At 35.9% G+C, this 72,089-nt stretch overlaps 2 protein-coding genes and 1 long non-coding RNA gene across 8 annotated transcripts; all 3 read right to left on the bottom strand.

Annotated features, from left to right (window-relative positions):
* Positions 1-54,711: 54,711 nt before the first annotated feature.
* LOC122197209 (protein FAR1-RELATED SEQUENCE 5-like) lies at positions 54,712-58,647 on the bottom strand. Its single transcript, XM_042900743.2, has 6 exons — positions 57,698-58,647; positions 57,518-57,622; positions 56,550-57,336; positions 56,196-56,454; positions 55,423-56,061; positions 54,712-55,317 (listed from the first exon to the last, which is right to left on the bottom strand). The coding sequence occupies exons 1-6, from the start codon at positions 57,879-57,881 to the stop codon at positions 54,712-54,714; spliced, it is 2,580 nt and encodes an 859-aa protein (XP_042756677.2). The 5' UTR covers positions 57,882-58,647.
* Positions 58,648-59,251: 604 nt separating this feature from the next.
* Positions 59,252-62,699, bottom strand: LOC111919149 (pentatricopeptide repeat-containing protein At1g63330). Of its 4 annotated transcripts, XR_002859409.3 has the most exons (4): positions 62,462-62,694; positions 60,639-60,693; positions 59,977-60,120; positions 59,252-59,660 (listed from the first exon to the last, which is right to left on the bottom strand). XR_002859409.3 is itself a non-coding variant. In XM_023914766.3 (2 exons), exon 1 carries the CDS (start codon positions 62,526-62,528, stop codon positions 60,642-60,644), a length of 1,887 nt encoding a protein of 628 aa, XP_023770534.1. In that variant the 5' UTR covers positions 62,529-62,699; the 3' UTR covers positions 59,975-60,120; positions 60,639-60,641. The 4 variants fall into 4 exon arrangements, 1 of the variants encoding a protein (XP_023770534.1); XR_002859408.3 differs by having other exon boundaries at positions 60,639-62,699; XR_002859410.3 differs by lacking the exon at positions 60,639-60,693 and having other exon boundaries at positions 62,462-62,678.
* A 2,457-nt stretch (positions 62,700-65,156) lies between these two features.
* On the bottom strand, positions 65,157-67,380 carry LOC122197229 (uncharacterized). Of its 3 annotated transcripts, none has more exons than XR_006189941.1 (3): positions 67,164-67,380; positions 66,580-66,978; positions 65,157-65,319 (listed from the first exon to the last, which is right to left on the bottom strand). It is a non-coding gene; the product is annotated as an uncharacterized LOC122197229 (long non-coding RNA). The 3 variants fall into 3 exon arrangements; XR_006189940.1 differs by having other exon boundaries at positions 66,580-66,738; XR_006189939.1 differs by having other exon boundaries at positions 66,580-67,380.
* Positions 67,381-72,089: the final 4,709 nt, after the last annotated feature.

Raw genomic sequence — 72,089 nt, 5'->3', positions numbered from 1 at the left:
GGTGGTAAGTGGCTTGGCAATCTTCAAAAAGTTCTGTATGAACCTTCGGTAATACCCGGCAAGTCCCAAAAATTGTCGGATTTCTGTAGGGGTTCTTGGAGTAGTCAAACTCTCTATTGCCTTGATCTTGGAAGGGTCCACGTGTATTCCTTCTTTGCTTACAACGTGTCCTAGGAAATCTACTTCCCGAATCCAAAACTCGCATTTTGAAAATTTCACGTATAGCTTCTCTGCCCTTAATGTTTCCAAGACTTGGCGGAGATGTTGGCTGTGTTCTTCTTGGCTTCTTGGATAGATGAGTATATCATCTATGAACACGATTACGAATTTATCCAGGAAGGGGCGACATACTCGGTCCATCAAGTCCATGAACACCGCTGGTGCATTTGTCAACCCAAAGGGCATCACTACAAACTCGTAGTGACCATAGCGTGTTCGGAAAGCCGTTTTGGGGATGTCTCCTTCCAGTACTCGCAATTGGTGATATCCAGATCTTAGGTCGATCTTTGAGAAGTAGCTTGCTCCTTGTAGTTGATCGAACAAATCGTCTATGCGCGGTAGGGATATCGATTCTTGATCATGAGTTTGTTCAGTTCTCGGTAGTCGATGCACATGCAAAAAGATCCGTCCTTCTTTTTCACAAATAGAACCGGTGCTCCCCAAGGTGAGAAGCTTGGTCTGATGAAGCCTTTGCTCAGCAGCTCGTTTAGTTGGCTGGACAGTTCCCGCATCTCAGTCGGGGCTAGACGGTATGGTGATTTTGCTACTGGAGTGGCTCCGGGAACTAAGTCGATTCTGAACTCGACTTGGCGTTCTGGTGGAATTCCTGGAAGATCTTCTGGGAAAATATATGGGAAGTTGCTGACTTCCGGAATGTCTTTAATGTTCTTTGGTTCTTGTTTCTGGTCTACTACGTGGGCTAAAAAGGTATGGTATTCCTTGCGAAGATATTTTTGTGATTTAACACAGGAGATGATTTGCAGGTTTGAACTAGGTTTGTCTCCATATATGACAAGTGTTTCGCCGTTGGGTAGGTTGAGGCGAACGGCCTTTTCGTGACAAAGAATATCGGCATGGTGAAGACTTAACCAGTCCATACCGATGATTATATCGAAACTTCTTATCGAAATGGGCATAAGGTCGATTTGAAATAAGTGCTCCTTTAAATTTAATGTGCATCCTATGTACATATCGCTTGCGCTTTCCGTTTTACCGTTTTCCATTTCTACAGTGAATATTTTATTGAGTGGTTGGGGTTTTTGACTAAGTAGGTGTTTGAATTTATGACTCACAAGACTTCTCTCCGCACCGTAGTCAAAGACTATGCATGCATAAATGTTGTCGAGGAGAAACGTACCCGTAACCACTAGGGGGTCGGCAATTGCTTCATTTTGTCCTATTGCCAACACTCTTCCAACACCGCCAGCATTCCTTTCCTTGTGGCAATCCCTCCTAAAGTGCCCAGTTTCTCCACACCCATAACATGCCTGACTTACTCCAGTACCAGGAACTCGAGTGATTGGCCGCGCTGGTGCTTTACAGAAACGGGCAGTGTGCCCTTTCCTGTCGCAATTTTTACAGTGCATTTCGCGGCAGATACTGTGATGATGGTAATTGCATTTGTTGCACTTTGGCAGGTTCCCAACATATTGCTTGACTGGCGCAGGGGTAGCAGGAGTTGTGGTGGAAGCACTAGCAGCATGAACTGCCACCATTTGTTTCTTTGAAGGTTCTTGCAAAGTTTTCCCTTTTCTCTTGTTCCAGAACTTCTTCTTGTTGTTGTTGTTGGCACTGTTGTCGTGGTTGTTGCTTCCTTTGGTTGGTTCGACGACGGTCGTGACACTTTTACAGACACCGTGATCGACAAGAGATTGCGCCAGTTCCTTGGCGCTGTCGAACGTCATGGGTTTGGAGGCTAACACACTTCCTCGAAGTTGGGGTGATAGTCCCCAGATATACCTTTCCACCTTCTGGCTTTCCAGGACCATCATTCCTGGGCAAAGTATTGTCAAATCACTGAACCTATTGGTATAGCCTGTAATGTCCGAGCCTACCATCTTAAGGTCCCACAGTTCTTGTTCGAGCTTTTGGATCTCGCCCCTGGGGCAGTACTCTCGTAGGAGCATTCGCTTCAGGTTTTCCCAACCCATGGAGTTCGCCACTGGTAGGGTTAGTGCCTTGACGTGGCCGTTCCACCATGTTAGGGCTCTTTCGGAGAACGTATAAGCGGCGAATTTCACTTTGCTTTCTTCAGGGCATGCGCAAATCTCGAACACGGCTTCCGTTTTCTCTATCCATTGGGATAGAGCCATCACTCCCTCAGTTCCACTAAAGGGAATAGGTTTGCTGTTGGTGAAGTCCTTGTAAGTACATTCCCTGGAACGACCCTAGTTTAGGCCATTTGTGGAGCTGTTTATCCCTCCGCCTGACCCGTTGTTACTGATTTGTGCCATCGCTGCGGTTACAGCGGCTGTTACGGCAGTTTGGAACATTGTGGTATCCATAGTTGGAGGAGGTGGTGGAGGTGGTGTTGCAGCTGGGTTTTTGCGCGGCGTCTTGCGAGGAGGCATGTTCTGGAAAAGAAATAATAATAAGGACTATAAGTTTCGAATGAATTAACAATTATGCACTAGGGGGTTAGCCATATCTTGTAATTTGTTTTAACATTAGTTAATGGTTCCTAAGTGAATACACCAAATTAAATAATCTGACGAACTTCGATGGTTATATAAAGACATACTTTATATATACGTTGCACATACGGTGCGTTACATTTATGCTTCATAGGAAAATTTTGACCTATTCGGAGGTCTCCGATTTCAAGTACAAAGGAAATAAAAGAAAAAATTTATCCGCGTTCCTATTCTATATCAAAATTGTTGGAGTTCAGCAAGTTCTACTTGCGGCGTGTTGTACGCTTGGAGCTAGATTCGGCATCCGATTGCTTGACTCCCATCAGGCGCCTTTCAAGATCTGCTTGTTGTTCCTTCATCTCTCTTATTTCTGCTAGTGTGGTTACCATTTGATTCTGAAGTGTTCCTGTGTAGATTTGGGTATTTTCGTGTAGTCCTTCCAGACGACGGATGTCTGCGGCGTTACCCTGAGTAGCAGCATTGATCTCGCGAACTCTGGATGCTTGCTTGTCCGCATGGTAGTTCTGGGTAGCTATAGTGCCCACAATAACAGGAAGTGCTCGATCAGCTGAGCCTCCCCCACTGACATTGTAAAAATCTTGACACATGCCGAAAGGAGGGCGTACACCTAGTTGGCGGCTCCAGTAGTAGATATGGCTTCCCCAGATGGGGATGGGTCCTGGTTGATATGGTCTGACTTCGGGAGGATGAGGAGCGGGAGGGTCGATTACTTTCGGCTCGCAGTCTGTTCCACTAGAAATTTCCTCGACCTCCTCGTCGACTTCGAACTCCTCTCCGACTTCGAAATCGAATTCTTCTTCGACTTCCTCTTCGATTTCCTCCGGGTCTTCCTCTATCCAGCCGCCGTTGCCTTGGTTTGGGTAGTAGCGATCTCCCGGTAAATGGAATCCGGCCATTTTTCTGTACTAGGATAGAGGTATGAGAATTTTATAAGAAATTCAATTTCTATTTAACGACATCCTACGTTTAACTATATCTTACGGAGCGCAAGTTTTTCATTGTACTATTATTTATAACAATACTCCTATAGTATTTCAAATTGGCAAATCTAAAATAATTTGTATTTGGTAAGTCTTTTTTTTTTTGGCTCATTGTCCACTACGACCATTCCTCAGCGTACATTGGTCAAATCCAAGATAAATATAGTTGATCAGGCTATATTTATTCTTGATTTGATTACATACCCCGAGGCCCAATCGTAATGTCGCTACTTGCCTTAATACTTTTTAGAAAACTTGTAGTGATACGAGACTGATACATGCGAGTAAAAATGTATATATATATATATATATATATATATATATATATATATATATATATATATATATATATATATAAAAGAAAATATTTTTATGAAAACGTTTTGTCAGAGGGTTTTTGGTTCCCATTTCATTTATAGTTTGTATATCTTATGTGGTTCGATATACTTAGTTCACTATAAACAATGCTCTGATACCAATCTGTCACACCCCCAAACCAGAATGGCGGAAACATTCGAGGGTGGATGACTTCACGTAGTATCATAACAATTGAATATTGTAAAGAAAGTAACACAACCATCGTATTTATAATAAAAACGTATATTGTTGCATTATACATATTTCCAAAAGAATATTACAATATGATGATGTATATGTTTAATAATAAATGTCCTTAGCGTTCCTTCTTCAAAAGCTGGTGGTCACCTGTATTACTGATTCTCTGAGAAATACAAGTGGTTTCGAAAAAGTGTCAACAATTAACTTGGTGAGTTCATAAGTGTTTTGTATGAAAAAGTATAACCTTTTGGTAGCAAATTGATGAACGAAGTTTTTCAGAAAATCCAATATTTTCTATCAATAGTTTGAAAAGATACCAAAGTTGGAGTGCGTTAGTATTTTTCGTACTTGAATGATAAAGATAAAATTTGTGCTCAAATTAATGTAGAAAACTGAATGCATATATGAATCTCGTAAATCAAACTTGTTTTTATACTTTTATGTGAGTTTTATAACCATACTAATGACACTGACTGCCTGTAACAACATTCTTCAAGTGTTGTAGTGTTATGACATTTGTCACCCCAGACCTGCCGGTCTAACTATAGCTAATAGTTTAGGTATGGGGTTGTCAATCCCGTATAGATCTATACACAAGTATCACGCTCTCCCTCCAAGAGATTATGGTATATAATACAAGACTTGAAATGCATACATAAGAGTACGTTGAAGTTCGAATATCTCACATTTCTTAGTATAAATGGATTTACGATAAGAAAGACTTTACTTCATTTTGTTTGAAAGTATTTCGTCCTTCAAGGTGTATACGTAAGAATGTATGAATAACTTGCTAACTATACCCATTATAGTTTTTTAGAAAGTATGTTCCATTTAATGAAAATAACTTAATGATATACTAGCCCTTTATATGTAAAGTAATATGTTGGTATCGATAATCAATAAGATAGATGTTACAATTTATGTTTATAAAATGATACTTTTACTTGTATTGTACTTGTATTTCCCCCCCCCCCCCCTAAAACACGAAAAGACTTGAAAGGTAGGGGTATGAACTCACTTGTTTGGTTTGAAGAGAGTGGGGCTAGAGTCAAGCAGAACTTCAACCGCGGAAAGATGCGTCTTCGAGCTCTTCGGGGATCTCGGTAGCGTAGAACCTCCGTCGGGGCTAGGGTGCGGAAACCGAGGGCGTCGGGACAGCTTCTGGTGTTTGAAAGTATGTGAGAATGATTGGGAGTTTTTAGAGAGTGTGCCAAAATCCGTAGCTCAAATCTCTTATTTATAGGGCTGGAAGGGTCGCGTACGCGGGGCGTACCACCAGAGTACGCTGGGCATACTCGTTACACGGGGCGTACTTCGGTTACGCGGGGCGTAAGTTCGCGTCATGGCTTATGACCCCGGTCTAGCTAGGCGTAGAGATGTAGCCGATGGGACTCGACCCTGCACCTGAGTACGCGGGGCATAATCCTGGCTTCCGTCTTCTAAATTCCGTAACTTTCGCGTACGGGCTCCGTTTTTCGCGTTCTTTATATCCACGCGTAGGTGAGATTATGCTCTACAACTTTCCTTGAGACTCCGTCGGCTAGTTTTGACTTTATTTTTAATGATATGTTTTTAATAGGCCGGGACTGGTAAAGTTCGTTAAAAATTCATAGTTTCTTTATTCGACGTCGGTTTTCTTTTGTCTTTTTATCATCTTACTCCTATTGTGGAGATCTCCAACTCTCATTTAGGTTGCGTTAGCTAAATATCATTCGATCTTTAATTCAAGTTTTTAGCTTTCTACTACCGTTACGAAACTTTGAAAATTCGTAACTTCTTCATACGAAGTCCATTTTGGGCGATCTTTTTATGCATGCTCACCATTTAACGAAATCTACGACTTTTGTTTAGATACTTAAGGCTAAAATGCATTTTATTGAAATTTCACTTTTTACGTTAAATAGTGTTTTAACGGTGTGTCGTAAATATACGAGTGGTTATAATTTCTTCAATATAACCCAGTTTTGAACGTTCTTTATGTTTTTGGAAACCTTTGCACGATATCTAACATTTGATGCATCCCAACTTAGATTTTTTAACACTTTATTTTTGAGGTTAATTTCGGTGTATTTGTCTTTTGAGTGTTATACTGCTTTTGGAAAATATAGGGTTGTCACAGTTAATAATATTTAAATATATGTATAAGAGTAAAGTCAGTCTTGCGGTTAGTAGGCCTCATTCACGGAGCCGGTCTATAAGGGGGTATAAGGTTACTGCCTATAAAATGGCAGTTTAATGGGTGTCCACTCTCACCCACCGCTTCCTTGACCAATGGAGGGTCGTTAGCCGAACGGGTAGGACAAGGACTATAATTCTCCCTTCATTAAAAGTATTAATTATAAATACTAAGTAACTAAACCTCTTATGAATACCCAATCTTACTTACTTAGGAAAATGTGAATAAGGTGTTAATCCATGAAATTACACTTTGCACTTTGTTTAAGTCGTTAGTGGAGCGTGTGTGGTTAACCGGCACACTAACATGGACTTAACAAGGTAGGCAAAGGGTAACTTAATATTTATCATACTATTGGTGGAGCGTGTGTGGTTAATCGGCACATCGATTAAGGGGTAAATATTAAGGGTACCAAGTATATTTGCATGGTTACTTCACACCTTGTTTTGTGATCCTCGGCATCCCAGTCACAAAACCTAAAGGGCACACTCAAGATTGAAACATGCCATTGAACAGTTCAATGAATCTCAAAAGAATCTAGGAGTTTCAAAATCCAATTGAAACCTAATAATACATTTCGTTTATCTTGGTGGAAATTGGTGAATTGTCATTCACCAACCTTTAAATATTTTATAGCTTGGATTATGGCATCCCTCTTCCGAGTTATAAAATAGTTTGTAGGGTCCAAGCCTTAATATTTCATATTGGGTGTTATATTAAGGACTTTTAATCAACTATCTTGAATATCTCCCAAAAGATGTCTAGTTCAGACATCTATGATCTTCCCAAATCTCTTGGAACTTCACTTTCTCCACCTCCTCCAATTATTCTCCCTAACCCACAAGTTCAAGGTCACTCAAGCCCTATTAGCAAGGCAAGTTCTAGGTGTGATCACATCTTGGAGATGAAGTCACATATTGACAAGCCGGGAGAGTTAGGTGTCAAAGTCTTGAGAAAGTTAGTGGTTCAATCACTTTCTAAGTCACATAGTGAGTTCCTTTGGGACACCTATGCAACAGACTATGAAAAGACCCTTAATGATCTTATCTATTTGCTAAGATCAACTTCCTAAAACTTTATGGACATTGACAATGAAGACACTGGAAATCCAGAAAAACTATTCTCTTTCCAATGGAAAGGGATCGTCCATAGTCAACTCGGTTGACAAAATGGTATAGAGAAAAGCTAAGTATGTGATAGTACCGGTACCATTACCAAAGGGTCCATATGTTTATATTGCCAAAGGAAAGGACATTAGTTGTGAAGTTGCCAATTTTACCTAAGGATGTTAAAGTCAATAAGTTTGACCCTAATTCAGGTAAATCCACTATCTAACTCTGCTAAGTTTCTATACTGAGATTCTTGATACACGATGTGACTGGGTCACATGTTGATGTTTGTAAGAATCAAAGAAAAGTGAAGAAACTTAAATAAAGAATATGTTGAATCTAATCGCGTAGATGGATTTCTATCGCATAGTTTGAAGATCAGATTCTTGAGCTAGAGCGAGGCAAAGTTTACAGCAGGGCTGTAGTGGGTTTGTGGCTTATGTGGTGGACACAAGGGTAGGTTCAGAGAGACCGAGGTCGGTTGATGAGGTCCCGATAGTGTGTGAGTTCCCGGATGTTTTCCCCGAGGAGTTGTCGGGTGTGCCTCCCGAGAGGCAGGTGGAGTTCCATATCGATTTGGTTTCAGGGGCAGCGCCTATAGCCAAGGCGCCCTATCGCCTTGCACCTCCGGAGATGCAGGAGTTATCCTCGCAGCTTCAGGAGCTGCTGGGGAAGGGTTTATTCGACCGAGTAGCTCGCCGTGGGGATCGTCGATCCTTTTTGTCAAGAAAAAAGATGGTTCATACCGGATGTGCATTGATTACCGGGAGTTGAACAAGCTGAAGGTCAAGAACCGTTACCCCTTACCGAGGATCAATGATTTGTTCGATCAGTTGCAGGGAGCGTCTTGGTTTTCCAAGATTGATTTGAGGTCTGGGTATCATCAGATGAGGGTGCATGAGGAGGATATCCAGAAGACAGCGTTCAGGACTCGTTACAGGCATTACGAGTTCGTGGTGATGCCTTTCGGGCTCACCAGTGCACCGGCGTCGTTCATGGATCTCATGAATAAGGTGTGCAGGCCGATGTTGGATCGTTCGGTGATCGTGTTCATTGATGATATATTGCTGTATTCGAGGTCCAGAGAACAGCATGAGGAGCATTTGAAGGAGATCCTCGGAGTTCTAAGATCGGAGAGGCATTATGCCAAATTCTCCAAGTGTGATTTCTGGTTACGGGAGGTCCAATTTCTTGGGCACCTCGTCAACCAGAATGGGAGATTGGTCGATCCGGACAAGTTTGAGGCGGTGATGAGTTTGGGAGGTGCCGAGATCCCCTTCGGAGATTAGGAGTTTCCTGGGGTTGGCCGGATATTATCGGAGATTCATTCAGGATTTCTCCAGGATTGCGATTCCTCTCACCAAGCTGACCCGGAAGGGCGTGGCTTTCAGTTGGGGCCCAGAGCAGCAAGCCTCATTCGAGACACTTCGCCAGAGGTTGCGCGAAGCCCCAGTGTTGGCCCTTCCGGAGGGAATGGAGGACTTTATGGTATATTGTGATGCGTCAATATCGGGACTGGGTGCGGTGCTGATGCAGAGAGGGCATGTGATAACATAAGCATCGAGGCAGCTGAAACCTATGAGACGAGGTGTCGTACGCACGATCTAGAGTTGGGGGCTATGGTGTTCGCCCTCAAGATCTGGCGTCACTATTTGTATGGGGTTCGGTGTACCATATACACGGACAACAAGAGCTTGAAGTATCTGATGGATCAGCCCAACCTGAACATGCATTAGAGGAGATGGTTGGACGTGGTAAAGGATTATGACTGTGAGATCCTGTACCACCCGGGCAAAGCTAACGTGGTAGCCGATGCCATGAGTCGCAGGGTAGAGAGTGCTCCTTTGCGAGATGTTTGTATGAGGTTGACAGTGATGACTCCGGTGTTGGACACCATTCGAGAGGCTCAAGTGGAGGCCATGAGATTGGAGAACCACAAGCGAGAGCGGGTGATTGGGCAGATATCAGAGTTCATTGCCGATAGTCGGGGGCTTATGACCTTCCAGGGACGGATTTGGGTGCCATTTGAGGGTGGGGCACGAGCTATTTTGATGGAGGAGGCGCACAGGTCGAGGTTTTCGATCCATCCCGGGGCCACTAAGATGTATTTGGACCTGAAAAGAGATTATTGGTGGCCCTGTATGAAGAGGGATGTGGCTTGGTTTGTAGAGAGGTGCTTGACCTGTTGCAGGGTTAAGGCTGAGTACCAGCGTCCGCATGGCAAGTTGCAGCCGCTTGAGGTTACCCAGTGGAAGTGGGAACAAATTTCCATGGATTTTATCACCAAATTTTCGAGGACTGCGAGAGGCGTCGATGCAATTTGGATGATCGTTGACCGGCTGACGAAGAGCGCTCATTTTCTTGCTATCAGTGAGAGCTCTTCCACAGAGAAGTTGGCATAGATATATGTGAGAGAGGTGGTGTATCGGCATGGGGTGCCGGTATCGATTGTGTCCAATCGAGATGTACGTTTCACTTCCAGGTTTTGGAAGAAGTTTCATGAGGAGTTGGGTACAAGATTGCATTTCAGCACTGCTTACCACCCTCAGACCGACGGTCAGAGTGAGCCGACAATTCAGACGCTCGAGGACATGCTTCGTGCATGTGTATTGGACTTCGGAGGGAGTTGGGACACGTATCTTCCTTTGGCTGAGTTTTCCTATAACAACAGCCATCATTCGAGTATTGGTATGCCTCCCTTTGAGCTGTTATATGGAAGGAGGCATCAGACACCCATTTGTTGGGGAAAGGTAGGGTAGCGGGTGATGGGTAGGACGAAGATAGTGCTCCAGACTACTGAACAGATTCAGCAGGTCAGACAGAGGTTGCTGATGGCACAGAGTCGTCAGAAGAGCTACGCGGATAAGCGTCGCTCAGAGCTTGAGTTCCAAGTTGGTGATTTCGTTCTCCCAAAGGTATCACCTTGGAAAGGTGTGATTCGGTTCAGGAATAGAGGCAAGTTGGGGCCTCGGTATATTGGTCCATTCAAAGTGATCGCGAGGGTAGGCAGGGTAGCGTATCGTTTAGAGTTGCCTGCGGAGTTGGTTCAGATTCATGATACCTTCCACGTGTCTTAGTTGAGGAAGTGTATTGCCGACGAATTGGCAGTAGTACCATTGGCGGATATTCAGGTGGATGTGAGCCTGAATTATGTTGAAAGGCCAATTGCAATACGGGATCGAAGGATCAAGGTTTTGAGAAACAAGGAGGTGTCCTTGGTGCAGGTTCAGTGGCAGCATCGGAAAGGGTCCGAGCTGACATGGGAACCGGAGATCGAGATGCGTGAGTAGTACCCAGAGTTATTTGCAGAGCGGGACTTCTAGGGCGAAGTCTGATTCTAGCGGGGGAGAATTTTAATAGCCGGAGTTTGGGTATGTAATTTTATTTTTGGAATTATTTTTTAGGGAACTCGACGAGTTGGTGCCTCAACTCGTCGAGTAGAGTCTTATCTATTGGCGGGGTTTTTCGACTGGACTCGATGAGTCGGGTACCTGAATCGCCGAGTCGGTGCTGATTAGGAAAACCCTAATCCCCGAGTTTGGGAGCCTATTTAAAGACCTTTATGGCCTTCATTTGCGGCCACCTTGTTCCAGAGAAACCCTAGAGAGCAGAGATAGTGAGTTTGAGGGCAAGAGGGGCTATTTCTTCATCTTTTTGTGTGGTTTTGCTTGAAGGAAGGAAGGAGAACAAATCTAGAGTGTGAAGGGGACTGGATCTGAGCTAATCAGTGATATCATCTTTGGAGGTATAATCCTTTCCATTTCGTGTTATATTGTTGGATTTCTTGATTTTAGGGTTTTTACCCTCATTTTTATGGAAGATCTGGTGAGTATGAGGTCCCCTTTGGAATTATGACATCAGATCTGGACCATGAGAGGTCCCTAGAGTTATTATCTTCCAGCTTTTTTTGCAAGAAAATACGGAATTGGAGACTAGGTTATCATTTCTAGTGTTATTTCTCCATTTGAGGCTTGATATGGGTTGCATGCACGTAAAGGTTGCACCTTTATGTGACTTTTGAGTGTTTAAGGGTTAGATCTATGATTTGCTTAAGCAGATTTGACCTCAGGAGGTTGTTTGAGCAAGTCCATGGAGGAAACTCGCCGAGTGCATATGTAGACTCGACGAGTTGGACCGAGTTGCCCCAGGGTCTGACTCCAGTGGTGACTCGACGAGTTGAGGGGTGACTCAGTGAGTCGAGTCAGGCTTAGAAAGGGAAGAGTCTGTGGGAACGACGGGTCTCACCGAGTCGTCGTATGCACTCGGCGAGTCTGGTCGAAATGGACAGTTGACTTTTGGTTGACTTTTAGGGTTTGTCAACAAATGGGCTTTGGGTCTGAAGAGGGGTAGAATGGTCTTTTACCCTTCTAGGGATTTGCATCAGAGAATATCCAATTTGTGAAGAGACATTTATTTAGTGTAATTTATTATTGTGACTAGGGGGAGGCTAGGGCAGTATTCTAATATCGAGATTTTACTGAGTTACCCGAGGTAAGTCTCCTCAGTATACTTTACCTAGAGTGGTAATTAGAGTTATGTGATAGAGTATTTTGTATGCTTTTGTGTGATGTGATTTCTATGTGATTTATACCATGTATGTATCAGAGCTTTCAGATTTAGGACCGGAAGGTCCACAGAGTTAGGGCTAGAGGGCCCACAGAGTTATGGGACTGGAGGGTCCCGCTGAGACACATTGACCAGAGGGTTAAACAGAGTTATAGCCTCGAGTGGCTAGTATGTATTGTGTGTGGTATTTTGGGGAACTCACTAAGCATTTATGCATATAGTTTTGTGTTATGTGTTTCAGGTACCAGTGAGGATCATGGGAAGGCGCCAGCTTGATCAGCACACACACGAGGAGTCTTTTTATATTATGATCTTGGGATGTGATGTTATGATTTGACTATGTGATACAGTGATGTTTTATAACAATGATGAATAAAAAGGTGTTTTTAAAATGTGAAAATTTATTTGAAAATTTGGGTGTTACACGACTCGACGAGTTGTTCTTGGAACTCGGCGAGTCCGGGGCTTGAGTCCCCAATCTGTTGTGGTTCAAAGGAGCCCAGTTGAGTGTTAGCAAAGGTCTAGGAAGGTCCCAAGGAGTGTTTCGACGTTTTAAGAGTTAGCCATAATCTGGAAACCAAGGGACTCGACGAGTGTAAGAACACAATCGGCAAGTCCAAGGCAATCTTCTTACCCACAAGAACAGACTCGACGAGTTGTTCATACAACTCGGTGAGTCATAGACTTGACGTGTTTATATGATGAAGGAGGACTCGACGAGTTGTTCATACAACTCGGCGAGTCAGATGAAGGTTGACTCGATGTTATTATAGAAGGAGAACTCGTCGAGTCTTTGCTAAACTCGACGAGTATAGTTGGGTTGGGGAATAGAAGAAGGATAGGGACTCGACGAGTTGGCGGCCGAAATCGGCGAGTCAGGTCAACCGAAAGTTGACTTTGACCAGGATGATGACTTTGGCCAGGAGTAAAATAGTCACTTTACCCTAAGATTAGTATCAGTGTGTGACTAAGTGTCTTTATGGAAATTGTAGTCGAGGAGTTGCCGGAGCATCAGTCAGACAGTTCCCTATCATCATTTCAGTAGTCAGGCTTACGACGTGAGTTTGCTTCCGGTAGGAATGCGTCTACGGCCACAATACCGGCCTATTTAGATAGTAAAAGTTCCGGACTGCGGTCCGATGTCGGGGTGGTCCCGAGAAGTAGTACAGTATGCTTTGATGTCTTTGTGATTCAGGCATGTCTATGTGTTATGTGTTCCGGCTTGCGGCCCGATGCAGCATGTCGTATATGTGTTAACGTTATATGCTATGATTATGTTATGCTATGTTCAGTCAGTTCCGGACTTCGGTCCGATACATGGGGCAAGGCCCCAGTTAGTTCTGGACTTCGGTCCGATGCACGGGGCAAGGCCCCAGTCAGATCCGGACTTTGGTCCGATGCAAGGGTCAATGCCCCAGTCAGTTCCATACTTCGGTCCGATGTTGGGGGCAAGGCCCTAGTTAGTTCCGGACTTCGGTCCGATGCAGAGGGGAAGGCCCTAGTTAGTTTCAGACTTCGTTCCAATGTAGTGGGCAAGGCCCAGTATGTGCTTTATATGTTATTGTATGGTATGTGGTAGTTTGGGGGAGCTCACTAAGCTTTGTGCTTACAGTTTTAGTTTTGGTTTCAGGTACTTCAGCTAGCAATGGGAAGGGCTCGGGATGATGGCATGACACCCACCACAGTTTTAGCCTGGGAGTTAGACTCTTATATTTTTTACATGATTTGACATCACTTGTGATATGAGACATATTTTATGACATTTTGAGACACACGACTTATGGTTTTATTATATGATATTTTGATATTATGGTTTTCGCAATGTTTTCAAACGAAATTTTTGGCTTGTATTTTTGGGATGTTTCATCCTCTAAGTGCAGTCTGATAGCTAAGAAGAGGAGCTATGAATTGTTGAAGTGGTCAAATCAAGAAGATGATTCATACTTCATTCCAAAAACAATTCTTAGAGTTATACTCTAAGATTGTAACTTGAGTGACATGTCTTAAAGAAGGTTTAAAACACTTGTCAAATGTACGAGTAAAAGTTTTCTACTTCTCTACACTTGAAATTGGTAAGTTGTGATGTTTTGGATAAAACAAAGACCAACTAAGGCCAATTGTGTGAAGTATTTGTCTTGATTAGAATCTGCACTATCTCTTGGATGTTTGACAAGGGAGTCTTATATGTCAAGAGGACAGTGGGAGTCTTAAAGGTCTCAAGAACTAATCAAGAATAAAACCTGAAGTTCTTCACTAGCACACGACTTGAGGTTTATAACCTATGGTGTTGACATATTCTGTGCCCATTCCAGTTAAAGTTGGCTTTGCATATGAGTTCTTAGAGTTCTCAATTGGTTGCATAACAATTGGGAAGCAATGGCAGGCCCTTGAGCTGCCAATGGCAAGAAATTAAGATTGAGTTCAGTCCATATGAGTTTGGATTTGTCATTATCCTTGTCTTGTGACTATGGTTTTGACAATTCACATGGATAAGAACACATACACCATTAAATCTAAGTGTCATAAGGTTTCTCTCCGATTCATGAAAATGATGGTGAGGAAACACTTTCACTAAGTAGATTTTAGCTAGATAGCAATTGTGATATTTGCATTCTCAAAGTCGTTAGTGGAGCTTGTGTGGTTAACCGACACACTAACATGGACTTGTGAGAAGTGGCAAAGGTCTAAACAATTGAGACTATGATTACGACATCCCCTTTCATAGTTCTTAAATTGTTTAGACACACTTATGAGCTATCTAAGATAAGGTGTATGATATTGAAAAAGTTTTATCAAAGCAATTTAGTATTAGAAATCTGAACTTTGGTAAGAAAGTCAATAAAGTATTGTTTTTCTAGAAGTCCAGTTGATTTCTGAGTACATGTCAAAGCTAGTGGGAGCATAAGTGTTATCCAAATAATCATCATGTTAGTGGGAGCATGATAATTTTGATAAAGGTTGCAAGTTAGCAATGTTAATTATAGAAAACAAAAGGTTTCAATTGGGAAAAAGTTGTTTTGTTATAATTAAGGGAGAGGAAATTATACTTCATCTCAAATCTATAAGCTTAGATCGTGAGATTTAATCAAATTTAGTCAAGTATATATATATATATATATATATATATATATATATATATATATATGAATGTTATGTTGGAATGGCTCAACATAAGAAAATTCTATATATGGGTCCATTATTTGCGTTCTAAAATTCGATTATGATTACGGCATCCCTTTTCATAATCTGAATTATGAGAACTTGGTAAATTGAAATGGAAATATTATAGCAAAAGACTGGTTTAGTCTTTATATGAGACATCATGAATCGTGTCTCATATGCTTCGGATATAGGATCGATTACATGTGTTATATTCATCATTTCTAAAATTTTCCAAAGGCTTGGGGCATTAAGAAGGGAAAAGGTCTAGAACTTGATATGACTAAAAGCATTAAGCAATTGTCGAGGACAATCTAAGGTTTACCAAATATTGGTTGCTTAGGGACAGTTAGAAGTATAGTGTTAATTGTTGGAAGGACCATATTGACATATTCTGAAAAGAGGCAACTCTTGTTCAAAAGTGAGAGTCAAAAGGGGAATGTGGAAATGATCCCATTGGTGGAAGTTGTTCAATAAATCTATGTAAGATTAGGAAACTTAATGCAAGAAGGATGTTTCCAAGGAGTTGATCTCCCTTGGAATGCTCTGTAATGTTTGTTGTCAAGTCTTTGTGACTTTGTGCATAATCATTACAAGAGAATCATTGCATATAAGTTTAGAATCTAACATATTTCGGTAAAATGGCATGAATTTGGAATTCCTACATTTGCCATAAGAATTCGGGAGTGTGAAATTAGAATCATTGAAAGTTTGGTCAATTGGTTTATTTCACAAAGTAAGGATCATAGACAAACATAGAGTGCATACTTGGTGTATGGCAAAACTATTGTTTAGAAAAACATAGTGTACATGCTCGGAGCATGGGACAACTATTGTTTTAATTCAAGAATAAAGTTGATAGCTGAAACAGTATGCAATGAATAATGTGTAATCATATGGTGATAAATAAAAGGTGTTTTATTTATGTTCATAGGTTTTGATACCATATTAGATTCAGTTATTCTTGTGTTTCATTTTGCATGTTTTGACTTCCAGAATAAACTAGGTTATTCTTCTGGAATGACTAAGTTATTCAAACCATCCACAGTCGGTCGTATGTTGGAAGTAGATATGAATCAAGACTGTCATGGGTTGGCTTGTAGAGGTCCAAGTTGGTGGACAAAGTTGTGCTACAACACTCGTGAGTACTCATAAGTTTTAAGTATTGGATTCAACCCACGCTCATTGGAATCACTTCATGGATTTTATCACGGGTGATCATGAGATGATAATATCTTATATTCTTCAAACCTAGAGATATGAGTTGTTACAATGAGTTGGTTGTACATTGATTGCACGAAAACGCATTCAGTAACTTGATGTTATAAAACGTGCCTTTGTGTATGATTCAACAAGTAGTAGAACAAGCCATATGAGTCGAACTTTATCCATTCCTTTTACCTTCAGGATAAAAGCAATATCTGTGGGCCCCTCGATGATTTAATGATGATACATGTGAGTGCTTGGCCAAGCCAGGACTGATTTGATTTGTTCAATTAGTCAGTCATCATGAATCGGAAATCGGGAAACAATAGATGGACAGAGAGAATGATTTATAATCCATGTCCCATTCCATATGATATCTAGAATGGAGGAATATATATATGATCCCTTATCTAATGGACAAGTCATTGACAAAGGTCAGAGTTCATCGACAAGTTCAGAGTTCGACAGAAGCTTTTGAGAGCTACAATTGCCAGTCGGTTCTTGAAGTCATACGCAATAATAGTTTTATACTTATCCAAGTGGGAGACTATTGGATTAATGTCTAAGTCCATAACTATAATTGGTAAGACTTGACCTGACCCGGCATGTCCATTTGGGTTGCATGGCATCATGCATTTGGATAGACTATACTGAGAGAAATAACACTTAAGGTTGGTTAATATATTATAAGTTATAATATATTAATAAGGTTATTTAATTAGTATTGATCAAGAATTAATTAAGTGATCAAAAGGAGACTAATTAAATATATGGGTTGATTGTGTAAATCATTCATTCTTATATATGTGGGCTTGTGATCCAAGATTCCTTATGTTGGACTAAGTCCATGGGGTGACCCATGGATAATCCATGGAGCATAAGGAATGGGTAAAGTTATGAGTTACATGGTGTAACCCTAATAGCCACCATATAAAAGAATCCCATGGCTCATGAAATCGTGCACTAGTATGTGAATATGAGGGCTAGACAATTTCAAGGAGTGTTCCATTTCTCTCAAGTCATTCCATGTGCATTTGGTGTTGTGTGAACCATTTGAGGTGTCACACTTAGGGCACTAGGCACTCAAGCTTCATGAAGACAAGCTACATCAAACAAAGGTATGTATTCTATCCATTTGATTACCCAAGTATCAATGATTGTATGTTAGATAGGGTAATACCTTGGATATTCAAATTTGTATGTATAATAGAGAAAACATAGATCCAAGGTATTTAGGGTTGCATGTACACATAGGAGTGTTAGAATGCTCAAAAACCTATCAATTATACAAGGAGAACTCGTCAAGTCTTTTCTCAACTCGACGAGTAGAGTCGGGTTGGGGAATAGAAGAAGGATAGGGACTCAGCAAGTTGGCGGCCCAACTCGGCTAGTCAGGTCAACTAGCTGTTGACTTTGAACAGGATGATGACTTTGGCCATGGGTAAAATAGTCACTTTACCCTAAGATTAGTATCAGTGTGTGAATAAGTGTCTTTATGGAAATTATAGTCAGGGAGTTGCCGAAGCAGCAGTCAGACAGTTCCCGATCAACATTTCAGTTGTCAGCCTTTTGAAGTAAGTTTCTTTCCTGTGGGAACGGGTCTACAGCCACAATGCCGACCCGTTTAGATAGTAGATGTTCCGGACTGCGGTCCGATGTCAGGGTGGTCCCGAGAAGTAGTACAGTATGCTTGATGTCTTTATGATTTAGGCATGTCTATGTGTTATGTGTTCTGGGATGCGTACCGATGTAGTATGCAGTATATGTGTTATTGTTATATGCTATGATTATGTTATGCTATGTTCAGTCAGTTCTGGACTTTGTTCTGATGCAGGTGCAAGGTCCCAGTCAGTTCCAGACTTCAGTCTAATGTAGGGGGCAAGACCCCAGTCAATTTCGGACTTCGGTCCGATGCAGAGGGCGAGGCCCTAGTTAGTTCCGGACATCGGTCCGATGCAGTGGGCAAGGCCCAGTATGTGCCTTATATGTTATTGTATGGTATTTGGTAGTTTGGGGGAGCTTACTAAGCTTCGTGCTTACAGTTTTAGTTTTGGTTTCAGGTACTTCAGCTAGCAAGGGGAAGGGCTCGGGATGATGGCATAGCACCCACCATAGTTTTAGCATGGGATTTAGACTCTAATATTTTTGACGTGATTTGAGATCAGTTGTGATATGAGACATATTTTATGACATTTTGAGACACACGACTTATGGTTTCATTATATGATATTTTGATATTATGGTTTTAGCAATGTTTTCAAATGAAATTTTTGGCTTGTATTTTTAGGATGTTTCAAGTTGGTATTAGAGCCTTGGTTTGAGGGATTCGGGCGCACTTCTGAGTGTGTTTGAACTCAAACTAAGGAAGTGGTAAAGGTTTCCAAAAGATAAGAGTTTTAGAAAAGTAAAAAGAAACTTAAAAAGAAAAGAGTTTTTTTTTTTTGAAAAAGAGAAAAGGGTGTGGTGCATGCGATCAGCCGAGCTCAAGTAAGTACTCCCAAATTACCCATACAAGTTATGCTATGTTATGATTATCAGCTTATTTAGAACACCATGCTAGATTAGGACTATGGGTAGGAAGGATGCCTTATGTGCCTGTTATATGTGTTCAGCTCTATGAGAACTGTATACTAGTATAGATTAGTCAGGATGATAGTCTGAGTAGTATATGTTTTGTTATGTGTACTCAACACACGAATGCTGCTTGCTTCATGATTTTAGGAGTTCTAACTGTCTTTCACTAACTAGTAAATGAATATGTTAAGTTACATATTCCAAGGACTAAATAATTTCAGAAGGTTAGGTCTAGATCTATTTCGCAACTCTTGTTTGAGTCCAATTATTGTAGAGTAGGATCTCTTATTCGAAAAATTATCTAGTCTGGGTAATATGTAATAGTACTCACGAGCTAGTTAGAGGGAGAAAGCAGGGACTTCTTATGCAGCTGATGGTGGAGAGAGAGTTGGCGATTACCCTAGGGCAATCCTATGATGAGAGTAGCAGAGGACAGTAGCAGTAGAAGGGACTTAGAGGAGTCGAGGCAATTCCTGAGGAAAGTACGGATAGATGTTAAAGGTAGTATGGGCCCGTACTACTGAAAGCAGAGGATCTGTACTTGAATCGAGGAAGGCTGAGACAAGGCCAGGGAACTTGTACTAGATGTGATTTCTCTAGATATATCAGTATTTCTGATAGTTGTCACTATGTGTTTTCAGAATGGTGGTGCTACGCCTTAGACTAGCAGTTGGCAGTTCAGGTGAGGGATCAGGCTCAGGCTCAGGGGCCGAGCAGCTAGATGAGCAGATTAGGGAGTTTCTCTCCTCAAAGACCACGCGCACTATTCTTGATCAAGGAGGGTATTCTGGAGCTCATGCATGAGAGATTGGGCATGTTTCGTGCTAAGGTGGCAGCCATGATGGGGTCGCGCACGCTCACCTTCAGGGATTTCAGAGCCTCTGGAGCTCCCGACTACCAGAGGGCTCTTGACCCCATTGCAAGTACCAGATGGTTGGATGATGTGACCAACACTTTCCTCTATATGAGATGTCCTGAGGGGGACAAGGTCTGACTTGCATCCTATATTTTGAAGGTCAGGACACGTGATTGGTGGGAGGAGGTCAGACGTGTCATCGGGGATGACGCAGCTCTTGATGCTATGACCTAAACGGGTTTCATGACCAGTTTCAGAGCTGAATTCGTGTTGGATAAGGTGTCTAAGTCGATAACTATTTATGGTATGTACTTGACCTGACCCGGCATGGTCCATTTGGGTTGCATGGCACCATGCAATTGGATAGACTAAATGAGAGAAATAACACTTGTGGTTTATTAATATATTATAAGTTCTAATATATTAATAATATTATTTAATTAGTTTTGGTCAAGAATTAATTTAGAATTAATTAAGTGATCAAAAGAATAACTAATTAAATATATGGGTAGATTATGTAAATCTTCCATATCTTATATAGTGGGCTAAAAGGCTCCATGGATTATCAAGTTGGGTTCCACCCATTGGATGCTCCATGGATGCTCCATGGAGTTAACCCATGGATTGAGAAATGAAGATTCATGTTACATTAGGGTTTTACCTAATGCAACACACTATATAAGGACCATGTCTCTCCCCAAAATCGGCTACACTAGAGAAACAAGACGGCTTGGCCGATTTTGAGTGTGTTAGAATATTCTCTCAAGTTTATACTTTGCATTTGGTGTTGTGTGAAGCATTTGAGGCATCACACTTGGGGTGCTAGGCTCACAAGCTTTCAAGCATCAAAATCAACAACAAGGTATGTAGTTCTATCTATCATTCAAGTTAAAATTGTTCCCCATGTATGCTAGATAGGATCATAGCCTTGGAAATCAACTTTGCATGATAATTAGACAAACATAGATCCAAGGTTATTAGGGTTGCATGTACACTTAGGAAGTGTTAGAATGCTCAAAACCCATCAGTGGTATCAGAGCCTAGGCTTGTTTGTTGATTATTTTTGCAAACTGCTTGAAAAATCGATTTTCTGTTTTCTGCTCGTATGAACTCGACGAGTCCATGGGGGGACTCGACGATTCCATGCACAAATGCAAGCTACTCGTCGAGTCTGTTCTTGCACTCGACGAGTAGAGGTTGCTGTGTTCAGAATTTCGATGTTAGTTGTTGGAAATGGACTAGAAACATTACCCTAAATTGTTTTGGTACTTGAAAACCTGTTTTAGATGGTGTAATGTCTTTGCTAATCCATTTACAACAACAAGTTATCAAAATTACAAAGTTTTAAATGTAATTTTTGATTCATGAAAGTGTTCATATTCATGTTCTTGTTCTTATGATGTTTAGATGATCATAGGAATTATTTGTAACCTATGTGGTAGATTAATTCATGATCATCATGTGTTTTAATGGAGTCCATAACTTGTCCTCAAGTTATGGAAAACCAAAAGTCACTTTGTTAAAAACCATTAAAAGAACACATGGGTTATAAAAATGAAGAGTCTTCATTTTTAATACCCTAATAAACTCATAAGTTACAAGAAATGAAAAGTTTTGAAAGTTTACAAAACTTGCCCTCAAGTTTTGGAACAAGTAAAGTCTTGATTAAAAACTTTAGTTCCAACCCTTAGAATTTTAAAAGTTAAATTTCAACCCTTATACTTATAATATTATAAGTTAATAATAATATATATATATGTATAAGAACAAAGTCGTCTTACCGCTAGTACGCCTCATTCACGAAGCCGGTCTATAAGGCGGGTATAAGGTTGTTGCCTATAAAATGGCAACTTAATGGGTGTCCACTCTCACCCACCGCTTGCTTGACTGGTGGAGGGTCGTTAGCCGAACGCGTAAGACAAGGACTTATAAATTCTCATTAAAAGTATGATGATTATTATAAAGTAACTAAATGTTTTATAAATTCCCAATTTTAGTTACTTTAGGAAAAATGAGAATAAGGTGCTAATCCATGAAATTACACTTTACACTTTGTCTAAGTCGTTAGTGGAGCGTGTGTGGTTTACCGGCACACTAACTTGGACTTAACAAGGCAAAGGGTGACTTAAGGTTTTTCATGAGGTCGGAAGGAGCGCGTGTGGTTTACCGGCACAACGATTAAGTGAAAAACATTAAGGGTACCAAGTAATTTGCATGGTTACTTCACACCTTGTTTTGTGATCCTCGGTATCCCAGTCACAAAACATGAGGGGCACACTCGAGATTGAAACATGCCATTGAAAAGTTCAATGAATCTCAAAGAATCTAGGAATTTCTTCAAGCCAAATAAAACCTAATCATTTATATTTCATTTTCATGGTGGAAATTGGTGAATCGTCATTCACCTACCTTTCAAATATGTTATAACATGGATTACGGCATCCCTCTTCTAGGTTATAATATATTGTGATTGGATCCTAGCCTTAATATCACATTTGGGTGTTTTATTATGGACTATCCCTATATCTAAACTAAACTTACTTTCTTCTTTTTAGATGTCTTCCAACAATGTTACTCCTGGCTCAAACCCTACTGGCTCCTTCTCTCTCATGAACCATTGTGGGAGAATCATCTTAGATGGATCCAACTTTACTGACTGGATCAGAAACATCAGTATGGTCACTCATTACGAGAACAAGGAACATGTTCTTGACAAGGAGCTCAAGGTGCATGAGCTAACTGCTACTCCTGAGGAGTTTGCTGAATATGTGGCACATGAAAGAGATGCAACCAAAGTAGCATGCATCATGATGGCCACCATGACAGCCTAGCTCCAAAATTCCTATGAGGACTACTATCCTTTTGAGATGCACCAGGATTTGATGGACCGCTACCATCAGAGTGCTCGTCAAGAGCGATATGAAATCATCGCCTCTATGATCATAACCCGAATGAAAGATGGCGAACCCATCACCAGCCAATGCAAAGGTATGTAGATAGATTGATGAAGTTGAATGTGAACTTCCCTGAGGAGTTAGCAATAGATATTATTTTGCACTCCTTACCTTCAGGTTATGATCAATTCCGCATGACGTACCACATGAATAAGGAGGAAGTTACACTTAGCAAACTTCAGGGACTCCTAAAGACCGCAGAATCAGGTCTTAAAGGTAAGTCGGTTGTGACCACTCCTGCTACTACTCCAAACCCAGCACCTGTCCTGGCAATCAAGAAAGGTAGAGGGAAGAAGAGAAAGAACCCTTCGAAGGGTACCAAGGGTAAGACCCTTGATGGCTCCTCTTCTAGCGGAACCAAGAAAGGGTTCGTTACACCTTCTTCTGATCCCAAAGAGGCTGAATGGTTCTACTGCCACGAAAAGGCGCACTGGAAGCATAACTGCCCAAAGTACCAGCAAGACTTGAAGGATGGGAAGGTTAAACCCAACCATGCAGGTATTTACATTATCTCATCTAATAATTCACTCTATTCTAACACTTGGGTCCTTGATACCGGTTTTGGTATTCATATTTGTTCTGAATTGCAGGGACTAAGAAGAAGTGAGAATGTGGAGCATGGAAAGATAAACTTGATCATGGCGAATAGGAAAGTTTCACCTGTCACCAAGATTGGAGTTTATACTTTGTTACTTAGTAGTGGATTTACTTTAGATTTGAATAAATGTTGTTATTCGCCAGAAATGGCAAGAAATGTTATTTCCTTTCATGCTTTGTATAAACAAGGTTTTACCTTTTCTTTTGATAATGAAACTGGTGGAATAAACGCTTTCTTTAGTAATGTGTTTTATTTTAAAGCATTACCTTGTGATGGTGTGTATGAAGTTGTGTATGTTATAGATAACTTAGGAAATAATGTATTGTGTATTGATTCTACTAATGATAATAACTTGGATAAAGCATCATTATGGCATTGTCGTCTTGGACATATAAGCAAGAAACGCATAGGCCAACTCCAAAAGGATGGAGTCTTGGAGTCATTTGACCTAAAGTCAGATGACAGTTGGGAATCATGCTTACTTGGAAAAATGACAAAGTCACCCTTCACTGGTTCTTGTGAGAGGGGTGAAGGTTTGTTGGATCTTATACACACGGATGTGTGTGGACCCTTCAAACATCCCACAAGGGATGCTAATCGTTATTATGTGACTTTTACAGATGATTATAGTAGATATGGATATGTGTACTTAATCAAGCATAAGTCAGAGACTTTTGAAAGGTTTAAAGAGTTTAAACATGAAGTCGAGAATCAATTGGGTAGGAACATTAAGATGCTTCGATCTGATCGTGGTGGTGAGTATCTTAGTACTGAGTTCCTCGACTATCTAAGGGAATGTGGGATTGTCTCACAATTGACACCTCCCAGGGCACCGAAGTTGAATGGTGTGGCTGAGAGGCGTAATCGAACCTTGTTGGATATGGTTCATTCTATGATGAGTCGAGCTACGCTACCAATCTCATTTTGGGGATATGCCTTAGAGACTGCCACCCATATCCTTAATCTGGTCCCAAAGAAGGTTGCCAAAACAACTCACGAGATGTGGATTGGAAAAGTTCCTAGTCTAGCCCACATCAAGGTTTGGGGTTGCGACGCTTTCGTGAGACACGAGACTCATGACAAGCTCGAACCTCAAAGCGAGAAGTGTATTTTCATCGGATACCCACAAAAATCCTTTGGTTACCTCTTCTACAGACCTAGTGAGAATGTGGTCTTTGTAGCAAGGAGGGCTGTCTTTCGAGAGAGATAGTTCATAAGCCAAGGAGACAGTGGGAGGCTAATTGACCTTGAAGAACTTCAAGAGTCAAGTGGTAAAGGAACCTCAAACCCTAGCAGTTAACTTGAGGAGGAACCTCCTGTTGATCCAATTATACCTCCAGTTGTACCTCTGAGGCGTTCCACAAGGGTTAGGAATGTGCTTGAGCATTACTATGGTTTCCATATTACTACGGAAGGTGAGACATTTATTAGTGATGAGACACTAGTAGGTCTGGATGAACCTAACAGCTATGCGGAAGCCATGGCAGGCCCTAAGTCTGCTAAATGGAAAGAGGCAATGGATAGCGAGATACAATCCATGTATGACAATCAAGTTTGGAACTTGGTTAACAATGTGCCAGGTCGTAAGACTGTAGGGTGCAAATGGATCTTCAAGAAGAAGACCGACATGGATGGTAATGTACACACTTATAAGGCTTGACTGGTAGCAAAGGGCTTCTCTCAAACTCCTGGACTGGATTATGATGAGACTTTTTCTCCAGTAGCAAAGATTAAGTCCATTAGGGTATTGTTAGCCATAGCTGCATTTCATGATCATTAAATATGGCAAATGGATGTCAAAACCGCTTTCCTTAATGGAAAGTTGGCTGAGGATGTTTACATGAATCAACCAGAGGGTTTTGTCAGCACAGAGTACCCTAATAGAGTGTGTAAGCTTGAGAAATCCATCTATGGATTAAAGCAAGCACTTCGCAGATGGAATCTTTGCTTTGATGAGAAGGTCAAAGAGTTTGGCTTCTCTAGGAGTGAAGATGAATCTTGTGTATATGTCAAGGCTAGTGGGAGTATAGTTAGCTTTTTGGTACTGTATATGGATGACATACTACTCATTGGAAATGACATCCCAACTCTGCAGGAAGTTAAGTCCTGGCTTGGGAAGTGTTTTGCTATGAAGGACCTAGGAGAAGCTGCCTATATTCTAGGGATAAGGATCTTGAGAAACTGGAGTAAAAGACTAATTGGACTTATTCAAAGTACCTACTTGGACAAGGTGTTGAAGAGATTCAGCATGCAAGATTCCAAGAAAGGAGAGTTACCCATCTAGAGTAACACTAGACTGAGTAAGACTCAGAGCCCGAGTACTGAGGATGAGATAGCAGAAATGAGTCGAATACCTTATGCTTCGGCAGTAGGCTCGATCATGTATGCTATGACCTGTACTCGTCCTGATGTAGGCTTTGCTTTAAGCATGGCTAGTAGGTATCAGGGGAATCCTGGTAAGGCTCACTGGACAGCGGTAAAGAACATTCTCAAGTACCTGCGGAGGACTAAGGACTGGGTCCTTACCCTTGGTGGGAGTGATGACTTGAGAGTTGTAGGGTATAGTGATGCTAGCTTCCAGACTGACAAGGATAATTTCCGCTCTCATTCGGGCTGGGTCTTTACCTTAAATGGAGGAGCAATCTCTTGGAAAAGTTCCAAGCAGGAGACAGTGGCTGATTCAACTTGCGAATCAGAGTATATAGCGGCAAGCGAAGCGGCAAAAGAGGCTATGTGGCTAAAGAACTTCATTGGAGACCTTGGAGTTGTACCAGCTATATCAAGGCCTATAGAGATTTTCTGTGATAGTGAAAGTGCAATTGCCTTAGCAAAGGAACCAAGGGATCATGGGAGATCCAGACACATCGACAGAAAATATCATTTCATCAGACATCGTATAGAAGAAGGACTTCTCGTGGCAAAGAGGGTATCATCGGATGAGAACCCGACAGATCCCCTCATGAAGGGACTGGGTAGGGTTAAGCATCTCCAGCATGCTAGGAGCATAGGGCTGAAGGATGATATTAGTTTTAGTACTTAGATAATTTTGAAATTTATAAAATGTAATTGACATTTGATGATGAATAAAAGTTGTGTTTATTTATGAGTAAAGTGTTGCTATCTCTTGTCAATCGTTTACTATTATTTCTTTTGCATGTTTTGACTTCCAGAATATTTATGTTGTTTTACAAATTATTCAAATTATCCACAGTCAGTCATATGTTCGAAGTAGATATGAAGTAAGACTGTCATGAGTTGGTTGTAGAGGTCTAAGATGTTGGACATGGCCTCAACACTCATGAGTGCTCATAAGTTCTGAGTATTGGATTCAACCCACGCTCGTTGGTATCACTTCATGGAATTTATCTCGAGTGATCGCGAGACGGTAATATCATATAAGTATTCAAACCTAGAGATATGACTTGTTAACTATGAGTTAGTTATGCATTGAACGTGCGAAACCGCATTGGTAACTCGATGTTATAAGATGTGCGTTTGTGTGTAATTTAACAAGTAGTAGAACAAGCATATGAGTCAAAGTTTATCTATTCCTTCTTGGATTAGAAGCTGATATCTGGGCCCCTCAATGATTTTGTTTTGACCTATGTACCGGGCCCAGTCAAAACTTAGTTGATGTGTTCAATTAAGTTCTTTGTCAAATAGATCGGAAATCGGGAAACAAACTGCTGGACAATAAGCAAGACTAATGTTCCATGTGTTTGTCCGGCTGATATCTAGAACAGAGGATTATATGATCCCTTATCTGAAATGGTGTACCATCATCTTCTCAGTTCCGAGAAACCTTGAAAAGAGCTACGATTGTTGATCGGTTCCTGAAGTCATACTTGCAGTTATAGTTATTAGACTTATCCAAGTGGGAGACTGTTGGATAAGGTGTCTAAGTCCATAACTATTTCTGGTATGTACTTGACCTGACCTGGCATGGTCCATTTAGGTTGCATGGCACCATGCAATTGGATAGACTAAATGAGAGAAATAACACTTGTGATTTATTAATATATTATAAGTTCTAATATATTAATAATATTATTTAATTAGTTTTGGTCAAGAATTAATTTAGAATTAATTAAGTGATCAAAAGAATAACTAATTAAATATATGGGTAGATTATGTAAATCTTCCATATCTTATATAGTGGGCTAAAAGGCTCCATGAATTATCAAGTTGGGTTCCACCCATAGGATGCTCCATGGAGTTAACCCATGGATTGAGAAATGAAGAGTCATGTTACATTAGGGTTTTACCTAATGCAACACACTATATAAGGACCATGTCTCTCCCCAAAATCGGCTACACTAGAGAAACAAGACAGCTTGGCCGATTTTGAGTGTGTTAGAATATTCTCTAAAGTTTATACTTTGCATTTGGAGTTGTGTGAAGCATTTGAGGCATCACACTTGGGGTGCTAGGCTCACAAGGTTTCAAGGATCAAAATCAACAACAAGGTATGTAGTTCTATCTATTATTCAAGTTAAAATTGTTCCCCATGTATGCTAGATAGGATCATAGCCTTGGAAATCAACTTTGCATGATAATTAGACAAACATAGATCCAAGGTTATTAGGGTTGCATGTACACTTAGGAAGTGTTAGAATACTCAAAACCCATCAGTTCACACCTGTTATTAAGGTGCAGCAGCTTGCCAGGGAGTTCCAGGATCTCTAGCAGATGACAGAGACGGTGGCGGAGATTACCGCCAAGTTCAGGGAGAGGGCTCTTCTTGTTCCTCAGTACGCGGTAGACAAGGAGATGAAGAAGGTCTGATACCATGAGATGTTAAGGAGTGATATCAGACAGTTTGTGAGCTGTTCCATCTTTAAAACGCTGGATGACATGATTGCGAGGGATCGTGAGAAGGAGATTGATTTAGAGATGGAGAGGAAGAGGAAGAGGAAGCCAGAGGTGGTATCTGGCACATGAAGTTCGGGAAAAAATCCTAAGGTATCCGATCACAGACCTAGGGGACAGTAGAGCCACATTCGGTATGGCAAGTGTGGGAGGTTGCACGATGGAGTGTGCTAGGCAGGGAGTTCCGACTGCTTCAAGTGCGGTCGGACTGGGCACATGAGCAAGGATTGTACCGCTACTACCACTATGACTCCCACCCCAGTATCTGATCTGATTTTCTTCCATTGCAATCAGAGGAGACACAAGAAGTCCTAGTTTCCGAGTTTAGCGTCAGCAGGACCGGTGGTAGCACCCGCTCCTGCTACCATGAGGATTACAGATGGCTGAAAGGGTCGGGCCGAGACGCCAATGGTGAAGAGTAGAGCGTTCCAGTTGACAGTCGAGGAGGCTGGGACAGGTCCTGATGTGGTTACGGGTATGTATCTTCTCCATCATCTCTTTATTATTATTGTTTATTGTTTATGGTTATGTGTTTGTCTATAGGATCGTTCCTAGTGAACGGCATCTCAACTCTAGTGTTGTTTGATTTTGAGGCTACCTGATCATTTGTGTCGCTCGCGCTTAGCAAGCGATTTAGCAGAGCTCCGGGGGAGCTGGGTTGCCCACTTGATGTGGAGATAGCTGATGACAGGACCGTCAGGGTCGCGATAGTTCATAGAGGATGTACACTACAGTTATTTGATGACCAGTTCTCAGTAAACTTGGTTCTTATTCCCCTGCGAGGGAATAAAGTTATAGTAGGTATCGATTGCCTGAGCCCCAATGGGGCAGTGATTGATTGCGAGCTACAGTTAGTGAGGGTTCGCACTCCTAGTGGTGGAGAGTTAGTGATTCAGGGCGAGAGGCCACAGCACAGACTGATTCTTTACTCCGCGGCGAGAGCGAGGCGCTACTTTCAGCAAGGTTGCGCGGGATACGTCGCCTATGTTATGGATGTCCGGGAGAAGGGAAAGGTGACAGTTGACGATGTACCGGTGGTACGAGAGTACCTAGATGCATTTCCAGAGGATTGCCTGGAATACCTCCTGAGAGGCAGGTTGAGTTCAAGATTGACCTGGCTCCTGGTGTGGCTCCAATAGCCAAGGCACCGTATCGGTTGGCTCCTCTAAAGATTCAGGAGTTGTCTACGCAGCTGCAGGAACTGCTAGACAAGGGTTTTATCAGGACGAGCAGTTCGCCCTAGGGAGCCCCGATCCTATTTGTGAGAAAGAAGGACAGGTCGCACCGTATGTGTATAGATTACCGGGAGCTGAATAAGGTAACAGTGAAGAACCGTTACCCACTTTCGAGGATATACGACTTGTTCGATCAGCTTCAGGGAGCATCTTGGTTTTCCAAGATTGATCTACGGTCCGAATATCACCAGATGCGGGTCAGGGATGAGGATGTTTAGAAGACAGCTTTTAGGACCCGCTATGGTCATTATGAGTTCGTGGTGATGTTGTTTGGGCTCACCAACGCTCCAGCCGCGTTCATGGATCTCATGAACCGCGTGTGCAGGCCAATGCTGGATCGGTCTGTGATAGTATTCATCGACGACATCTTGGTCTATTCCAACACTCAGGAGCAGCACGAGGAGCACCTGAGAGAGGTGCTGGAGACACTGAGGAGAGAGAGAAGCTTTTCGCGAAGTTCTCCAAGTGTGAGTTCTGGTTACACGAGGTGCAATTCCTTGGACACCTCGTCAACCAGAAGGGTATACTTGTAGACCCAACCAAGATTGTGGCCATGATGCAGTGGGAGGTCCCGAGGTCTCCATCTGAGATTCGGAGATTCCTAGGTCTGGCAAGGTATTACAGGAGATTCATTTAGGATTTTTCCAAGATAGTTGTACCGCTCACTCGACTGACTAAGAAGTCAGTGGCGTTTAGCTGGGGTCCTGAGCAGCAGTCAGCGTTTGAGACCCTAAGGCGGCGACTATGCGAGGCATCGATTCTTACCCTACCAGAAGGAGTGGAGGACTTTGTAGTCTACTGTGACGCTTCCATCACCGGTATGGGAGCAGTGTTGATGCAGCGAGGGCATGTGATAGCTTATGCCTCTAGACAGTTGAAGCCTCACGAGGCTAACTATCCGACGCATGATTTAGATTTGGGGGCAGTGGTGTTCACCCTCAAGATTTGGCGACATTACCTCTATGGGGTCTGTTGTACCATTTACACATATCACAAGAGTCTGAGGTACCTTATGGATCATCCGAATCTGAACATTAGGCAGCGACGATGGTTAGTCGTGGTAAAGATTACGACTGTGAGATCCTTTACCATCCGGGAAAGGCCAACATAGTGGACGATGCTTTGAGCCGCAAGGCGGTGGCGGCCCCTATCAGAGATATATGTCTGAGGATGACAGTGATTACTCCATTGCTAGAGCAGATCAAAGAGGCACAAGTTGAGGGCCTGAAAGAGGAGTGGCAGAAGTGTGAGAGGATGGTGGGCCGAGTAGCTTCCTTCTATTATGACAGTCGAGGACTGTAGACCCTACATGGGAGGGTCTGGGTGCCGTACTGGGGCTGGGTACGGCAGGTGTTGATGGACGAGACCCACAAGTCTCGGTTCTCTATCCACCCGGGGCGACGAAGATGTATAGAGATCTTCGACCCGATTACTGGTGGCCCTGCATGAAGCGGGACATAGCTTGGTCTGTGGAAAGGTGCTTGACCTGCAGGAAGGTCAAGGCAGAGCACCAAAGGCCCCACAGCAAGATGCAGCCATTAGACATTCCAGTATGGAAATGGGAGGATATTACCATGGATTTTATTACTAAGCTTCCCAGGACCGCACGTGGAGTTGATTCGATTTGGGTCATCGTGGATCGGTTGAACAAGAGTGTCCATTTTATACCAATCCAGGAGAGTATCTCAGCTGAGAAGTTAGCCGATATTTATGTGTAAGAGGTTGTGGCACATCATGGAGTTCCTATTTCGGTGGTGTCAGACCGAGACGTTCGGTTCAATTCCAGGTTTTGGAAGCGGTTTCATGGACGAGATGGGTAATCGTTTTCATTTCAGCACCACTTTCCACCCTTAGACGGACGGGCAGAGCTAGAGGACGATTCAGACTCTTGAAGACATGCTACGGGCATGTTTCCTAGATTTTAGTGGCAGTTGGGATACGTATCTTCCATTAGCGGAATTTTTGTATAACAACACTTACCACGCCAGTATTGACCTTCCTCCCTTTGAGATGCTTTATGGGAGGAAGTGTAGGACCCCAATCTGTTGGGGCGAGGTCGTTCAGAGAGTCATGGGTAGTACGGAGGCGGTACATAAGACCACAGAGTTGATACATCAGGTCTGTAGCCGGCTCCAGACTGCTTAGAGTCGACAGAAGAGTTACGCCGACAGGAGGCGTTCTGATTTGGAGTTCCAGGTGGGCAATATGTTCCTCCTGAAGGTGTCACCCTGGAAGGGTGTCATTCGATTTCGGAAGCAGGGCAAGCTAGGCCCCAGATTCAATGGTCCCTTTTGGGTTTTGGAAAGGGTGGGTCGGGTTGCATATCAGTTAGATCTTCCGGCTGAGCTTAGCCAAATCCACAACACTTTCCACGTTTCTTAGTTACGAAAGGGCTTAGTGGATGATTCGGCAGTGGTACCCCTTGAGGACATTCAGGTTGATGATAGCCTGAACTATATTGAGAAACCAGTGGTGATTTTGGATCTCAAGGTGAAGGAGCTGAGGAACAAAAGATTAGAGTTAGTTAAGGTGCAGTCGCAGCACCGCAAGGGCTCAGAGTGGACGTGGGAGCCCAAGGAGGAAATGAGAGAGAACTACCCAGAGTTGTTTTCAGAGGCATCAGACTTCGAGGACGAAGTCTAAGATAAGTGGGGGAGAATTGTAACGCCTCGTTCCCGGTATGTATTTAATCTATTTTATATCATTTTTATAAGAGTAACTCAATGAATAGCAGCCCTAACTCGTCGAGTAGATGCGAGGATTGGACACGGGTTTTAAGTGATCTACTCGCCGAGTCCGCGCTCGACTCGACGAGTAAGACAGTCTGGGGAAAAACCCTAACATTTGGGGTTTGCACCCTATTAAAACAACATTGTGGGCTTCAAGTCCAGCCTCCATCACCTCCAGAGCATTAATCTCAAAACCCTGATTCCCCATAAGTGAGCTTGAGCTTTCTTGGTGATTTTGAGAGTTTTTCGTGCATCTTATAGCTAGCGAAAGAGTTGGAAGAAAGAAGGATCAAGGGAGAAAGAGTAGATCCAAGACCAACATAAGTTTCTCTTCACTTTCTGGTAATCAAGCTCAACACTTGACTTGTAGTTCCATAGATCTTCTTATTGTCACTTTTATGGAGTTTTGGGTCCAAAAGCTTGATCCTTGAAACCTGGACGCCCCAAGTCAATATATCTTCAGATCTGTGACCTTGGAGGGTCCTTATGGCATAAAGGTGCCATCTTTAGGGCCATGAGAACCCTATGAATGCTTAAACCCCCATTTTTGGCCTTATACGCACCATTGATGCATGCATTCACGTAAAGTTCATAACTTTACGTGTTAGATCGACCTTAGAAGCCCAGATCTACCTTTTGGATAAGGATTGTACATCAGAAATCGAGTTATAGACTTGGACAATAAGCGACTCGACGAGTTGTTCTTGGAACTCGGTGTGTCCGGGGCTTGAGTCCCCAATCTGTTGTGGTTCAAATGAGCCCAATTGAGTGTTAGCATAGGTTTAGGAAGGTCTCAAGGAGTGTTTCGACGTTTTAAGAGTTAGCCATAATCTGGAAACCATGGGACTCGACGAGTGTAAGAACACACTCGGCGAGTCCAAGGCAATCTTCTTACCCACTAGAACAGACTCGACGAGTTGTTCATACAACTCGCCGAGTCGTAGACTGGACGTGTTTATATGATGAAGGAGGACTCGACGAGTTGTTCAAACAACTCGGCGAGTCAGATGAAGGTTGACTCGATGTTATTATAGAAGGAGAACTCTTCGAGTCTTTGCTAAACTCGACGAGTAGAGTCGGGTTGGGGAATAGAATAAGGATAGGGACTCGGCGAGTTGGCGGCCGAACTCGACGAGTCAGGTCAACTGGAAGTTGACTTTGACCAGGATGATGACTTTGGCCATGGGTAAAATAGTCACTTTACCCTAAGATTAGTATCAGTGTGTGACTAAGTGTCTTTATGGAAATTGTAGTTGGGGAGTTGCCAGAGCAGCAGAAAGATAGTTCCCGATCATCATTTCAGCAGTTAGCCTTACGAGGTGAGTTTCCTTCCAGTAGGAATGGGTCTACGGCCACAATACCGCCCTATTTAGATAATAGAAGTTCCGGAATGCGGTCCGATACCGGGGTGGTCCTGAGAAGTAGTACAGTATGCTTGATGTCTTTGTGATTCAGGCATGTCTATGTGTTATGTGTTCCGGGCTGCGGCCCGATGCAGTATGCAGTATATGTGTTAACATTATATGCTCTGATTATGTTATGTTATGTTCAGTCAGTTCCGGACTTCGGTCCGATGCAGGGGGCAAGGCCCCAGTCAGTTCCGAGCTTCGGTCCGATGCAGGGGGCATGGCCCCAGTCAGTTCCAGACTTCGGTCAGATGCAGGGGGCAAGGCCCTAGTCATTTCCGGACTTCGGTCTGATGCGGAGGGCGAGGCCCTAGTTAGTTCTGGACTTTGGTCTGATGTAGTGGGCAAGGTCCAGTATGTGCTTTATATGTTATTGTATGGTATGTGGTAGTTTGGGGGAGCTCACTAAGCTTCGTGCTTACAGTTTTAGTTTTGGTTTCAGGTACTTCAGCTAGCAAGGGGAAGGACTCGGGATGATGGCATGACAACCACCATAGTTTTAACCTAGGAGTTAGACTCTGATATTTTTGACATGATTTGACATCAGTTGTGATATGAGACATATTTTATGACATTTTGAGACACACAAGTTATGGTTTTATTATATGATATTTTGATATTATGGTTTTAGCAATGTTTTCAAACGAAATTTTTGGCTTGTATTTTTGGGATGTTTCATATATATATATATATATATATATATATATATATATATATATATATATATATATATATATATATATATATATATATATATATATATATATATATATATATATATATATATATATATATATATATATATATATATATATATATATATATATATATATATAGGTAAAAGATCAAATAAGAATAAAAAAATGTTAAGAACCATGAGAATCATTATTTATCGCTTATTAATAAGGATATATTTTTCATTTCACAAATAATTGTTTACAAAACGTATAAATGACATTTTTGTCTATTAATATCCGAAAAAAAAAGGAAGGACATTATTGTAAATAATACAAAAGTTGAACCTAATTTTCTATTTTATTCGATCAGATCTAAACTTCCATTTTATAAACTTAGATCTAATACAAAATATATTAATCTCTTCTTTCAACATTATCCAAGAACAAACCCCTGTCTCCTATCTCGTTCTACCCCTTGTGATGCAAACCAACATCACCACATTTGCTGACGGCGACCATACCACCCCTACGAGCCTACCTCTTCAACGTCGGATCACCTGTATAATCGAATACCTCCATTACTGCCTCCTACCATAATGTTTCATGTTAGATCCGGTATGTATGATCTCTGATCTAAAGCTCTACGGTCCGGATTTACGATTTCTACCACCACCGTCATCTAGATTTGCGAGATCTGGTCCAGATCTATGTTTTTTGCCACCACCATCATCTAGATCTGGTCCAGGTCTATGTTTTCCGCCACCACCACCTTCTAGATCTCGTCCAGATATACGATTTTTGTCGCATCGTTGTCTAGGCCTACGAGTTTTAGGCAAGCTCGAAGAAGTCCAGCAAGGATCCACCATATCCACCGTCTGATACACATCATATATGTTTTTCATTGTTGATGTTGACATCGGAGATTGCAAATCAAAAATCAAAACCATCATAGCAACCTACAAGCGCTGATCTAAACTCGTTTTTTGTTCCAGAACTTTTGAAGTTAATTTTTTTCTATAATGTGTTCCATCACCAATGAAATCTTTCCATATCCATATTAGATCTGTTTTTCCACCACCTCCTCCTCATCTCCTTGTTATCTTTCTCTCTGATATGTTCTCAGGTAGTCAGGTGGTAGAGTTTAGAAAGGAAAGTCAATGAAACAAGATGCGCATAATGTGTTTGATTAAATGCTAAATTGAAGTTTTTTAGAGTTTAAATAGTGAATATGGTAAATTAAGTTATAAATGAGTGTATTAAAATGTTAATATATTGTAAATTAAACTTTGAATGTTAGTCATAGTTTTTATGTTACTAAGTCATTAATCCATGTTTATTTTCTTATTTGTTATAATATTTGCATCAAATTTTTATTCATAGTTTGTGTTTTATGGTTGTTATGTTGTGAACGGAATTTAGAATATATGTTGTTATGTTAGTGTTTTCTTGATGTGTGTAGAACCAACTAGTTTTAAACCTACTTTTAATTATCAAATAACACACAAAAGGCAGTGAACCTATCAATTGTGGTATAGCTAAATAAGCAGGGTATCGATCACAGGGAACGGTAAAATTAAAATTAAAAACTAAATTAATCTAAGTTAATTAATAAGTAGGGGGTTTTCTCTAGTTTTACAAGTCTAGAAACTTATTACTACTTTAATAACTAGAAAATAAAGACTTAAATAGATTCAATAATTGGAAATGAACTTCTGTTTAGTTCAACTTGGTTGACTCTATGGTTGATTTCAAGGTAATGGTGCAATGGATTAATTCTTTCGTTGGTTACCGATTCAAGTGATTAGATCCGTGTTCACTACCCTAATCCTTAGCAAATAAACTAACTTAAACAGTGGCCAGTTGTCTAATTTAATTAAATTCACTAGATTAATTATTCGGGTCAAGTTAGACTTGCAATAGTTAATTAATTTATTCTTTTAATTAACTTCCTGTTTGATGGTCATCTTACAAGCTTGCACATGAATTTACTTAATTTTCTCATTAATTCTAGTTTCATATTCATTAATCCTAGACATATAGCAAAGTGATCACATAGCATATGAGGTTAATAATCAATAGATGTTCATGCTAATCAATTATCTTCCTATTAACAGAAAATTAATTATTATTCACACACAAGGTTCTTTAGCAAGCTAAAATAACAAAAATTCACCAACTTAGAATTAATCCTACCAATCAATCAAACCATATTGTCAACTTTGTATCCCCAAACAGAAGTCTAAAGGTTTTAGCTCATAATTGAAGTAAATAACAGCAAACAAACAAAGTCAAATTGCTTAACCATAGTGATAAAACAAGAGAATAAGTAGAATGATGAAATTTTGCCTCAATTACTCTCCGAAGTTGAATCCTAGCTTCTTTCGTCGTCTTTTAGGGTTTTTCTGGCTTCTCCATCGCAGCTAAACTCTTCTGAATCGTCCCAGAACTCCCCTCCATCGATCTGTGGAGTTATCTTTATATATACGAATCGACTCGTCGAGTCAAGTGGTGACTCGTCGAGTCCCTCTCACATTCCCCGTATTGTGATAACTCTCTGGGATCCCGAGTCATTATCTTCTCGATTCTTCGATTGGACTCGCCGAGTCAGTGCCAGTTTTAGTGTTTTTCTTCTTTATTCCATTCTTGATCTCACAACCACTTCTCCTGCTTCCTTCTGCTTCCGAGCTTCATTTTTGGACTGAAAATATAATTCAAACACTTTTAAGTACCTTTTGTCCATAAAATGCAATAATTTAGCTAATAAATGAATAAAAATCTATACTTAATATGAACTAAATATGCACATATCATTTCTCAAATAATGTGAATTAAGTTTTTTAGTAGTGAACTGTGATATTTTAATGTTTCAACTATTGTTTAGTTCTGTTTAAATTAGTTTTAACTGTAAATGTGTGAATTAATATGTTTTTAAGTTGTGAATACCATGAATGAGAGCCATAAACTGGTTTTATTAAACTATGAATAACAGTCCTTAAATGCTTTATTAAATTATGAATTTGTTGGTGCACACAAGGTATTTGGTGAAATGTTTCAACAAAATCAATTATGTATTTAAGAAGTAAGTATGTGAATGAGAGACATAAACATTTTCTTAAATTGTGAATTAAAGTCATGAAATGTAATTCTTAAGTTGAGAATATGGTCGTGAATGTATAATTTTTATGTATTAAACTTTGAATTTATAATATTAAGTTGTGAATTTTGTGTATAAAACTATGAATTGACAGTATTAAGATGTGAATTGATTGTATTAAACTATGAATTGATTGTATTCAGTTGTGAACTGACTATATTATGCTGTGTATTTTTTTATTAACATTTTTTTTTGCTTTTGAAATATGAGATGAAAGAAGCATTATACACATATCTGTATATTTGTGAATATTTAAATTTGAATTGTGAATATTTATGTAAATAAACTTTGAAAGAAGCACTACCATATATATATATATATATATATATATATATATATATATATATATATATATATATATATATATATATATATATATATATATATATATATATATATATATATGAAGGTATACATGTAAGTTTTAAGTTGAGAATATAGCCATGAATGTATAGTTTTTGTGCATTAAACTGTAAATTTATTATATTAAGCTGTGAATTATGTGTAATAAACTATGAATTAATTGTAATAAGCTGTGAAATTTTAATGAATTTTGTATTAAAATATGAATGCATGATTTTACATATAAATCTGATTTGAAAAGAATGATGGTTGCGAAAGTGGCACATGTACTTTGTGGCGGTGTGTGGTGGTTAGTGGTGGTGGTAGAGTATGAGTTTGACATATTTGATTTTATGAATTAGTATATAGTGGATTGTATTATATTGTGAATTTTATGTCTTGAACTAAAATTGGACTGTAGTAAGTTGTATATATTATATAAATGTGTTAGAATATGAATGAATGTATAAATGAAAATATTAAACTGCTTATTATGGAATTAATATGTCTATTAAACTGTGCATATGTTATTCTAGACTGTAAATATGTCTTATAAGCGATACATTTTTTTTTTGTAAATCTACAATTTAAAAGAGTGAAAATTGAATTTATCAAGACATAATTTTATTTTTTAAATTAAATTTTCCATATTTGGCTGAGTATTACCAAAGAAATGAGAGTTATAATGTTTATTCTTTTAAGCTGTGAATACGATTAGAAAAATGTCATTGAATTTAGTGTTAGTCTGGTTGCAGTCCGGTGGTGGTCCGCTAACGATCTGACAGTGGTCTGATGGCAAATGACCACTAATTATAAACTAGATAATGTAAATTTTTACTTAATACAATATAAATGTTGGATTTATCTAAAATGTCCGTAATGATAACATTTTAAAAAGATGGTTCTTAGGGTTCTTAACATTTTTGGGTTCTCATTTGAACCATTCCTTATATATATATATATATATATATATATATATATATATATATATATATATATATATATATATATATATATATATATATATAGAGAGAGAGAGAGAGAGAGAGTCAGGTTCAGGTATTCAAAGTAATTATTATGTTATTGTATGTATAAATGTGAGTCGATCAAAATTTAAAATAAAAATAAATAAATAAGGGTAAATAGGTAATTTTATAATTAGTTTCCACAAATAATATCCTATAATTTTGGTTACCATTGACTTCAGCTACCTAGGTTTTCTCCATCCATCATCTGTTTTATAAAACCAAATCCAATGTAAACCATAACCCTAATCAAACAATCTCTAGTCATCACCTCCATCCTTATGCCTCCCACCACCGGCCGCCACCCAACCCTCTTGCTCCTCCGACCACCATATCCACCGCCATGTCGAGTGTTGTTGTTGCTATCTTTTTGTGAAGGCTGAAGACAGAGACCGGCGAGGGGTTCCGCCATTTCAGTCGTGCGTAAGGAGGAATGCACCACAACCGCTTGATAACTCTTTGTGATCCTTCTCCCATCGTCAACAGCCCCAAAAGCAACAGTGGCAGTGGTGGTCGACAGACAAGAAGGAGGCATGAAGGCAAGGATTTTTTTTGGTCCGTTTGTCGATCTGTCGCAAGGAGTGGGGGAGAAGCATCAGTCTTAGCTAAGAAATCACAAGTAGAGAGGGATGGGCAATCGATCTCTGGAGGATTCCTCCTTGGTCCATCTACTTCGTCACCATTGATCACGAATCAAGGGGGAGAAGAATCGATCGACAAAAGACGGTAAGAGATTTGTTCTGTGGTGTTTGATCGAACTCAGTAACATACGAGAAAAGGGAAAAGGATTTCGGCCCTCCGAAGATTGCAGGTAACGGATGGGGGTTTCTACTCCAATTGGTTCTTGGCTTTCCCCTCTTCTGTCCGGCAGCCAAACGCAAAGAGGGAAGGGAGATGCTAGCAACAACAATGACGAATTAAAGAGGTGTTTGGCTGGTTCTTCTTCAATAGAAAAATGAACGGGAAGCAACAGGTAAAGGTTTCTCTTTCTTTTGTTTAATTTTTAACGGAAATTAAACGAGAAGAACAACACGAGTTCTTATTCTCCTCTTGGTTTTGATTGATATCAATTGGGTGTTTGGATTGGGGCTTGGTCATCGACATAGGAAGGGACTAAGGTGGATAGTGATGTTGAAAGTGAAGGTAGTTTGTCACTATTTTCATATCAATTTTACTTCTTCTTATATGATAAAAATCAATTTGTTTATGTAGATGATTCAATGGATGATATTGGTGAGATTCCCATTTTATTGGAATGGAATCACGAATTCCAATTCTGTTGGAATGTAATAACGAATTCCATTTCTGTTGGAATCAAAGAAGTTGATGTTTGAAGAACAGACTACAAAATTAAATGTGATTCTAAGCAATATTATTCTTTTAAAATGTATTAGTGTCGTTGTTAGATTTTGATGTTTTCTTTCCCGTTTTGAAAGTTTTTTTAGTTTTATTTTATAACAATAAATATAATTCTTAACAATTGTTACCCGTATTCTATAAGAAATAATGTATTTTTTGTTTTTATTCTTCAATTGATTGTTTAAGAATTTGTTATTCTACAAGAAGTTTTAAAGTCATGATCAAGAAATAGGTTCAACAATATTTTTATTATTTATGGTTCAAGAATATTTTTATTTTTGAATATACTCATAAACCTATTCTGTCAGAATGTCCGAATTAAATGAATTATAATTCGTAAAATCAGATTTTTAAAATTAATAGAATCTATGATCCCTTAAAAAATAAAATTTTCCTTTATTAAATCTATATTAATTGACTAAATTACCCTTGTAATTAATTAAGATGATATTTTTCAATTATATTTAATTCGATAATATATATTAACCACTTTCTTAAAATAAGTAAATTTGATTGGCCAAATTTATGTATACAATAACATAATAATTACTTTGAATAGAATAACCTAAGCATATATATATATATATATATATATATATATATATATATATATATATATATATATATATATATATATATATATGGAAAAGTGAATATGTAGCTGTTATGTACGTAATGTTAGGTATACAACCATCAAAATTGACTTCATTTTGATTAAAAAACATTTTTCTTTCATTGTTTGCTTCTTCCTATTGTCTTTGAATTGGTATTATATTTGATTTCATGATTCATCTCAAATATCTATCTATTTCGAATGTGTTTTTTAGTAAACCTCTAGTAGGTTTCATAACTTCCTTCAACACATATCTTATGTATACATGTATGATTTTTCTATGACGGCTTATGGAAAGAGGTTTAGTGGGTTTTTTAATGATCAATTTCGTCTTTCAATGTAGTTTTCTGTATTGAATTTCAATTTGGAGACCTACAAGTAGTTGGTAAAATATTCTTATACATGGTTTGTGGCGCAAAATTAAATTTGTAAATTTCCATAAAAATTAATACAAAGCTTAGCATAAGCTCTAATAAAGGATACATGAAAGATCATAAAGAGATTTGATTGCATTCTGTTAAAACTGTATAGTTTTTTTATGGTTCTATATCTAATATTAGGTACATGACAGCCACATATTCCCTAAGCCCATATATATATATATATATATATATATATATATATATATATATATATATATATATATATATATATATATATAGGGTTAGGTTCATGTGAGACCACTTGATTTTGTGAGACGGGGAGACCAAATCTTGACCACTCATCCTAAATAATAAAAGGCTAATATTAATTCAGATTAAACCATAAAATAGGCGGTGGCAATTTTGTAAATTAATGGAACTTTGGGATTAGATCAATACACGGAGGGGCATGAATGGAATTTTGCATTCTTTTTCTTTCAACACACAAAAACACCCGGTACGAACCCTAAAACCCATTTGATCCAAATCTCGATCATCGTTCTGCTTCCAAATCTCGATCATTGTTTCAGATTCTAATTCTGATTATACCTGAAATTCATCTTCTGATTATTACACGAAAACCACTCGATAATCAACTAGAACATTAAAAACATTTTGATTTTGAATTTGATATCGAATCAAATGGCTCATTCTACAGATTCTGATTCTGATTTTGTATCAACAGCTGTTCCAAGTAAGTATAATACTACAAACCTCTTGTTATTACTCAATAAACCTATTTGTTCTTATTATATAAAGTTTTTTCACTTTAAATTGTTGTGTGTATTCAATAAATGTCTAATAATCGAGATAGTTCACTAGCGATTTATATGCCGAAGTCAGAATGTAATGGAATATAGCATTATAAAGCATACAATCTAAACCTAAATCTCAGTGTGTGATTTATATAGAGTCTATGTATCTAAATGTTAACTCTACAGAGTGTTCTAATTATTCCCCATTTCATTTGATCTAAATATTCTTAATCAAAATCAGCAAAGATGTTATGTTATTCTAACTAATTGTTCATCATTTAATTAGATTTAGATCCATAAATTGTCTAATACTACAGATTTTGGTAACACAAATCTATTATTATGATTGTAGTATATTGTTTAGCCAAAAAAAATCTTTGTATTCTAGTGAATTTTATGTTGATTGATAAATAGAAATTTGTTGTTATGTATTTATAGAACTGTGACCAGATTATATATCATAAACTAATATGAATTCTAATGGAATTTGATGTTATTGATGCAGCTAAAAAAGTGCAAACAAATGCAACTTTAAGAAAAACAGGGAAAGAAATTTATATCGATATAGGTATAAATTGTGATTACTTTTAGATTAAATATTATAATTGCTTTTATTAACCTCTAAATGGTTTTAATAAATATTCGAATTGTTTTTATTTGATAATTTTCTTCATACAGATTCAGCGAGTCAAGATATGGTTAAAAAATGTATGAACACACTTTCTTTCAAATAATTCATAAAAAAAACAAATTTTTGGATTTATTTTTCTAATTGATTTTAATTGTAAATCAAAAGAAAAAGAAGACAGACCTTATGTTGATTGATAAATAGAAATTTGTTGTTATGTATTTATAGAACTATGACCATATTATATATCATAAACTAATATATTCTAATTGATTTATTTTTCTAAGTTAGTTATTCTGAATATTCTAATTTTGTTTTATCATGTATTCTAATTGATTTTAATTGTTAAATTTCATGACAAAAGATTTGCAAATTCTAATGGAATTTGATGTTATTGATGCAGCTAAAAAAGTGCAAACAAATGCAACTGGAAGAAAAACAGGGAAAGAAATTTATATCGATATAGGTATAAATTGTGATTACTTTTAGATTAAATATTATAATTGTTTTTATTAACCTCTAAATGTTTTTAATAAATATTCTAATTGTTTTTATTTGATAATTTTCTTCATACAGATTCAGCGAGTCAAGATAGGGTTAAAAAAGGTATGAACACACTTTCTTTCAAATAATTCATAAAAAAAAAAAAAAAAACAAATGTTTGGATTTATTTTTCTAATTTTGTTTTATCATATATTCTAATTGATTTTAATTGTTAAATTTCATGATAAAAGATTTGCAAATTGTAAATCAAAAGAAAAAGAAGGCAGATGAAGGAAAATCAAAGAAAAAAATTAAAAAAAAAACGTTGTTACTTCTGAAAGCGACTCTGATTCTTCTTCTGATTCATCCTCACATCATAGAAAAAGAATTAAAAAAAGGTATCAACAATCATTCTTTAAAACACTTAACAACATAAATTTTTTGGATTTATTTTTTTCGGTTGATTATTATGAACATTGAAGTTGATTAAAATAAATATTCTAATTTATTTCAATTTTTAAATTTCTTCATACAGCTAAAAATACAAAAAAGAAAAAAAGACACTATGTTTCAGATTCTTCATCTTCACAGTCAGAGACATCCACAACAGAGAGTGATGAATACGGTAAAATATGTTGTCTTTTATAATATATATGTTGACATCCAATAAAAGTATATTATAATTTTCTAATAGAATAATTATTGATGCAGATAAAATAAATAAAAAGAAAAAAAGAAAAGTCAAAAAACATTTCAAGCGCCACAAGAAATTAATCCATAAAGATCTGAAGCACAAAAAGAAAAACCATGTTTCTGATTCTTCAACAGAATCAAAGACAGAATCATATACACAGTCAACGGGTAAAATAATCTAAACTTTTTTTTTTCGTGAGATATGATTTTATACTTTACGATTCCAATATTTTGGAACATCATAAACATTAGAGTGTTTTGAAGAATATTTTTCATAGACTATGTTTGACATGAATTGCTTATGGATCATGACTGAAAATTCTTGGTATTTTGATGTGAAAGTATTTTTCTATTGTTTATTGATGTGAAAGTATGTTTCTATGATATGAAATATTTATGGTTCATATTACACATTCTATATATTATTATATCCTAAATCATGTTATACTTGATTTTTTTTGTTGTTTTACTTAGCTGATATAGAATTTTGCAAACATTTGAGTTTAATTTTTTATAAATAATATAATTTGAATAAATATCTATATTTTACTTAAATGATATAGTATTTTTGGATTAAACTTTGTAGAATATTCTGATATAATAAGTGTATATGTATAATATTTTGTTTGTAATATTACTTTGTAATTAAATGATATATGATTTTTGGATTTTTGTGGGGTTACTAACATCTATGACTGATGTAATGAATTAGATGATGAATCTGATGAAGAAATCTATGTAAAAAAGAGAACCGGTGATAAAAAAATATGTTGAAGGAGTGACAAAGATTAAAGAAGAAAAAAGGAAGAGGAATAATAGGGACAATCGTGCAGCAATAAAGAAACAAAAAACCGTGAAAGAGAAAAATATTGTGAAAGATATATTGAAGGAGTTGCCTTCAATAAACACTAGATCGACACCTGGATTGATGACAGATGCTGTAAGTTCTTTGACATCAGAACAAAAAGATTGGGTGAAAAGGATGGGATTTAAAGCATTTTTGAAGATCAACATTAAAAGTATTCCCTTAAAACTTTGCCATTTTGTGCTTAAGCATTATAATGAAGGCACAAACAGTATTCTGATTAAAGGAAAAAGAATAAAGATCACAAAGGAAAAAATTCATAAAGTGTTTGGTTTACCCAAAACTGGAAAAAGCTTATTTGACTTGGACAAGGTTAGTGAAGATCATCAAGTGTTTGATGGATGGATGAAGGAACTTGAAGACGGAAAGGCAAATGCAACAAACTACAAGAAGATTATTCAAAAATCCGAACAAGTGGATATGAATTTCAAGCTGGGTTTCATAGCTTTATTTGTTAATACGTTTGTAGAATCCATTCCTATGGGGACAAACAACTTAGTTCCAGTTAGAGCACTTGTTGAAGTAGATGACATTTCTAAAATCGATTGGTGTGCATATTTGTTGTACTGTGTGTAAAATTCAAAAGGGAGATGGCGTCCAGACAACCCCAAGTGTTATTATATAGGCCCGATGTTGTCGCTATTGGTATGTTTTTTCATATACTTATTTTTTTTTCTTAAAAATGGACATCTAATATGATGTTGAGATAATGCAGCTAATTTACTGTGATGAAATTGAATGCAAGCTCCAAAAAATAGAACGTAAAACACCATTAGTTACAATGTGGACAGCAGATAAGTTGAAGGAAAGACAATCTTTTGAGATTGAAGCCGGTGGATTTGGGGTTGGGAATCTAATTGAACAAAGTTCAAATTTAGAAATTGAGAAGAATGAAAATCAGGTGAATGAGAATCAGGACACGTGTATTGAGGTATATTCTAATTAGAATATATTATTAAATTATGTTTTAGAATATATTTTAATTATATCCTAACTTAATATAAGAAAAATATTCTAATGTCTTTTTTTCCCAAGAGTATGAAGAAAAGTATGAAAGAATTTTCAACAATGTCTCAACTGAAAAGAATGATATGGAAGATATTATTTTTCATTGTCTATCGAAGTTCCCTGAAGACAATAAAACGAAGGAGATGATAAGAAAGTTTAGAGACATATTTTCAACTACACTTTTTTCTAGTCGAGAGAAATCAGAAACTATTAAGGAGAGAGCTGAAGTCAAAGCAGATAGAGATGAAGAGCTTAATAAAAACAAACATTTCTGATTCTGATGATGATAAAGATGAAGGAATGAATACAAAGTTGGTTGCATTTTTAGCTGTTAAACCATTACAACAGAAGTTTCCAGAGAATGAAGAAACACAAGAAGAAGATCAAGATATGAATGTTGATGACCGAATAAATTTGGGTTTTGAGAATAATATTGGCGAGGAAACAATTAGACATCCACATAATCCAGAAAGACAAATAGAATTTGAAGGCATAAATGTTGATGACAAAATAAATTTGGCTTTAGAGGTGAATAATATAGACGAGACTATTGAAAAGAAGAATTTAGAAGACAATGTTGAGAGCAAAAATCTTGTTAAAGGTGGTGAAATGATTGGTGGGGAGAATATTAGGGAGGGGAATATTGTAGAGAAGGTGGTTGGAGACAACATAGGTGAGAGCTCAATTGTTACACCAAAACACAATCCAAAAGGTATATCTATTGATTTTTCCCCTTGGTCTGATTCATTCATAGAAAAAATGGATGAGGATTTGCTTAGAATATTCTCAAACAGAAATCCAAATTCAAATACCATTCAAAATCCAGTTGTCAGATCTCCTGTTCCAAAAAAGCTAACATTTGAAAATTCAGAATTTCCTTCCTTTGATCTTCAAATAACCCAACTAATGAACAATGCAGAAACTGGTGATAATTCTGAGGGTAATGATGAAGATGGAAAATTAGAAGGGAATGAAGAGCATATTTTAGATGAGAAAGGGAAAAAGGGTCAGAATGTGAATGAAAGAGGGAAAAGGAAGGTGACTAATCTAGATATTTTTATATCACCTTTTGTGAATAGAGTAATTGACTTAAGTGAAAAAGCCAATACTGAGCAAGAGATAATGGCGCAAATCATGTTTAGATGCGTTGCAGACAAAGATCCAATGTAAGTAAATTCATAATTGTGTAATATTCCTATTGGAATATTTTAACTACAATTCAATATTTTTGTTTAAGGGAAATGCTGTTTGAAACTGAGTCTGGAGACATAATGGATAGGGTGCATTTTGAGGGTATGCGTCCAAATCATAAGATACATCCTTTCGTTATTGATTGTTGGGCTGCTGTTCTTAATTTTGAAGAAGAAAACCTGAGCAACAAAAAATCACCACCACGTGTCTTCTTCAACACTCAAATTATGGTACTTAATTTTTAAATTTATTTTCTATATTCTAATTATAATTTGAAACAGTGTATTATAATATTTCTATTGTTCTATATGTACAGACAGAAAAATTATTGGATTCTTCAATACCTTTTGTTGAAAGATCCCGACTTTTTGATGAGGCTGTAAACAATTACTTATATGACATCAAAAGAAAAGTGGATTTCAATTCTATTAATCTGGTATGTATTTTTGATTACAAGATAACATATTCATATTAAAATTTATAAAAATTCATTTGTATTTATGTTTGAACTACAGGTGTTTTTTCCAATACACAACCGTGGTCATTTTTATTGTATTCTTTTCAACCTTACAAATCCAGAACATATAATCATTGACAACATAAGATACACCAAAAAAGTAGAAGATGTCTATGGAGAGATTCCTAAACTTGTGGTAAATGTTTCTTCCATAAATCTAAAAACTTTATTTTAATCATAATTGTTTACTTTAAAAAACCACTCTGTATTAGTAAATAAATTCTGATTGGAATATAAAATATAATATTTATATTCTTACAAGATTTATTTACTTAATATAGTTATCATTTTAGAAAAATAATGGTATTTTATTAATATGCATTGCAGCAAATGTACTTTTCAAAGTTTTTGGACAACAATCGGCGGAATAAGGTTTCTTTGTTTAAATCTATGAAGCCAAAGAAAATGAAAATGGCATGGCAAACAAAAACTAAGACAAATGATGATGGTATATTTTTGATCAGGCATATGGAAAAATACATGGGTGAGAAAGAAGAAAAATGGGATGTGGAATTGGGAGAAGAAAGTGTTAGGACATCTAAAAAGATTGCAAAGTTGCGTACATTTTATGTTTCTAAGCTAGCAAACCATCAAATCAACAAGCAGAGAAAAATGAATGTTACAGAAGCATTGGAATTTTCAAAACTTGATAAGAAAATTAGGTGTATGTTGGTGAAAGAAGGCAGTGAAGCAAGAGATAATTTGGAAATGAAGAAAGTTTGAAAATTTCTTATATTGGCTTATTACATACAGACATTTTGTTTTCTATTTTGTTTTTTTTTTAAATGCTTATGTTTGAGGATATGCTTAAACCATTGATATTTTGGTAAATGATATGCTTAAACCAATTAGTTGGTATCTTGATAAAATATTTACTGCTTAATAGTAAATGATATATAGCGTTTAAACTTTTTGTTTGATGATGCCTATTTATTTGATTAAAAAATTGTTTGGTAAAATGATAAATGATTAAAACACATATTGTTAATATTGTATTAAGCTTATTCTAATTTGTTTTATGTGAATTATTCTGATTATTCTGGTTTCATTAAAATACTTAATAATAAAACGTTTTAATATAATATGTAATTTTGTTTTACAATATTTTAATAAAAAGAATAAATGAAATTAGATTTAGTATCATCTTACAATAATAAAAAATTACGATAATAAAATTTTAGTATACTTTAGAAAAAAAAAATACATTGTCTCTATTAGTAGAAGTAAAATTTTAGAATAAATGAAAATATTTGTTTTAGAATATTTGTAATTAAGTAATTTTATTTTACAATTAAAATAATATTTGAACCAAGCTGTAAGTTTTTAAATTAAAAGGGACTAAAAATACTAGGACTTATTTTCCAGGGACGAAAAAGGGACAAACGTAATAACTTTGAGATTTTATACTTATGCACGATGGAAGAACATTAAAATAAAAAAACTCAATTTCTTCATCTGTATTCTCAAAACCGCCTTCCAAAACTTCTTATCATTTTCGGTTTTAAACACTCCATCAAAACCCTAACTTCTTGTGCTCTTGAACTCGTCATCTTCGATTTCTCCCTGTATCAATTTCAATTTTCGATGTTGTGAATCCGATTTTCACTTGATAACATCGATAAAACCCTAAACTTACTTAATTTCATTCTTATCGAGTATTTCTTATCAACGAAAATTGCTACATCAACACGTGCTTCAGAATCTACACCATCAGATCAACTAAATGCCATTATTACCAGAACTTCTCAAGAAATTCCAGGTATTTCAATAGTTCTGTTAATTATCATTTATATCCTTGAGTTCGTTTGAAAACGGCGATATAGCTTTGAGAATATCTATATACTAATAATTAGGGCATCGGGCTCTTGTTTCTTAGTGAAATACTCAGCACAAACAATGAGACAAAGGCTTCACAATTGAGAATATGAGCGTTTTTGTGTTGTTTGAGTATGTATTTATAACAAAAATATGCCCCTACTTATATTATATTTAATACATTCTTATGTGGGATTCTTTGGATTAATGATAAATAAAGCTTTAGCCTTTCATCTATTTGCAGGGGCATTCAGTTTTGATTCCAACCAAACACATTTATTTATTACTTTTGAGATTTTGTGTGTATGTGAAAAAGGAAATATACACAAGTGCTTTCAAGGCAGATATGAAAATAAACATTCTCATGGTATTGGTCCTGATGGTCTTGGTCTGAATAAGAATAATAAAGTTTTTCCATTAAACAATTGCATATTATGTCCTCTAATAATTCAAAACTTGATCTGAATTAGTATAGAAATCATCACATAAACAAAAACAAAATTGTGTAATTAACAATCAAGTTATTATATGTGTTTTCTGCATTTTCTGATAAAATAGAGAGTTATCATTCCACTTTCGACATCTTACTATGTGATTCAACTTCTAACTGTTCTTTTACACAAAACTTTAATCATTTGTATAAACTTTATGCATGGTTAAGTCAAGCATCACTAGGGTAAGTGGATGGAAAAAATACTATGTATAGGGACATATTCATCAATTTGCTTCTGTTTTTAATGTGTATGTATGTAACTGTGTTTATAGAAAATTCGAGTAATTTTAATCTCATAAAGAAACAGTGTAGGGGCATATTGGTCAATTTGCTTTCAATTTATTTTGTGTATCTTTATATGTTGTTTTCTTTGTGTGTATGTATTATGATGAGTTAGAATATAATTTTGAAATAAATGTAAGTGTTTTTCTATTACAGATTACAGTTAAATTGTATTTAACATTAATTATTTTCATGCAGATAATATTATAACAAGAATGACAAAATCAAAAATAAAAATGATGACACTGGGTAGAAATAGTGAAGTTGAAACTTCAACAGGCAAACAGTTGGTTCAAAAAAGAAAATCATCGAAGTCGATCAATCAATTAACAACTACAACATCAAAAGAAAAACAAAAAAAAGGTACATCATCAATTATTCTATTCTAATAAAAATATTTACCTCATTTATTTATGTTATTCTATGTATTATAATAAAATATTCTATATTCTATTATTGTTTTTCTATATTCTATTAATTTTATTCTAATAGAATATTTTTAATTATTAATCTAATTTGTTTCTGTTATTCTATATACTTTAATAAACTATTCTATGTATTATAATAAAATATAAAAGAATAAATGATATATTGTGTATTCAATGTTTTCTAATAAAATATTTATCTCATTTGTTTATGTTATTCTATGTATTACAAATAAAATATTCTATATTCTATTAATGTTTTTCTATGTTCTATTAATCTTATTCTAATAAACAGCAAGAAGGTTGTATATGGAAAAAACTCATGAAAAAACTTCAATAGCCGAACGACTAATTGGAAGAAGAAAATCATTGAAGCTTATTGATGAATCAGCCAATACAACAGCAAAAGCCAAAGAAAAAAAAAGGTATATCATCAATTATTGTATTTGTACTATAATATCTTGTGTATTAATGTTATTCTAATAGCAAGAATGTCATATATAGGTAAAATTCATATTTGTTATTATTGATTATGCATTTACAATTAGAGTTAGCAGAAGCATTTTACATCATTATGATTTTATACTTTACAATTCCAATATTATGGAGCAATATTATGTTTGACATGAATTGCTTATGGATCATAACTGAAAATTCTTGGTATTTTGATGTGAAAGTATTTTTCTATTGTTTATTGATGTGAAAGTATGTTTCTATGATATGAAATATTTATGGTTCATATTACACATTCTATATATTATTATATCATAAATCATGTTATACTTGATTTTTTTGTTGTTTTACTTAGCTGATATAGGATTTTGCAACATTTGAGTTTAATTTTTTATAAATAATATATTTTGAATAAATATCTACATTTTACTTAGAAGATATAGTATTTTTGGATTAAATTTCATAGAATATTCTGATATAATAAGTGTATATGTATAATATTCTGTTTGGAATATTACTTTGTAGTGACAAAGATTAAAGAAGGAAAAAGGAAGACGAATAGTGGGGACAATCGTGCAGCAATAAAGAAACAAAAAACCGTGAAAGAGCAAAAGACTGTGAAAGATATATTGAAGGAGTTGCCTTCAATAAACACTAGATCGACACCTGGATTGATGACAGATGTTGTAAGTTCTTTGACATCAGAACAAAAAGATTGGGTGAAACGGATAGGATTTAAAGCATTTTTGAAAATCAGCATTAAGAGTATTCCCTTAAAACTTTGCCATTTTGTGCTTAATCATTATAATGAAGGCACAAACAGTATTCTGATTAAAGGAAAAAGAATAAAGATCACAAAGGAAAAAATTCATAAAGTGTTTGGTTTACCCAAAACTGGAAAAAGCTTATTTGACTTGGACAAGGTTAGTGAAGATCATCAAGTGTTTGATGGATGGATGAAGGAACTTGAAGATGGAAAGGAAAATGCAACAAACTACAAGAAGATTATTCAAAAATCCGAACAAGTGGATATGAATTTCAAGCTAGGTTTCATAGCTTTATTGGTTAATACGTTTGCAGAATCCATTCCTATGGGGACAAACAACTTAGTTCCAGTTAGAGCACTTGTTGAAGTAGATGACATTTCTAAAATCGATTGGTGTGCGTATTTGTTGTACTGTGTGAAAAATTCAAAAGGGAGATGGTGTCCAGACAACCCCAAGTGTTATTATAAAGGCTCGATGTTGTTGCTATTGGTATGTTTTTTCATATACTTATTTTTTTTTTTTCTTAAAAATGGATATCTAAATATGATGTTGAAATAATGCAGCTAATTTACTGTGATAAAATTGAATGAAAGCTCCAAAAAATAGAACGTAAAACACCATTAGTTACGATGTGGACAGCAGATAAGTTGAAGGAAAGACAATTTTTTGAGATTGAAGCTGGTGGATTTGGGGTTGGGAATCTAATTGAACAAAGTTCAAATTTAGAACTTGAGAAGAATGAATATCAGGTGAATGAGAATCAGGACACGCGTATTGAGGTATATTCTAAGTAGAATATATTATTAAATTATGTTTTATAATATATTTTAATTATATCGTAACTTAATATAAGAAAAATATTCTAATGTCTTTTTATATTAGGTTAAAGTATGATTTTATAAAAATCTGGATATTCTTATATTACATGCTTATGGTTCATAGTAAATATTCTAGATATTCTGAGATGATAAAATACTACATGCTCATAATTCTATTATTTTATTATTTTTCAGGAATATAAAGATAACTTTGATAAGATATTCAATAAAGTTTCATCAATAAAGGAGGACATGTATGGAATTGTTTCTGATTGTATATCAAAGTTCCCAGATGTCAATATAACAAATGAATTGAAAGAGAAGTTCATTAAGTTATTTTCAGATCTTATTTTTTCAAGTGCTGATAATCAAAACAATGAAAACAAAAAAAAAAGGATCACATGAAAGGGTTGAATCTCAAAATGGTGACACGGGGGAGAATGATATAAGTTCTTACAAATCACCATATATGGATAAAGCTGTGAATTTATTTGATAGAATCGATTTGCAGAATGTTCTTTTGATTCAGGTTCTAATAAGATGTGCACAAGAGAAAAATAGAATGTAAATCACTAACTCTTGGTATAATACATGTCTATATTTATTCTAATGTTGATGACATATTTTTTGTTCATGTTTAAAATTAAGGGAGGTACTTTTTGAAACAAATACGGGAGAGATTATGCATAGACAGGATTTTGAGAGCATGCGGCCTGAACATGTTATACATCATCGTGTGATTGATTCTTGGGCTGCTGTTCTAAATTACGAGGAACAAAAAGCAAAAAGTAAACCATACTGTTTGTTCTTCAATACCAAAATTATGGTAAATTCTTTTACAATTGGAACTTCTATATTTTAGTTGTAAATTGTAACAAGATATTCTAATTTTCCTGTTTTTCTATGTTTACAGAGTTCTGAATTGTTAGATGAAACTAAATCTTTTGACGAGCGTTTTTTTAACTTTTGAGACTCGTGTTGATAAGTTTCTATCTAATTTCAAGGCAAATGTAGATTTCAATGATCTTAAACTCGTAAGAATATTTTATTAATTAAAATATTACATTATTAAAGTATAGGAATTATGTTAACTTTTTGATGAATTTGATGGAATTGCAGGTGGTTTTCCCAATACATAACGGTGATCAGATGTATGCTGTTGTTTTCAACCTAACATATCCACAAGTTCATATTATAGACAGCATACAAACAAAATTGTTAGAAGAAACTTATGGAATGACACCAACATCATTAGTAAGTTTTCATTTACTTTTATTAAATGTATTAAAGTTACAATATAATAGATTGAATAATGTAATTTTGTTAATATACATTGCAGAAATTGTACTTTATACGATATTCGAAGAAAACTACATTTATCGTCAATAAAATCGAAGGTTTGCGATCAACAACAGTGAAGATGATGAAAATTGACTGGAACACAAAGAAGTTGACAACAGAGAATGGAGCACTTTTAATGAGACATATGGAAAAATATTGTGGAGAAAAAGCAAGGAAAGTGGAATGTGGAAATGGAAAAAGGCAGAGATGTGCAAGATGTTCAATTTGTAAAATTACGTGCCTTATATTCTGTTAAGATTGCTACACATGAAATCAAAAACCATAAGGGAGTTATCAAAGAGGCAATCGAATTTGGAAAATTTGATCATGCGACTAGAAAAAAGATGTTAGAGGAAAGTATCCAAAGAATGGATGAATTGGAAATGGGTAGTAAATAGAATTTGATAAAAGTTTGGAATTTTATAAATGTGGTTATGGTGACTTAACAACAATTCTTTTTCTAATATCTGTATTATTTTGAACAAACTAGACAAAAAAAATGATGCCTAGTATTATGTAAGAAACTTGATATGGTTTATTAGGTGATTAATGTTTAATGTATAGTAGGTATTATGATCACTTCTTAATGACCATGGTAGAATATTCTAATAGAATAATGTATAATGGCATCAGTATTCTATTAGAATAATATTAGATGTTGCATATACCTATATAACATTCTTACATGCATAATCTTGTATTATAATATTTTGATAACAAAGCATTATACTGCAATCATTCGTATATACTTAAAAAAATTAAAGATTGAAAATATTAGAAGAATCAATATGTTCTCAAATGTATAACACATCATCACAACCCAAATGTCTCATACATCATCAGAAACCAAAACAATAGAAAAATGTCCAAACTAAAAAATTCAAACTTTTATCTATATGGTATTATTGAACTTTACTGAAATACGAAAAAAAATCGAAATATATTTCTAGACACAACTATGCACTTTGTACCTTGGAGTTATTCAACAATGTCAAACATTTCCTTGAATTATGCCCTTTAACCCCACATGTTTTGCATGATCTTGATTGCTTGTTACCTTGAATAGTAGCCTTCTCCAAAGCACTTTTTAAACGTTTTCCTGTACCAGAACCTTTATTCTTCACCATAGGTGGATTTTCAACATCAACAACTTCAGGATTCGTAGTAGCTCCGTAAAGTTTATCAATATGAGCTTCTTTTGTAACCGGTAATTTGTCTGAACTTTGTTCACCAATATCAGTCATAAAAACTTCAAGCTTCTGCATGAACTCTTCTAACTTCTTGTCATCATTACTTAATGAAGACAAGCATTGATCAAGCATGGAAAAAGCTTTGTATGCAACCTTCTCAACATTTCCAGACGAATCACCATATCTAAACGTCCTTTTCAAAACTGTGGTGGGGATAATATCTCTTCTCCATCTCTTAAGAATGTATCTTGACGGAATCTCTTGTATGTCATAAATCTTTAGAATACAGAAGATGTGTCTACAAAAAATTCCAAACCGCTCAAAAAGCATGCATGAACATTTCACCGTTAGATCTTCTCTGTTGAATTCAACCTGTTTCAAAAGTATTAGGATAATAAGCATATTCAAAAAAGAAAAATTAGAATATTTTTTCAAAATTATTAGAATATTAAGTATATTCTAAAATGTCAACATTACCTCAAAATCACCTTCACTTGTGTTAAAATTCCATTCAGAATCGATGTCAACTTTTTCTTTTTTCTCAACTACTACCTTCTTCTTTGATATATTTGTCCTTTTATGCTTGACAATGCATATGTCAGACACAACGCCTGATGTAACACTCTTCTGTGAACAAGAAACAAGTGAATGAAGAATCTCCCTCTGCACCATGAGAAAAATAGTCCTGGTGTATACCATAGATGCATGTTTCTCCATATCTTCAAGAGGTGTTTTGATGATTGGAATTATATTAGATGTATCAAAATCAAATTTGATCTGATTATTCCTTTGCCTTTCCATAACAGACTCAAAAGCATTCATGAAATTGTTTAACGTATAACCATGATGCGATACCCTATTGAATGTTGAATTTTCACTTTCCGACCGAGAAGTTGTTCTCATTAGACCTGACATCGGTACATCTTTAAAATAGGCTGGAATCCAATTGCTTCTCAAATCAAACATATCTTTCATCCATTTATTGTCTTGCAACTTATATTTTACCATTAATGCATCCCATCTCATTTCAAAATCATTGACAGCAATTTTGGAGTCCCATACTATACTATTGAAGTCCGCCTTAAAATCCGATTCATTCATTGTTTCCCAGCTTACCTTCAAAAACAATTCATATATTATTCTTTTAGAATATAATATAGTATAAAAAGGCATTTCATTTAATCTATTATCCTAATTAGAAAAATATTTCATTTAATATTCTGATAAGAATATAACAATAATGTTAGTACCTTCAATGGAAGTTTACTTGTGATATGCCACATACAAAATCTATGTTTTGTGAATGGCAATACTATCTCAATAGCTTTTTTCATTGTTGGATCTTGATCGGTCACGACCATGATTGGTGCTTTTCCAAAACACTTCAAGAATGACCGAAGTAACCAAATATAGGAATTTGTATCTTCTCTACACAACAAACCAGCTCCAAAAGTGACGCACCTTTTGTGATTATCAATGCCAGTAAAAGGTACAACTACCATACAATACCTAAAAAAACACAAAAAAATACCATTAGAATATATAACTAAAAATGTTTATATTTCTATAATAAATATCTGTTTGTACGATATGTTGCGTCAAACGAAACACCGTCCCCAAATAACTCAAAGTTTTGTTTTGAAGTGTCATCAGCCCAAAAGAGAGCATTTAACTGCTTCTTGTCACATCTGTATTCATATGTAAAATTTGTAACATTCTCTTTACGATTCTGAAGCTTTGTAATCAACAAATTTGCATCAGTGCCCCGATGTGAATTTATATCCCTAGTAAAATTTTTCCAATCTATCTCTAGTCCATCAACAAATTCACATCCTCCTTTTATAACGCACATTAGTCTATATGTTGTAGTTGCCCCCACCTTTGCACTCGAAAGCTTATGTATAAAAGCTTGATCAACAACATTCAACTGACGTTTAGCTCTTGAAAGATGCATACAATCTTGATTGATTAATTTGTGGTTGTGTTGTTGTTCAAAGCGCCACAGGTAAACTTCTGAAGAATGTGGTATAACTTTGAATGCAACAAAAGCTTTGCAATTTGTGCGTTTACAATTACTATTTCTCAATTGCTTGTTATGATCATCACTAATTGTGTCTAACGTAGAAGTGTTTGGCAATCCCCCTCTATTGCATATAAAATATTTTGAAGTTGTGATTCCACTATTTTTCCTCTCTGTTGATTTTCTAATATCAAAACCAGATCTTAATGCATATCCTTTATACCACTTAATAGCATCTTTGATATCTTTAAAAATTGAACCCAAAGTAGGTATCCAACTAGCTTCAACCTCTGGAATCCAAAATAAAGAACCATCAGCTCCAATGAATTGTTTGCAAGAGCCATATTGTGCTGCAACATTGTCACTTTGAACTACAAAAAAGAATATACCACCATGTTAACATATAATCAGAATAATTTGCATTCATATGAATGTAATCATAAAAAACCACAATATTATATGTGCATTATTCTATAAGCATAATATGCAGTAACATGAACTTATCACCAACATCATTCTATAAAGAATAACCGATATCAGTAACAGAATTACCTTGGATTTCCGATTGATTTCCATCATTATGCAGAATCTCTGAATCACCAGAGCTGAATTGATGATTTTCTTCATCGTAATGATCATTTCCGATGTCATTCATATCTAAATCATACATAACTGTTACTACATTAAAAATTGAATATGTTATATGCAAATAACAATGAAAGCAATGATTACCTTGGGTTTCCGATTGATTTTCCTCATTATGAAGAATCTCTGAATCAGTAGAACCGAACTGATGATTTTCTTCATCGAGATGATTGTTTTCGATGTCATGCATATCCAAATCATCCATAACTGTTATCATTATTGATATATCAATGTATGTACAATATTCTATAAGAATAACATGCAGTCTCATGAACTTATCATGAACTTATCACTAAGATGATGTTAATGAAAAGCAAATAGATGATGTTAATCAAAAGAAAACAGATGACATATTGTTGAAAAATATAATGATTAAATGAAAAGTTAAAAAACAAACAATGAAATAGATGATGCATTGTCAAATAACATATTATAGATTAAATTGTTTTCTAGCTCAAACAAATTCAACAACAAATAATCTTTGATTGCTGAATTGGATGTCTCAACAAAAGATGATGTTTGATTTCTGAAATCACAAATCATACAAATATAAAATTGGAGAAATCGATAATAGCTTGATGATTCAATTCATGAACTAGGTTAAAAATTGAATACGTTATATGCAACTAACAGTGAAATCGATGAAAACTCAAACCTTGATCAATTGACGATTTCATGATGTTGAGTAAAATTCACGGCTTGAAAGATCGTAAATAATTGTTGAAGATGAGGATTAGAAGAAATCGTTGAACACTTGAACCTCTACCGAAATCGATGATCACAAAGTTAAAATTGATCAAAATCACTCAGTTTATCAATTGCAGATGAAGAAGAATCAAGAACATGAACTCGAAGAACACAAAAATCGTGAATTTAAAAGCTATAATTTAGCATCGTTCGATCAATGTCCAAATCAAATCGATTATCGGTTGAAAGAATATAAGATTGGAGATAGAATATTGATCAAATTGAATTGAGGAACAAGGAATGTTGTTTCATCGAATAAATTGGTAGAAAACAGGAACAGGTGAGATGATTTCTGGATGACGTGAAAATTAAGCTAACCTGATCATCTTAAATTTAACCTAGTGACTAATCTACCCCTAATTAACTAATCAGCTAGATTAATTAATGCTAATCCCTTTTTTTAGGAGCCACAAGATCAAATTTGATCAAAGGCTAAGATTTGATCCCCATGTCTTACAAAATATAGGTGGTCTCAAATGAACCTTTATATATATATATATATATATATATATATATATATATATATATATATATATATATATATATATATATATATATATATATATATATATATATATATATATATATATATATATATATATACAAGTGGTTGGCATATATAATTTCCCATATGTCGATGCACATAACTGTATCAATCCATATTACAATCAAAACGCACGTCAAGACTCAAACTCTTTGACCTTTTCTTTAGGTTTGGATATTTTATAAATTCAATGTTTTTAAGAAAAAAGATATATATATATATATATATATATATATATATATATATATATATATATATATATATATATATATATATATATATATATATATATATATATATATATATATATATATATATATATATATATATATATATATATAAATGGCACGTCTAAAAAATTTACACATACATTAATTTGTAAAAGATAAAACATATTACAAAATTCCTCAAAAGCGAAACATGTGAACAAATTTTTTTTAATATCGACCAAAATTGAAAATCTAGTGGTTGAAACTCTTAAAAATATTTGAGTTATCTAAGCATAACAAAATATAAAATTGGGTTACTATTTTATGACATTGACCATTTCTTCATTGCAACCTTTAAGTTTATTTCCACTTTCTATATAACCATCCCTTCACCATGTACAAAGCGACTCCCATTAAAACTTTCAAATGCCATTTTACCCCATTTGTTTTGTATGCCACAATATAATACGGTTTGCAACTTTTTGTCTCTTCCAAAAAGGTGGCAAAAGACATAAATGCCCTCGTGTCGTTATCATCCAAATTTTTTAACCTGCAAAGAACAAAGGGAATTTAAGATTTCAGAAACTAAAGGCAGTTTGCATGTTTACACACCACAAACGAAAAGAGTTTCGCATGTTAAAAGCGGATCCAAATAAATTAAAGGGGTATAATAGTCATTTCAAGTTTTGCAGGGACCTGATCCACAAAAAAAAAAATAATGTTTTTTGGACATCCTATGCAACATGCTGTCATCTGAAGTTAAAACATCATTTGTCCAGGCAATATTGAATGAAAATAACATAAAAAAAACTTTAGATTTTGCAGAAAAGTCAACAACATTTATTTACAGTAAAAAATAAACTTACCTCAACCCTTATAATCCTCTATGTTTGGGTTTTTCAGAAGCTACATCTCAAGCAAATCTCTCAATTGCATTACAGATTTACAGCAAATGACTCATTTACCCTTTTAACAGTTCTACATGACCATTGGAAAAGTAGAAACTGAACCTGCATGTGTAAAAAATACACACTTAATACACTTTGACATCGTATAAGAAAGGGCTTTTGACATAAAAGTCCTTAAGTTTGTCAAATTTTGTCGGTTTTGTCCCTGTGACGATTTTTTGTTTGTTAATGTCCACAGTGCAATTTTTTTTTTTTCATTTTTGCCCTTGTTACCTGTATTGGCAAGTTTCCGAGGACAAAACTAACAAAAGTTGACAAACTTAAGACTTTCACTTCAAATTTGAAAAATATACTTGGAGTAAAAACATAAAAGATTTGTAAACTTAAGTTCTTTTTTTTTTTGCAAACTTGATTTCATACTTAAGGTTAATTTTTGCAAATTTGTAAACTTAAGGGGAAAAATAAAAAATCTTAGCAAACTTTGGGCATTGTCGAAGACAAAACCCACAAAACTTGACAAACTTAAGAACTTTCATGTCAAAATACGTATTAAAAAAATAGACAATGGTTATTAACATATCCAAAATAAAAGACATTCTTCTCACAATGTAATAACTCACATGCTATTTCGCTAATCGGAATTTATATTTCAATATATCTTGTGGTGCAAGTTTCCTAATCAATTCAACAAAGTTAGAATCTTGTTTTTTTGTTTGAATCATATGAAGTAGCAAATAAAACGAAGATGCATCAAACGAAAACCCTTTTGCATCCATTTCCTTCAAATGTAACAACACATCTTTAGGTTTTCTCCACTTCACAATCCCTTGAAGAAGAATGTTATAAGTTGAACTATTTGGAAAAACACCATTTTTCTCCATTTTTATAACAAGTTCTTTCGCTTCATCAATCATTCCCTCTATACAAAACCCATTATTCATAGCATTATATGTCACAATATTCGGTTGCAAACCTTTTGAACACATTTCACTAAAAAGATCTAAAGCTACATCAAGCTTCCCATTTTTACAACTACCATCAATAAGAACAGTGTACATAGCAACATTAGGATTTACACCTTTCTTCATTATATCACGAAAGAAAGATAATGCTTCATTGACTCTATTGTTTTTGCATAGTCCATCTAATAAGACTGAATACGTGATGAAATTTGGAGTTAGGGGTATAAATTGCATATCTTCGAATAGTTTTAGAGCATCTTCACATCTTCCTACCTTAAACAATCCGTATAAAATAGTGCTATAAGTTGAAACTGTGGGTTCTAAGTTCGTATGAGTTATCTCCTTGAAAAGTTTCATTGCTTCATCTATGTTTGATCTTTTACAATGCCCATTTATTAAGGTGTTCAAAGTGATAATGTTGGGTTTGATTTTTTTATCAATCATGATGTTGAAAACTCTCATGGCTTTCTTCATTTCACCTCTCAAACAATACCCATCAATTAATGAACTATAAGTGACAACATCTGGTTTTTCACCTCTTTCTATCATGACATGAAGAACACTTTCAGCTTCTTCCACCATTCCTTCTTTACAAAATGCATCTATAAATGTATTGAAAGTAAACACATCAGGATTGATCTTTCTTTTATCCATTTCTATAATCATTTCCTTGGCTTTTTCCCATCTGTTTACACTACACAGACCATAAATCAAGGAATTGTAAGTAATGACATTTGGAGAAACTCTTTTGTCAATCATTTCTGTGAGGAGTTTTAAAGCATCATCCATCTTTTTCTCCTTGCAAAAACTATCTATGATTGTGGTGTATACTTCCTTGTTAGGTTTACAACCTCTTTTCTCCATAAATCTAAGTAATTCAATGGCGATTTTAGTGTTTCCAGCTTTACAAATCCCATTCATGATTGTCCCATATGTAACTTCATTGGGTTCGCAGATTTTCTCTTTGATCAGCTTCTTGAACAAATGTTCAGCCTCAAAAGCCTTATCTGATAACACTAAACCTTTTAATAGAGTATTATAAGTAGACACAAGTGGTTCATGACCATATTTAACAATGCAACCCAACATAGCAAACCCTAGATCGATTCTTCGTAAATGAGAGAAACAATTTATCGCAATGTTCATCATATACGCGTCAACGGATATTCGCAAGAACAACATTTGATTGATCAATGAAATCGCTGTGGAGTAACGCTTCTTCTTCACAATTACTACAAGGAATCTGTTGAATTCGCTTAACAATGGCAGAGGCTTCTTATGGATCATTTGATGAAACGAGAACTCATCATCATCGAGGTTATCGATGGTTTTACCAATTCGATCAGATTTTGCAGGTGTGGTTGAAAGCGATTTCGGATTTGAATTTAAGGATAATTGATTATTGTCCATGGAATTATGGAGCCCTAATAATAATAAAAACGAAGTGTTGATTGAGGAAGAGGAACTGAATAGAAGAGTACCTTTGTGAGTAGGAGTGGAAGGAAGACGCATGCGTAACAAAGCAGTGCTTCCACCTCTCATCGGCATTCAAAGAAAGAACGCGATTACAGCGACAGCAGCATCCAAATCAGGTCCTTTTTTGGGACAAAATTACTCACAAAGGAAAGAAAATTGAGAAAATTCGGTAAATGAAAAAAAAAGGGGGTTCTTTGAAAAAATAAATGACCATGAAAAAACTATCTCATTGTTATGTAAAAAATTCGATAAAAAAAAGGATAAAAATAATGAACTCTTTAATATCAGCGGATCAGTGTACACTTCTGTGGATCAATGTACACCTCTATGGATCACTGTATAAATTGTCATACTGATTAAATATTGTATCAACTCACCCCGGTATTGAAAAATATAGAAATGGTCTCCAATGCACCAACTTCTACGAATGCAACTATAGAAATTTGAAGATGAACTCATATTGTAAATAAAAAAAATGCAACTCTTTACGAAAATTGAATGAATGATGTTTATTTTAAAATTTGTTTGTTATGAAGTTTGTATAAGACAAAAAAAACTAGTATTCCTACAAGGTACTGTTAATTTCGCAGCAAAGTACTATTAATTCTGCAGCACTGGTTCGATTAGCATTACTATTTCATCAACTCCGCAGCAAAGTACTGTTAATTCCGCAGTACTATTTCGTCTACTCTATATCAAATAGTGTTCGATCCGCTGTGCTAATATTTTACTATAAATTCACTTTAGTATGCGTATGATTTCATCTAATTTTCACCCTTTCTTTCACTCATTTTTCTGGACACCATCAAATTTTCACTCATAATGGGTTCCAAACCATGGAGTGCTGAGGAGATCGTACGTCTAACATGTGCGTATATTACTGTGTACGAGAGCATCAGTGTGAATGATCCAAGTTTTTCAACCCGTTTAACTTATACCTACAACGTTGATCCTCAAATCGTTGCAGGAAACTATCGTAACATCGTTGCTATCACAGCTAAATGGTATGAAGTAAAAACATAAATTTTGTTATTCAATGATCTTTACAACAAAATTGATGATGAAGGGCTCAATGAAAACGAGGAAGTGATCTTGGAGGCGGCGAAAGAGGAATACAAATCCATTAACGATGGGTCGGAATTCGAGTATGAAACCCCTTGGAATCTTATAAAATATCTCGCGTACTTTTAATGTTTTTGTAGTACGTTATTTTGATGTAGTTGGTTTTTATTAGGTTATTTAGATGTATTTGGTTACTTTAAGGTTATTTATATGTACTGCCTTGTATAAGGTTATTTTTATATAATTGGTTTTTATTAGGTTGTTTTCATTGTCTGCGTAATACATGGAAACAGATACAAACACTTTATTCCAGAAACTACAAACACTACACATACATGGGAACAGATAAGACAACCCTTACAAATAATAAGATAAAGAAGTAGCAAACATTACGCATAAAATATTACAGTGTACATGAAATACTAGTTTTTTTTCACTACATTCCAAAAGTCATCATATTCAAACTCACTTTCATCACGCTCCATCATGTAATGCTCTTTAACAACTTGTAAAATTTCTTCATCGTCTGCGTAAAAAAGTGGCATATCTTTAATATAATTATACCATCGATTGAACCATGTGACTTTTTCCTTTAATTCCATCCACTTAGTTAGGAATGAGTATCGGAACCGGGTACCCGCTTTTGGAACCGGAACCGCCTCGGAACTGCCTTAAGCGGTTCCGGTTCCAATTCTCATTTTTTTGGAACCGCTACCCGCTGAAACTGGTTATATATATATATATATATATATATATATATATATATATATATATATATATATATATATATATATATATATATATATATATATATATATATACTAGCCGTTTACCCGCGCCAAGCGACATGTGCAAATAATTTGTTTTAGCAATTCGTTTCAACGATGATTAGTTTCAATTCAACGATTATTTGCATTAGGAAACATGTTATACTAATAATAAGTGAGAATGTATTAGCAACTATCACAAAACATTAGTTTCAATTTAGCGATTCGTTTTTTTTTTCCGACGGACAATGTATTCGTGGCTTCAATTTTATGATGACTCATCGCTTAGAAAAATCCTCCGAAATAATTTTTTATTATCTTATAAGTTTTGATAATTTACTTTCACCTTTCAAACAATATATTAAATCTTTGTTACTTGTTTATTAAAAAGCTAACTTCAACAATTTACATATGATGACATTATACTTCCAATTTTTGAAATCTATTCTATTATTTGGATAGTTAATTTGAAAAAAAAAGTATACTAATAGTAAAATGTATTTTGTTGAAGGGTGTGATCGATTAAAATGTGATGATATACGATTTTAATGGGCAAATTGAAAGCAAATTAAAATATTATAATAAAAATTAAAAACGCATATTAAGCATTAAATAAATCATTTGTTTTTCCAATCTATTTTCAATCTACAAAATTCACTTTTTATTTTAAATTTCCAATAACATTAATATTAAAAGCATACCAATGCATATTATATGATGATATAGTTTTAAATATCCATGGTATTTTCATTTTAGTTTAGTTTTCTAAGTAAAGAATTCTTTAAAATGACAGATAAAAAATTTAGAATACACATGTGACTATACAATAAATATTTTAAAAGAAAACTAAATATTTTTATGACACAATAAATTGTTGGAATTGTTTGTTACTTGATTAAAAATAAACATTAGGAGCCATGTAATTATGAGCGACGAATACAATACATAACCTTTTAAATAATGTTTAAATATGCTAAATAATAAAAATGAAATATAAACAAAAACATTTGAGCCTCTAGGATGCACCACAAAATCTGCAATATCAACAAAGTTTTATCAAAATGAGAGAATTCATACAATAAAAGATGGGTGTTCCGCAAATGCAGGTAAGATTATGGTGAATTTTTCTCTATGACAACTGATGAATTTTACATTAGGAAAATAAAAACTTGTATACCAATCTCGCAAATGTAAGTCATTTTATTTTCACATCTTCATTTGTTCAAGGTCTAGTTAAAAAAATACTTGAAAATCAATAATAAATAAATCAATATTTTTTTTTTTAAATCACTCCAAACAACTTAGAATAGCCACTTGCATATTTAAGATTTCTTCCACCGAATCATTTATAAAGTTTATTAGCATCTTTTGTTTAAAAAGAAATGTATTAATTTCAAAAATTACACTCTCAAGTAACAATAAATTGCATGTTGGTTTGAAATTAAGTAAGAAAAATATTTTGTAAAACAGAACAAAAAAGTAGAGAAGTGCGTTAGTATTTTCCAATCTTCTGAAAAGTTCAAACTATTTCTAACACCTTAAATAAACACAAAAACATGTATAATATGATCTCAACCATGTATCCTTTCTTAAACCATTCATTCTCAACCACTTCAACAATTTTCTGTGAAAGAAAAACTAAAATATGGGTTAATATTTTTAGTTAATAAATAAAAAATGACTATATGAACTTACTGTCATAGGATTAGGATCTAATATCCTTTTGATTAGCTTGTTTAACATCTTCTTATTCAAATCAATGGTTTAGCTAGGCTCAAATTTGAAGCTGAATTAGGAAACATAACACATCACACATAAACTCCGCCCTTTTTGAACAACAGTTTAGTCACACACACATCTCCTAATAAATGTTTAAAATGATGTCGAAGATTTGTGGAGACGTGTAATTGGCTATCCAGATGTTGATTTGTGAGAAAAGTATACCTAAACGGATCTAAGTCATGACAGGCCACTATAATCGTACAACTAAACCACAAATCATGAAAATCCAAACTAAAGCCCAATGAATAATTTTGGTACCCAAACTTCCAGATGAAACATGCTCCCATACAGAAATGGAATTACAATTATATGAAGGCATTGATACCATTGGTTTGGAGTTGCAATGTATTCTTTTATCTTTGAAAAAAGATGTACATTAATAAGAAAAAGGAGCACAAAACTAATTAAAATCAAGGGAAAAATGGTTAGGAGACACACAACTCGAGGTATAGGATCTAGAAAACCTCTAATGATTTTCGATAGATTAAAATTACAATTGTTAGAATATTTACCTCCTTCTTTGAGAGAAGGATTTCTTCGAATCCTTGTGAATCTGTTTTTCGTGAAATAGATTCCTCTTGCTTCTTGATCAATCTCTCAGTACACATCCATCAGGTGTTTCTGTTTAGAGAAAAACGCAGAGAAGGGAAAAGGCAGCCACAACCAAACCCCTAAATCAATGATTAACAGATAAAATAAGAAAATTTGGGTGGTTAAACTTTAAGGTTCAGAAGGGATACTACTGGAAAGAAGGTAGCATGTGGTAGTTGTTCAATGGTGGTGAGTGTTGTGGTGTCTTATGTGAATGTTGGTGACGATGGTGTGATTTCAAAATCTGCTAAATGGGTGATGTTGAGAATCGAACATTTCTTCGGGTGGTGCTAAAAATCGAAGATGGTGGTCATTGGTATCTAAATTTCAATCCAGTTCCATGAAATAAACACACGCACACATATACAGTGTTAGAAAGAGATAGTTGTGAATGAAGCCCTAAATAATGTCGCACAACCTTAAATCGTTAAAGAAAACTCGATAATCAACCTGAAATTGTGAAGAAAAACAATGAAATCATGAATTTGTGAAGAAAAAAACCTACCTAGCTTGCAGGAGATACCAGCGGAGGAGGCAAATGTGGATACAAGAACCATAAATGGAATAGGAGGGATATGAATTAGGGCTCTTATTAGAGAGTTCGAGAGAAGCGATGGCGAAGGGTTCTTCCACAAGCAATGTTTATTAATCAACTGAGATAAGAGATGATATATAGAGAGATGGAAGAGAGCAATTAGAGAGACATAAGGGATTTGGTAGAAACGATGACTGGTGGTATGTTAATGAAATTAGGATTTTCCACGTTTAGATATAGGGAGAATGTATTATAGTCAGTTACAATCAAAGGAGCATGTGCATATGTTTTCATTATGCTTAAGAGGATTGTACATGATGTTATAATAGGTATACCTCTTAATTTTTAAGAAATAGGCAATATCCTTAATAATATAGTAAAGATTAGTATTTCATATAAATATGTGTGTGTTACTTAGACCGGTTTAGAATATATTGGTCCGATTATGTCCCTCTTTGGTCCGAATTGATTCGATTTGGATATAACTAAGTTGCGATTTTATCAACAAAAGTTAACAAAGTTAATGTAACCGAGTTACTCGCTCACGAAACAGGAACCGCCAGTTCCGGGACTGGTTCCAAAAATTTAAGAACCGCTTAGAGCGGTTCCGGTTCCGGTTCTAACTTTCTAGGAACCGCCGGTTCCGGTTCCGGTTCTCGCCAAATGTGGCGGGTACCCGCCTATGCTCATCCCTACACTTAGTAACAACATCTTCTTTAAGGCGGTGTTGTCCTTCTCCCATCTCATGGTTGAACAAACATGTTATGCAGATCCATTTATCACCTACAAGGCAATGAGGCGGAGCTATTGGTGTCACACCCTCATTAACGTTCATCTAACATCGTGTTAGGACCATCACCTCTGTTTTCGTCCATGGACGTGGAGCATCGGCTGATGTCGCTGCATTTGAAGAAGTTGGTACATTAGTGACCATTTTAGAATAAAGGTGTGAGTTTATTGAAGAATGAATGATGATTTAAATAAGATAAATGACTCTGCGGATTGACAAACAGCTATGCAGACTGACAACAAGTTCTGCAGACTTGTAAACAGCTCTATGGACTGACAAACAACTCTGCAGACTGACAACAAGCTCTGTAGACTTGCAAACAAATCTGCAGACTGACAAACAGCTCTGCGGAATGACAAACAGCTCTGCGGATTAATGGATACAGATTTTCATTTGAATTGGACAAGTCTTTTAATTTTGAGAAGTTGTGGAAAGTTGTGAAAATGAGTTCCTTTAATGAGGTGTTAGATTTTTTTTCTCCAACCTACCGATTTTCTTTCATAATCTGCAAATAACTAATCCTAACACCTTCACGTGCATTAAGAAAGATATGTACGATCGTTTCCAATTTTGTTTTGTGGCATTGGGATGCATGGTATGTAATCCTTTATACGAAATTTTTGGTTATTTGAAGTTGTTAACCGGCTACTATTCTTATCTTTTCTTGCAGATTCGTATGTTTCTCATGTCTATGATACCAATCATATTCGTTTGTCACGTACTTCTAATTGGGACTTACATAACATCCATGTACATTGCGGTTGCTTTAGATGGAAATCACGAACCTATACTTAGAGTAGTTGCTTTAGGAACCATAAACTATGATGAGTCATGGGTATGGTTCATGAGGAGGCTGAAAGAATGTTTAGGTGACATTATGGAAGTTGGTTTTGATGGGTTTGAGCCAAAAGAACATCATATTGGCTCATGCAAACCCTAAAGCTTGGATCTAGGTTTCTCTATTGTACATGCAATTCATCCAAGACTTATGAAGTCTAGATCTAGCATACATATTTCGAAATTATCATATAAAATCAGATCCAGATGATTAACTCTTCAACAATGGCTTGAATCTTCTTGTCTTGGAGCTTAGAGTCACAAATGTCACTCCTCTAATGGCTTACAAACACCACACAAGCAAGAGGATGATATTGGAGAGAGGGAGGAATCACAATTTTAAGCTATGAACTCTTCTAGGGTTTTAAGTGGCCGAAAACTTATGCCCTAGCGGTTCTATTTATACTTGTGCTGCTAGGGTTTCAGTCAAAACCCTAATGGACAGCTTAGGCCTTAAGCAGTCCAAGGAACCTTATGGAATAGGGCCCTTATGGTCGAAATTAAGATGAACACATCCTTAATTTCGTCCATGCCTGGTCCATAAGGCTTCTCATCCCGATATTCAACTATTACACATTTGACAGTTTAAGCCCCCTTTATTTAATTAATGTCTTTTAGCCACATAATTAATTCTTAATTAATTCTTGTCTAATATTAATTAAACTATATGATTTATCCTTTAATATATTATTCATATAATATATTAATAATAACCTCTCTCTTCATAAATCATCCTAACAAGTTGCTTTAGTGAAGGCAACCCAAAAGGACCATGCACAACCGGGTCAAGTACATACCAAATATAGTTACGAGCTTAGACACTAATCCAACAGGTTTCATAAGCCATATGTCTGACTCTATAGAATTCGCAGTACAAAGAGTCTATCTTGATTCATATCATGGTTATTGTTGAAAAAATATAGCTGAGAAAATACGGACTTCCACTGGAAACAATATAGTTGTGGAGCAGTTGCTATGGTAGACATGCAAAACGTATAATGTGTCTGATTTTTATGGGAGTTTGAACACCTTACAAAATGAGGTGAATGGGAATGATCTTCACTGGCTTGACAATATTGCCATTGCAAAATGGGTACAGGCATTTTTCCCTAAAGTACGTTTCAATGTGAAATTCATTGACATTCCTGATGTCGTCACTTGGATAATGACAAACAGGCATGAGTTACCAATAACAACAATCATTCAAATGGTCCATTGAATCATGCAAGGAGTGTATGGTCAACGTGTTTCATTCGGAGGTAATAATGATATGTTTTAATATAAATTGTTGCATCATAATTTTTATTTGATGATGCGGTTAATTTCACAGGGGAATTTCATTGTCTTCTGACCCCTTATGCACTTAAGGTGCTTCAAAAAATATTTATCAACTCTGATGGTTGTAGGGTTAGGCATATTGTTGGCGACAAATATGAAGTGAGTAAGTATTTAACCACCGAATCCGTGCAATTAGATCGTGGCATTTGTACTTGCGGGAAATGGCAAGAGTGCGGTATACCTTATCATCACACTATAGCATCACTACAAATGCTTGAAATTCAAGAAATCCAACTTATGGTACATTATAAGTTAACTATTGCGGCATATCGAAATGCTTATCAAACTGAGATCGTGAATCCTATTCCAAACCTTATACATTGGGAAATACCAGTTGAAAGTGTTGTAGTCTTACCTCCACGACAGTTTACTTGAATTGTAATGCATGGATGACAACTAATATTAGTTTTTGTTTACATTTATGTTAACCTTAGTTTTGGTCCTTTGACGTTGTTATATTTTAATAAATAACGTGTACCTTTTAATTATTAAAATTTAACTTTTAATAAAAAAATTGTAATATATGGATCACAATTATTAGTTAAAGACAACTCTGCAGACTGACAAAAAGCTCTGCGGACTGACAAACAACACTGCAGACTGACAAAAACTTCTAAGGAGTTGAAGAGTGTATAAATAGTCATAAATGATCGTTGAATTTTGTCACAAATGACATTTTTGCTAGGAAAATTCTATTCTCATGAAAACATCATCTATTGTAAGGCTTGTACTCTAAGTGAATATCGTACCCTATGTTCAATAAACGTCATCCATTTGAATCCAAACTCTTAGATGAAGGTCAAAACCTAATACAATACATCTCATATGTTCAAATATGAGTTGAAAACCCTAGACATCCCGTTTCAAGTTCACTATGGACTAGGATTCTCTTATTGGGCCTAATGGACCAACAAACCTTCAACTTGACTATCTTGGGCCTAGAAACCCAAATTGGGTTCTAATTAGACCCACATTCATAAACCTTAACATTTTAGGCCATGTGGACCTAGAATGGTTCATTCTATTCCTAATGGGCCAAATTGGGCCATAAGTGATTTTAAATTTACTAATGGGCCATAACCCTTTTCAATTGGACTTCATTGGGCCGTGACCATTAATGAGGGCCCAATGGGCCGAAAATTTTATGTTTAGGTTCCTAAATGTTAATGGGCTCAAACTATTCCATTCCCACTCCTTGTCCCAAAGATCTCGGCCCAAGATCAATTAAAAAAAAGGGAAATGTAATAAGAGTTGACTTAGGAGGTGCCACTTCCATAATGTTCAACATATATCCATGCAAGGACCCCCATACTTCTAAGCAAGTCACCTCACAAACTCTCTCCCCTCTCTTCTTGATATCTCGGTAAGAACCAAACACACACACACACACTCTTTCAAACACTTCCTCAATCACTCTGAAGCATCATTCTCCTCCTTCCTCCAAGATCTCGAAAATTTGCTAGAGATTTAAGGATCTTCATCAAGTCATTCCAATTCTTGGTAAGTTATTATCAAACACAAGTATCTTCTTTCATCTTAACATGAAAAACTCCTTCTTACATGGTTTTATTCCATGATCACACCTTAGAAGCTTCATAAACTCGAGATCCACAACAAAGGTGTGCTAAGACCAAAAATCTCTTCTCCTTCTTCTCCAAAAACCGAAACATCAAGCAAAGGTGAGTTCATACCCCCTATTTTTGATTTTTACTTGTTTTTTTTTTTTTTTTTTGGGGGGGGGGGGGGGGGGGGAATACAAGTCTTATGTCTAGATCTATGTGTATATGCATGATTATGTGTGTTTTCTTGAACCATTTGGTGATTTTGTGTTGTTTACTTCATAAAACTAAAAATATGCTAAGAACATGAAGTTTTTCCTTTGGATCTTCATAAAAACCTTGAGAAAAATATGTGTTATCACATATAATACA

The sequence above is a fragment of the Lactuca sativa genome, chromosome 3 (genome assembly GCF_002870075.4).
Source record: "Lactuca sativa cultivar Salinas chromosome 3, Lsat_Salinas_v11, whole genome shotgun sequence".
Classification (NCBI taxonomy): domain Eukaryota; kingdom Viridiplantae; phylum Streptophyta; class Magnoliopsida; order Asterales; family Asteraceae; genus Lactuca; species Lactuca sativa.
The sequence above is the reverse complement of the archived record's forward strand: the minus strand, read 5'-3'. Positions and strand labels throughout refer to the sequence as shown.

Bases quoted from the DNA above. Each gene is read 5' to 3' on its own strand.
- LOC122197209 (XM_042900743.2), bottom strand. From the start codon at position 57,881: ATGAGACTGCATGTTATTCTTATAGAATATTGTACATACATTGATATA. The intron at 57,623-57,697 runs GTAATCATTGCT...TGTATGATTTAG, and splicing joins AAATCAATCGGAAACCCAAG to ATATGAATGACATCGGAAAT. The intron at 55,318-55,422 runs GTAATGTTGACA...CTTTTGAAACAG, and splicing joins CAAGTGAAGGTGATTTTGAG to GTTGAATTCAACAGAGAAGA.
- LOC111919149 (XM_023914766.3), bottom strand. From the start codon at position 62,528: ATGCCGATGAGAGGTGGAAGCACTGCTTTGTTACGCATGCGTCTTCCT.